Here is a 72,089-nt window from a genome sequence, read left to right on the forward strand (position 1 = left end):
AAGGAAGCACGAGGGCTGGTATACTACCAGGTTGCCCGAGCCTAGACAGCGGCAACCGAGAAACAGAGGTCAGGTTTGAACCACGGACCTTCCGGTCAGTAAATGCGCGCTTTAACCACCGAGTCATCTCGCCCCAAGCCGACAAATACGGAAAATACTGTGGCGAGCAGTTGACATTTTAAGTATGTTCGGAAGTGTCCTCTAAAATGAATTTCCAATCGACTCAAGAATACTGTGTAAGCGTTGGGCATCGTGCAGATTGAGTTATATGTATCCGAGGCGAGATGCAATGAAACCCCTCTGTTGTGGAAAGTCATATCCTAGACAAGATGGAGTAGGAATAAAACATTAGACGCGGTTACGTATCAAATGAATCTGACAGCTACAGTTTTCTACACGGTAGCAACTGAACAGGTCAGGATCCGTTAGATATATCTCGTCTGAATCAGCTATTTTTGGTTTGGTTTCATTGTGACATCTCGCACAGACTTAAATATGCCGATAAAAAGAATCAAGAGATTCCTTAGGACAAATAATGCGAAGATACCTGTGCAGAATATCTTGTATCAAGTAGGTTCTGACATTTTGAAATTTTAGATCGATGTGAAGTTTATTAGTGCACAGTTGATGATAGCCATAATACAAATAATGGATACCTGTGCAGAATATCTTGTATCAAGTAGGTTCTGACATTTTGAAATTTTAGATCGATGTGAAGTTTATTAGTGCACGCACAGTGATAGCCATAATACAAATCAGAAGGTATGTGCAATAATAGAAGTTTTTAGTATGGTTGCGAGACGTATAAAAGTAAATACAATGCGAAATGGGAGCAAGTCAAAAAGAACTTATCGTCGGTGAGAGTCCCTTGGTGAAAGTCCGGAGGGTGAGAACGTGTTTTCTCCACAGTTTGGCTGCTATACGTATTCCATCATTGTCCGTGGATTTGTGGAGAGGTTGACTTCCTGCTTCCTGCGCGCGCGCGTCTGTGTGTGCTGACTGTGTTCGGTTTCCCATATATGTGGGTCGGATGGTGCGTACGTGGGCGCGTCAGCAGTAGTTGCTACGCTCACTAGGCGGTGCAGACAATCGATGTCCGATGAGTCAGCTTAATGCGACGTGTTTGTGCGTATGAAAAAAAGACAAGTCTCGTGATCCAGTGAGCGACTGTGAGCTGAACAGCCAAGTATCTGGGTCACCGGGTGGCTAAACGTGCGATCACACAGAACTCAAGGCAGGCTCAGCAGACGGGACATAAATGCGTATGAACGCAATTAGGTCAGCTGCGCACATTTACAAACAGACACGCATACCAATACCCAAGTGTCGGGTGGGACGGTTTCTGCGGCGATTACGGATAAGCAAAACGACTGGAGGTCAGAAGCACATAGGCGGAGTAAGCAAATGAGTGGGGTTCAACTGTAATCCTATGGTTTTTGTCAAGGTAAACCGACAAACCGTGAAGCTGTGAGACACCCTTTCGGTGCCTAACTGCCATAACACCCGAAGGAAGCACGAGGGCTGGTATACTACCAGGTTGCCCGAGCCTAGACAGCGGCAACCGAGAAACAGAGGTCAGGTTTGAACCACGGACCTTCCGGTCAGTAAATGCGCGCTTTAACCACCGAGTCATCTCGCCCCAAGCCGACAAATACGGAAAATACTGTGGCGAGCAGTTGACATTTTAAGTATGTTCGGAAGTGTCCTCTAAAATGAATTTCCAATCGACTCAAGAATACTGTGTAAGCGTTGGGCATCGTGCAGATTGAGTTATATGTATCCGAGGCGAGATGCAATGAAACCCCTCTGTTGTGGAAAGTCATATCCTAGACAAGATGGAGTAGGAATAAAACATTAGACGCGGTTACGTATCAAATGAATCTGACAGCTACAGTTTTCTACACGGTAGCAACTGAACAGGTCAGGATCCGTTAGATATATCTCGTCTGAATCAGCTATTTTTGGTTTGGTTTCATTGTGACATCTCGCACAGACTTAAATATGCCGATAAAAAGAATCAAGAGATTCCTTAGGACAAATAATGCGAAGATACCTGTGCAGAATATCTTGTATCAAGTAGGTTCTGACATTTTGAAATTTTAGATCGATGTGAAGTTTATTAGTGCACAGTTGATGATAGCCATAATACAAATCAGAAGGTATGTGCAATAATAGAAGTTTTTAGTATGGTTGCGAGACGTATAAAAGTAAATACAATGCGAAATGGGAGCAAGTCAAAAAGAACTTATCGTCGGTGAGAGTCCCTTGGTGAAAGTCCGGAGGGTGAGAACGTGTTTTCTCCACAGTTTGGCTGCTATACGTATTCCATCATTGTCCGTGGATTTGTGGAGAGGTTGACTTCCTGCTTCCTGCGCGCGCGCGTCTGTGTGTGCTGACTGTGTTCGGTTTCCCATATATGTGGGTCGGATGGTGCGTACGTGGGCGCGTCAGCAGTAGTTGCTACGCTCACTAGGCGGTGCAGACAATCGATGTCCGATGAGTCACCTTAATGTGACGTGGTTTGTGAGTATGAAAAAGACTAGCCTCGTGATCCGGTGAGCGACTGTGAGCTGAACAGTCAAGTGTGTGGGTGACCGGATATCTACAAGTTTCAGCATCGTTCCAGTGGTCCGGTAAACAGGTGAGTCGCCAAAACTTTTTAGCCGGATGTCAAACGTCCTTTGCAATGTTTTGCACAAGCATCGAGGACTAATTTCAATAGTGAGGGCACAAGGAAACGCAAAAACAACAGTATGAGACCAAATGGAGTGCCGCTATAATCAGTTTCGACTCAGAGACGAACGAAATGTGTTGGAAGCAACTCTACGTCAGATCACCAAATATTTTTAGCTACATGATACACATGTTGTTTTACAGAGTGCCAAAAATGTCACTGCACTTTGCTAGATTTCTCCGCGCTTTTGACGGCACTTTTTTTCGCTGCACCCTGTTCTCGGGACAGGTGCTCTTTTAAAGGATACTATTCATATGTTGTTCCTGAAAGTCAGTTTTTGATAACGCCTCTGTCAGTAGTTCATTTTACTAGTTCAGTTCACGATGAAGCTAATTTAGGTCGTTTTAGGGGCCGATTTCGCTCCGATTGTGCTGTGTCCAGCTGGTTCGTTGAAAGCTGCTGATGCACTGTGCCTGTATGTGCTTGAATTCAAGGAAATTCTCGAAGGGTAATCTGTTTTTCTGACAAAAAACATCTCGGGTGAACAGAAGGAAACCACGCGAAGCATTCTGATAAGGCTCTCTCTGGATGTGTCTGATTTCTGTGTCAGACAGCGGGTCGGAACAATTAACCTCAGATCAGCGAGCTTTTGTCTGGAGCGGTTTAAACAGACTGGGTCACGTGATGTCTGTCGAAGCCTCAGAAGCCAATTTTGATGTGATCAGGAATACAAGTTATCAATCAACTATCCTGTACGCTGGTCAAGTAGAAAGCAGCAAACTTGTCTTTCCTATTGAACGATCGGTGTTTGCGGCTGCCTCAATGATGTTAATCCATTTGTATGAGCTTATCAGAACGCATACTGCGTACTGGTAAATCTAACGAGACAATCCAAGTCGAAATCGAGTGGCAGTTTAAAAATACGTCATCTGAAATAACTTAGAAAACTTGAGAAAGCCAATCTAACTGGCATGAAGTATAGGTATGCTTAAGAGTAATGCGAAACCGAAAAGTGTGCGGGGTAACTTTGAGAAGGGGATGCCGTGGTGCATTTTGGCTGTGTTTAGTAGAGGTCGGTACCGAACAAAACAACATCTATATATTTGTGATATACTACTCATAAGGTTGCTGAAAATCCGTCGACAGCACACGACCGGTTTCGCCCTTCTCGGGGCTCATCAGGTAGGCGCAGTCCCTGGGTTTCGGTCAACCTTATGATCTGGTTGAACCCAAATTGCACTGTTTCCGAGAAATACACTGATTTGCAAATCAATTTGGTCTTCACGTGAGACCCAACTGAATTTCTCTCTCGTTTTTGATTGTTTCAGCTCATTCGGAATTGCCGTCTTCTAGTTATGCATAAAAGTTACCATGAGTACATTTCACTCGGCGCTTGGATGCAAGGTATTTTCATGGACAATGGTTTACCAACCGGATCGTGATGAATTTGTGGTTAGATTGTGTGACAATGTAAAAACACGGTGAATGAACCGCGAACTAGATTCCCACACAGCAATGGACCTTTGGTGCGGTACATTCAGTTGCCTGAGAACATCACAAACGAGAGATTCAGTTGGGTTCCAGGTGAGTCTCTCGAAAAAACCAAATTAGTTTGCAAATGAGTGCATATTTGCTGGTTTCGTGCAATTTGGTTTCAAGTAGAACATAAGGTTGACGGAAACTCGGGGACTGCGCCTACCTGATGAGCCTTAAAAAGGGCAAAACCGGATGTGGACTGTCGACGGATTTTCAGCAACCTTATGAGTAGTACATCACAAAGATATACGTGTATCGCGATATGTCGAACATCGTAGTGACTGAAATATGAGGTGGCCTGGTGCAGTACATTCATTTGCCTGAAAGCATCACAAACGAGAGATTCAGCTGGGTTCGAAAAAAAAACAAATTAGTTTGCAGCTGAAGTTTTACTAGGACATGGAGGGAGATTAAGGTTGTGCTTTCACAATGCCCGTAGCCGAATCCAGGTCTCGTCGGCCCGATTACTATTAAGTCGAGGGTAGTGAAAAGTTGAAAAACGTCCTGCTGGTTTCTCCCAAGTAATCGTAATTCGCGAAAAAATTCATGCCATTGTTTGAAACAAGAAATCGCTCCGTGTCTTGCTCAAACGCCTTGAAGTCCCTCTCGGTCAATAGTAAGAATTCGAACGCGATGACTTTTGAAAACTCTGGGCTCACCTGAGGCGATTATTCTGGTCAATTCGCACCAAAAGGGGAAGCATTTGACTAGCATCTCGCTGTCATTGAAGTTCAGAATCAATGGTGGTCTTTGGCCAGACCTATAACATACGAAGCATTAGGTTTCACTCATAGGTGAAACCATCTCCCTGAAGAGTCTGGAGGTCCAGGCCAGCCGATCAACACAAATAAAACATAAAGTTGACGGAAACCCTGGGACCGCATCTACCTAATGAGTCCCAAGAAGTGCGAAACCGGCCGTGGGCTGTCGACGAGTTTTCAGCGACCTTGTGAGTAGTTTCCTTTATGAAAACGTTCGTTGTGTTCGAGGTGTTGGGTGCGAGATGGCTCGGTGGTCATAGCACGAATTTACTAACCGGAAGATCTGTGGTTCGAATTCAAACTCTGCCTCCCGATTTTTCCTGTCCGGGTTTGGACAACCTGGCATTATTCCAGCCCTCCTGCTTCCTTCGGGCCGCGGGGCAGATAGGCACTCAGAGGATCCTGCAGCTGAATGATTTCGATTTTGGTGTTGGCCGTACCAACAATACAGCTCAAACTTTGAACAAGATTGCCTGTTCAAACGTCTTAATTCAGGGGCGTCAAATATGCACATTCGCCTCGTTTAGCAGTCGTCCGAAGTTTGGCAGGCGCTGTAATACTTGTAAAATTATCATATATATACATATATATGATAATTTTACAAGTATTACAGCGCCTGCCAAACTTCGGACGACTGCTAAACGAGGCGAATGTGCATATTTGACGCCCCTGAATTAAGACGTTTGAACAGGCAATCTTGTTCAAAGTTTGAGCTGTATTGTTGGTACGGCCAACACCAAAATCGAAATCATTCAGCTGCAGGATCCTCTGAGTGCCTATCTGCCCCGCGGCCCGAAGGAAGCAGGAGGGCTGGAATAATGCCAGGTTGTCCAAACCCGGACAGGAAAAATCGGGAGGCAGAGTTTGAATTCGAACCACAGATCTTCCGGTTAGTAAATTCGTGCTATGACCACCGAGCCATCTCGCACCCAACACCTCGAACACAACGAACGTTTTCATAAAGGAAACTACTCACAAGGTCGCTGAAAACTCGTCGACAGCCCACGGCCGGTTTCGCACTTCTTGGGACTCATTAGGTAGATGCGGTCCCAGGGTTTCCGTCAACTTTATGTTTTATTTGTGTTGATCGGCTGGCCTGGACCTCCAGACTCTTCAGGGAGATGGTTTCACCTATGAGTGAAACCTAATGCTTCGTATGTTATAGGTCTGGCCAAAGACCACCATTGATTCTGAACTTCAATGACAGCGAGATGCTAGTCAAATGCTTCCCCTTTTGGTGCGAATTGACCAGAATAATCGCCTCAGGTGAGCCCAGAGTTTTCAAAAGTCATCGCGTTCGAATTCTTACTATTGACCGAGAGGGACTTCAAGGCGTTTGAGCAAGACACGGAGCGATTTCTTGTTTCAAACAATGGCATGAATTTTTTCGCGAATTACGATTACTTGGGAGAAACCAGCAGGACGTTTTTCAACTTTTCACTACCCTCGACTTAATAGTAATCGGGCCGACGAGACCTGGATTCGGCTACGGGCATTGTGAAAGCACAACCTTAATCTCCCTCCATGTCCTAGTAAAACTTCAGCTGCAAACTAATTTGTTTTTTTTTCGAACCCAGCTGAATCTCTCGTTTGTGATGCTTTCAGGCAAATGAATGTACTGCACCAGGCCACGCGGGGCAGATAGGCACTCAGAGGATCCTGCAGCTGAATGATTTCGATTTTGGTGTTGGCCGTACCAACAATACAGCTCAAACTTTGAACAAGATTGCCTGTTCAAACGTCTTAATTCAGGGGCGTCAAATATGCACATTCGCCTCGTTTAGCAGTCGTCCGAAGTTTGGCAGGCGCTGTAATACTTGTAAAATTATCATATATATGTATATATTGTTGGTAGGATTATACAGCACAACCAGCTAGCAAAGTGGGCGAAATAGTGGAGTACCTTTTTTGTACCTCTGTTCTAGCCCTCCGCGAGTGATTTCAGTGTGAATTGCACACTTTGTTCCCATGATTCATATGCATGCGAATGTGAGCAGCCACACCAGAGTATTACAAGTCACGAGCATCGCCTAACATCATTCATCTCATCGTGTGTATCTTACCGATGGCGAGAAAACAAACAAGGCCCTTCGTTGGATTTAGTTGACTATTTTGTGTAAACTTTCACAGTGAGCGACCAAGACAGCTGCGAGATCGAACTGCCGGAGGTCCAGTATAAATGAAACAAACAGTAAAGTGTGCCAGTTTAATGCACTGAGGACGACTGATCTGTCGAACGGCTGTAGTAGTATGTAGTCTCTTGATTCGACAACTGGCTTGCTTTCCATGGACCCTAAGTAATGGTCGATAAACAGATACGACAAACTGTTTGTTGTCCGAGGTCTGTGCGTCAATTCTTTCGGAACTGACCAACCGCACTGTCCGGAATGCAGAGTTCCAAAAATGCTTTCAAATCAAGACAACTCCATCAGTGTGGCATGAAACAGATACCAACTAAATGACCTGACAACAGAGAACAACTTAGGTGGCCTGGCGGTACGAATCATAAGAATGTCATGAAGTCAGGCGACCGGTTTCGTTCGCGTTCAGACCATAATTATTTATCTGAATATCCGCATGGTAGATTGGTTTGTCCTGAATGTGGTTTCGGACCATAAAACATAATTCTCCAATGTATATCCCACAATTATGATGAAGAGGAGAGGGCGGTACTTCATCACAGAGTGTACAATTTTCGCCAAGTGGTGTCCATTACACACTGTTCTGTAGCACAGGCTATCGCATGAACTTCCAGCCACGCAGAATGCATACAACGGTAAGCGAGACCATGTATTTTGGGGGCAAGTGCGGTTCAATAGAAGTGCGGCGTTAGTTGAAATGGGGAATTAATCTTCAGGATCACGGTAGTCATAGTTGAGAAGTTTTTTCAATGTCGTTTGCAAAAACGAGTTGATCTTGACAGGTAGTTTGCCAGGATCACGTGTGAACAATTATATCATTCGGTGGCCTGTTGCAGTACACATCGGATGGCGAGCATCAGCTTGTCGCCAAAATCGATACATCGATACAAATCAAAACCCACACGGCACTGGCTGGGTTCACGCCGATCCGCTCTTGAGCAATTCCATCTTGGAACTATCATCTCATGTCTCAAACTTAGCTTCCTGTCGCAGCCTTGATCATGTAAGTTATTCGTTAAATTCCACACCTCACTCCTTCGATTCAACCTTTATTAGTCGCTTGCGGAAGGACAGCTTTTTAATCTCTATGATTTTCATACATCGACCAGACGTGTGATTACTCAACTTGGAAAAATTACCAGAGAACCAAACATGGTGCAATGCTACGACGTGTTGTTTCATTCAGCACTGAATCACTGGTAGCTCAGCTGTCGAACACTTGTCTAGAAGTAAATGATCAGCTGCCTAGTCCAATGGCAATTCTGGTGTACATATAGCTGTCTTCAACAGTTATATGGGGCAGATGGCAACAGATCTGTCGAGTTAAACTCCATTATTCAGTATCAGCTATTTCGTTGATTGTTGTTGAAAACGTTCTACTTCTAACTTATTCGGTAGGTGCTCCGCTGAACACTTAGGAAGACAGAATTGGGATAAGTTCGTGGGAGGACGAGCTGCAAACATACATACAGTTCACTACATGAAGGTCAGAGTACAGTTTCTATGGGGTTAGCATCCAATTTCCATTACCTGGAGACTCAAACAGATCCCTCGCTTTTGATATTGCTCAAGTCAGTGTGCTGAACCCAGATCACCTCATGGTTAACTAGGGCCGTTATTCAATTTAGTGCAATATGTTTCTCTGGTACTACACTACTCACAGTGGTGGATCGAACCAGAGGCGCCTGGCCGCTAGTTCATGGACTTATGTTCAAGGTGACCCGGGCGTCTTGCACAAAAGACTTAGCCATTGAAAAGGCTTCTGCAGCTCTATGATTACGGCATTTATTATCTGTAATCAATACAGTTAACTGGAATGTCCACCAGATGATGTGAACACGTTAAGCCGTGAATTCACAGGCCAAGAAATCTAGTAATTTCCGCTAGCAGTATGCAGCGCCCCTTCCTAGCCAACAATTAATCACTAAAGGCCGCGGCCTGCCGTGTCTGGTTCACCCTAGCTCACTTTTGTTTTTTCCCACATGAAACCAAATGCGGTAAAGTCTAACCGACCTAAATAGCTACCATTGGGATCCAGTGTGTCAGCCGTGTTAGAAGCATGGCAGAGCAGCAGGGGGCAATAAGATATCTGGCCACGAACAGAATGGTACTGATACATACGCTCAACAGGGAGTTGTTATTCACTTAACTATGATGCAAGGGCGATCAACATTCAGATGCGGCTGTAGAACTGCAGGAAACCTTCTGGCAAGGGACATCAAATGACACACGCACAAAAGGACATTTCATATATTCGACGTGAGTTTCCCATCAAAATTTCCAAAGGATCTGGTTTTACCCCACAGACTCGAACAAGGAGAACATTCTGTGCGCCTGTCACTTTGCCCTAGTACTCAACAACTGTCAGTGTCCCACAACAGCATATATCCACTTCAAATAAGGATAATTCATTCCTGAAAGTCAGTTTGGAGGTCGATCAAGCGTGATTTGTCGGTCAGCGAACAGTGACTACTACTCGAATATGTGGTCTACTCTACAAAAATGATACACTAGGGCCTCATGACTGTCCTGGTTATGAACTGCTCACTCATTGCTGGAACTCGACTGAGAACGAGCGTACCAGCCTCGTTAAAATTCTTGAACAAATACCCATGAAACGCCTCTGGAATTTACATCACTGCCTTGGAATCAGTTTGGGCATCTCTTTGCTTGCTGACCGGTTTTATCACGGATCCGGTTACTGGATGTGATTTACTTCTCCCCCCTGTCAAATTACTCTTCCTGACGGAAGACGGTAAAGTTTCTCGGGCATTGCCTTTGTTTACCGAACACTAACATTCTTGACTTATCTTCATTTGTGTTCTACTTTCCATTGTTTCAAGTCTAGAATCCCATACGTGTGGTAAGATGGGTCCGTTGGCAGTGCCCACTTTGATCTATTGACCAATTAGTTTGGTGGAATCATAGCCACCCAGTCCACCACAGAAGTACAAAGCAGAGTGTTTTATTCAGAATCTTTGTTATAAAGGACCGCGTCAAGGAAACGGTCATCCTGGGAAGATGTATTCATTGCTTGCAGTGGTATGCAGGGTACAGTGGTGCGCATGCGAAGCTGAATGGGAGAGATGTGTGGTTAAACTAACAAGAAGAGTTTTTTCTATCTATTGATCGCAATTCTGCTATTATCCTACGACCGGGACAACTCTGTGTTCATGAGGGAGATAAGGGGATATTTCATGAAGTTGCAAAAAGTCACAGGTGTTGTTTGTTATCCTAGCAGCGAAGAGCACGAACACGAAAGATCGAAATAAGAAAGCACCTTTGTCATGGATTACACTTTGAGCATCCATCTCCGAACTGTACAATTTTGATATCATTAAGGAATGAGTTCAGTTGGACGTGTTTGATTCTCTCGGGAGGAGATACATGGAAGACTGTAGCGTAGCGAATTGTTAGATTTCGAAAAACGATTTCCTTGAGCAGTTGGTCGTCTTACCATATTTGAAGCTTGAGGAAGATTGACTTGGTACAGTGATCGGTAGCATGTACCCTGCGAATTCGACGGCTGTTCGTTCGATTTCTCCCATAAATCCGCCTCGGATCCAAAAGTGAGACGTAGACTAACGGGAACGCATCGACCTGACTTGTTATCCCTCTTTTCGGAATCCTCAGCAACTTCAATCTGTTTCAGATCGCTAACTGAAGCTACTTTGGTAATGCATATTTCATTATTCGTAGCCGCGATAGTGAAGGTGAACGGAGTCTCAGTTTCGATACAGATGTCTTCGTTGGAGGCGACGCGACCCAGAAGAAATTTGTTCGGAGGTAGGATTTGCAATTTGCTGTTGCGGTTTTCCAGTCCTGGATAACCGCCAGCATCCTGTGCGTTTGAATCGTCGTTGTTCACTGAGGAACGACTAAGGCGTTCTAGACCTCTTTTCAGGTCGAAAACCAATGGGTAGGCCTGTGGATAAGCGGGATGGACAACAAATTTTAGTAGCACAGGTATCCTTAAAGTATACGCCATAGAACATCGAACGAAACTGAAGCAGGATTTAACTGGTGATCAAAAGTGCAATTGGTGTTAGCCGGCGACTGGCAAGTATTCGACGGTACAGACAATCACGGATAGCTCACACACTCCATACAGTCTTGATTCAGTCGTCCCCTTCCGCAAGCGGTAGTCACTAAGGAGTGTTCTATCTAGGGAGGAATACCTGTATGATTTTACTGCAAACGAGAATCATGCTATGTGCAAGAAAGTGTGAGGTGAATCATTGAACTCATGTATTTCATGAAAATAGCTACACATTTTGTACTTTTGGCGGCACGTCCACCTAGAGTGGGGCAAAGTTTCAAGCAGACTAAACATCGCAGCAAGATACCTAAACAGTAGAGTGTGAAAGAGTAGAGTTGCGAAAAGCACAACCACTAACCCACCGCTACACACAACTACGCTCCCAAATAACGCACTGATGATGTCACCTCGACTGGTGATGAAACGTTTGCAAGCAAATTGCCCAGCTCAGCGAACAAGCCAACGACCACCATCTACGCCTGAGCTACCACACTTTCCTCCAAAAAAGACAACCATTTGTACAACCACAACTGGAAGTTGTATTAATCGATTCTCTAACCACTAAGGTGAACCACCAATAAAATCCACTATGGTTCAATGTACATTCCACATTCCTGTCACAGATATTGCATCGATGCTCATGTGTTTCACAGTGAACAGGCGATAGAAGACTGGATGTATTGACCAATACTAGCATCGACCTTTTTCAACGGTCCGCTGCGAACGATGGATCAGGTGACTGAATTAGCGGTACTCCGGGTGGACAATTGTTCAAACAAAGAGCCCAGTCTTCGAGTTTCAGTGAGGAGTATTTCAATGTATTCACGCCAACTCAAGTCAGAGTTCACAGCTATGGCTGGTGCGCATTCTCTGCTCACAGCTGGAACCACAATGGGTGAAATAACTTCAGAAAGTTCACTTCGCCTCAGCGTAAAACAATCTTAATCGATTTGGATAGTGAGACATCTTATGTTCATCGATATCCGGCTTTCTGTTCTACCCAGGCGAGTAAGCTTTCGATGGTTGCTCTGAGAACGGGGATTTCTCCTGCATATTCTTATCAAATTGCGCGTTTCATCAAGTTCCAAAGAGTTTACGTGGACAGTCGACAGAGAACATCGCAAAATAAATCCTTGGAGCATGCCATTTTCGTCGGCGAGCTTCTTCAACTGCCTTGGATCGGCAAAGTAACTGTGCAAGAGATAAAAAAGGGGGCCTTTCGATGCCCGTCCTAGGAAGACTACACATCAGCAGTTTTCGGTCGATTAAATTGAAGGAAGCACTGAAGTCCACAAGACAATCACTTTTCCTGATGCCTAAACCCTTCAAAATTGTGTGGTAGTGAAAGGCTACCGCAACCATGGTAAATCCACGAGTCTTGTATGCAAACTGACGTGAATCACCGGAAGCATTCAATGGAGGCTTTATAATACTGAGGGATAGACTGTTTATCGCTTCCAACCACACCTGAGTTCATGAAATGGGAAGAAATTCGGGTGAATCGGCAGGTTGACAGACTTTGCGTTTTGGAAGTGTCCCAGCAATCCCTCATTCATTGGCGAGGTTCTTCTTGGACAAAACTGAACAACCTGCACAGTGGGACAGATGTTCTGAAGCGGGGCACTTTAACAACACCAGGATCACGAGGTCCGCTGGCGTTGTTCCACCGCGTTTTCACCACTTTAACAAAAACGCATTTCGGGCAGAGGGGCATTGCTTGAGGATTTGGTCTATTTATTAGCATGTAAACACCCAGGCGGAACCTTTTGTGGGGAAATTGACATCGGGTGGCTTGAGCGTTACAACATTCGCTACGTGTCTGTTTCTCACCCAGAAGACTGTCATGTAATGAATCCTACAACCAGTAAGTAAGACGAGTTGGTATCAGTTGCGTTCAGCCCGCAAATCACATACTTAATTTGAAAGGAGAACACCGATGCCGTGATCTTAACTCCGGCTCTGTATACCTTTATTTTGTAGTCTGGGTGAAACCGTCTGTCTGTAGGACTTCCCAAATAACGCAGCTTCAGAGATGTCTCCGGGGAACGAGAAGCAGCGTCACATAGAGTTCCTCTCTCCGTGGTTCCGTTCCTATGTCAAAGATGGTCCGAGTCAGACAAAGCCTTTGGATTCGGCGTTACTGAACATGGGTGCCAAGCCTCTTGGTGTTCATAGTGTTTTTTCACTAGGTCTTTTGTTGGTAGATGGATTTCAAATGAATTTCACAGTGACGTTTGTCTGGCTTTACGCGTGGGCGGTTTGAAATTGATTGTAATAATACCATTATTATCAGTGATAGTGATACTACTGAATTTCCCTGCTACTCCCCTATTTCACTCATATTCACTAGCCGACTAAATATTGATTTGATCATCAAGGTATTTAATTCGACTCAGCTCATGATCATGTTGCGCCTGAAAAGGTTAGTCGTACCTGCTCGAAATACGCCAAATTTAGAAATCCCGTTATCAAGCAGTTTTGATTTTTCGACGTGTATTAAATAGGACGCAGTCAAATGCTGATATCAAGAGCGATTTTCAGTTCTAACTTTAAGAGCTTCCAAATTTTTCATAAACGTTGGAATCAGGAAAAAAATTTTAAAAAAAGAACAATTCCGTGTACTGCATTGTTCATTGGCGCCGGACGTCACTCAGTCGGTTCTCGAGACACTCACAGCATGATTTCCACTGTCTGACATTTCATCTGTTTCCGGTAAATGAATTAATATAAAAATGAAGTTTTTTATTTGGTATTTCCCTAGTATAGGTTTATAGTTTGATTACATCCACTGTCTTTCTAAGGTCATTCAAAGCTTGGATGTAGTCAGGGTTCTGTGGAGATTCAAATCAAGTGGTCAGAAGTTGGCTGTAAGTTGGCTGACTGTTAGGTTTGTCGAGAACGAAGTTTCTCTGAGTCAGTCTCTGGCAGAAAAGGCGGGACAAAGGCGATTTAACGCAAGACAGCTTTATATAGGCCACCTGTAAACAAGACAATGACTGAGCAGTGATCCTATGCGAAACATTTCAAGCCTTGCCAAAAACCTTTTCAATAAATTTCAACCAATCTTGGACCCCCTTTCTTTCAAACCATTTAAAGTCAACAACCATTCAAAACAGTTTTCGGCTACTCTGCTTTTTTGGAAGCTAAATTGAAACAATTAAGATGAAATCACAGAAGAATTTCATGGTAAAATGTCCAGTAGGCATGTGGCAACTTGTGATTTCGTTCCAGTGGCATTTTGCAACCCAACTATCTAGATTTGACTGATCAGGACTTGCCGGGATGCTTGAGAAATTTAAGATAAAAGTCTAGCTTTATCTAGTTGAACGAAACGGTGAAACTGCATAGATAAAATAAGCGATACAGTTGGAAACAACAATGTCGTATCGGAGTGGAGAGTGCTCCAACATCCACAATCACATGAATTATCGTCTTGTTGTACAAGTCGATCATTGCGTGACCACCGAAGGTCTTTTTAGATGAGTTAAGTTGGAGTCAGTAGTACGCTTGAAAACATGTACTTACATGGACGTCGACAGCCGGGGGTAATCCATTTGCACCGCGCTTTTGTCCACGTTCGCTTGCACGAAACGGAGCCAGTGGTCTGCTGATGACTGGACCGGTATCTTCCTGCACTCCAGTGATTGATCCCGCGGAAGCGAAACCCGAACTGTTTGCCAATGGACCGTTTGGTACTGCATCCCTGTCTTTGATTTCAGGCCGCCGACGCACTGGACTAATTGTCGCAGCTCGCCGCAATGTCGGCCGTAATTCTATATTGGTCGATATTGAGGATGCTTGTGTCAACTGACTGCTAGTCATGGGATCTTGTGAGGTTTTGGGTACGGTGAGCTGCAAGCGAGTCACCGATCGCCGTCGCCCGCGCTCTATAGGCTTAGGTATACCGTCCTCCTTTGTCGAGTGCTCGCATTTGCCGATACTAGTCACAGTTGGCTGTATAGACCGCCTGTTTGCCGGTGGCGGTATTCTTGTCCATTCCACGCTTGGAGTTCCATCCCAGTTCCCCCAATTCTCCATACCCTCGTAGATTGGAATGCAGTCACCCTCTCTGTTGGTCACACGTTGGTGGGTATCTGCAAGTTGGGTGGCTAATGCGTCTGGAGGTGTTGACTGACACATCAAAGAGACCGGATGCCTTGAAAACGAACCAAAGTCGAAAGATCAGGAATAAGGAAGTCGAAACTAGTATATACTGCAAGACTCAAGGTTGTAGGCGGTTCCTACAACATCCCAGTAACCAGTCACCCAAGTCACTTATGAATCACGCACATTTTCACGGCAAAAACTACTGTGTGCTAGAATAACAAAACATAGGTCATGTGCGTGTTTAGGTGGACCGTAACAAATTACGAACTGGTAAATTTATCACTTATCACTATATCACTTATCTTCCTGTTTACAAAAATTAGCCAGTTGCGCCGCAACGAGAAAGAATAATGAAAACTTGGTACAAAAGTAAGGAAATAATTCCCAAGCCATGACCATCGTGGCTGGTGTGGGATTCGAGTGGGGAGTGATGCTCTACATACAGATTCAAAATTCCCACAAAATCGATCGTACTGAACGAGCGTTTTCAACCTATAGGATATCCTTTTTCAACAGCACGGAATACCTTAGCTCATACAGGCCTTCACTCAAACAAGCAGACAATCATAGGATGGTCTTCAATTATCGTATTTTATTTGATATCTCGTCAAAAAACACCTGCATTAGTCACTGGAAAATATCCGAACGCCAGGCATGGGCATGAGAATGCGCTGTAGAGTTCTTCACTGACTTGAACCTTTATCTACTCGGTCACTTTATTTATCTATTTTATTGGTGGATGGCCTTCACAAACTTGTCAAGCCATACAGCCAGTATTCGGCCGAATTCCTGAATTTAACTCGCTTGACAAGTATGAGCGGAGGGGGAATCCTTGCAAAGAAGGCCGGAGATGTTCACCACTGGTGAGCTCTCTGAATCGCGAACTTGAGTCTGCGACCTTATACTTTTTCTATAAACCAACCACAGCAATAGTGCCAGGAAGGGAGGAAGGCATTTTAAACAGGAGTGATGTAGGAACGAATTCGATCAAGATCAGTAAAGTTCAGAAATCGCGGTAAAATAAAAAGACCAGGTGTGGATGCTTCGTTTATGGCGTTTCAGTAATGTTGGTGGTCAGTACCCTCTTTAAAGAGGATGTGTAGTTGGCCCTCGGCATAGGGGGCTCATTCCGCTGTTGAAAGGTCTCACAATCACAGTATGTTATATCTGCTGATTCGCCAATCTGAGGTATCTGCTGCTGACCCGCTCCAGTGCCTAGTGTCGGAGAGAAAAGACTCACGGAAGGGAACACAACAGTTACATTCCAACAAAGCGGATGCGAGAGCGTGAGTGCGTGCGAATACGAATGTACGACGGTCTCAAGCTATTTATTGGAGGGACACTGCCTGAACTCGGTCCAATGCTGACGCACACGGTCTGGCTTTTGTATGAAGCTGTGACGTTCTGCGTATTGCGGGGGCGTTGCCTGACCTTGATCAACGCTGACTCTCGCTGTCTGGGTTTGACACAAGGTTGTGGGGCGCTGCATACTGAGGGGGCGTTGTCTGTCTGGTCAACATCTAGCGGAGTTGAGAGTCTCGGTAGATTTCCGGGCATTCAGTAGTTACTCTCAGGAGTCTGACCTTCCCGATACAGTCAAACAGGGCTGCGAAAGAAAGTCGTGTTGAAATATAAACATTATTTCATGCAAGAAGTCGCAAAGCGGCGCAACCACAAATATCTTCCAAAATGAGTCCACCTTGTTTCTTCCATTATGGTGGCCTCTAGTCAGGAGAAGTACTGTGACATCCTGGAGGGAAAAAATTTTCCCATGAAAACATCCGTTGGTTTTAGCCTCTTGGTAACAAACTTCTATGGGCAGTAAACAAAACAAGAACAGTGTGGTTGGACAGTTTGTGACCGGTTGTATTGGGGGACACTTGGGAATTTCAGACGGTAGATGTTTTGCAGACAACAACAGGAAGCGATGTTCCGATTCCCGTGCTGTCGTCAACCAGCGAGTAAGTACTCTGAAGGCATGCTTAGAAACATCATAAACGAGAGATTCCACTGGGTTCCAGGTGAGTTTCTCGCAAAGCCAAATTCGTTTGAAAACATATGTATTTCGCCAATTTAGCGCAATTCGGCTCAAGTAGAACATAGGGTTGACGGAAACTCGGGGTCTGAGCCTACGTGATGAGCCCCAAGACAGCGAAACCGGTTGTGGGCTATCGAAGACTTTTCAGCAACCTTATGAGTAGTGTGTTGCCCCATTTAATCATTGACGGCGGGAACGAAGGTATTTCAACAGGTCTGANAAGCAACACCGGGGCTGAATTTAGTGAAAATCAAATGTTGTATGACAAGTCGGTGTGAAGTTTGTGAAAAAGTCGATCAGATTAAGAAACAGAAGCTAGTCACTGAAATACACTAATTTGCTGACAAAGCCTAGAAACATCATAAATGGAGAGATTCCCTGGGTTCCAGGTGAGTCTCTCGCAAAGCCAAATTTGTTTGAAAACATATGTATTTCGCCAATTTAGCGCAATTCGGCTCAAGTAGAACATAGGGTTGACGGAAACTCGGGGTCTGAGCCTACGTGATGAGCCCCAAGACAGCGAAACCGGTTGTGGGCTATCGAAGACTTTTCAGCAACCTTATGAATAGTGTGTTGCCCCATTTAATCATTGACGGCGGGAACGAAGGTATTTCAACAGGTCTGACGTCGTATGGTACAGTTTAGCAGCGGTGCTGAAGGCAAATCTGCAGTCATTCTTGGGAAAACAGGGCGCACAAAATTCAGCCTGAAAAATTATCAGAAGGCTACATCTTGATTCTAACTAGTGTACGTTTTTTCCCCTGATAATCCAACGACTGATCCTTCCATGTGTGGAAATAAAAAATAACACGACCTGCTTGCGCTACCAGGTGAAGAACCCTAGTTTTATCACTTCAATATTTATGATACGACGAGAAATCGAAGACAACCAGTTTGACCTAGGCTTAGACCGCCGGGTTAATTGACGAACGATCTAGTTTCTTACACTTAAGCCGGGTATCCAGTGGACTTCATCAGGGTACGCCATATCTGTATCTGTTCGACTGCTGGTTTAGCATGTCATCTACCTGTTGAGGGGCTAACACATTCGTTGTGTACAAGTGTTTGTAGTGGCCTTGGATTTTCTACTAAGTGGCACAGCGCTTGCTGTTAGCTCCAACTGGTTTCATTTCTTGTTCTCCTTTCATTTTTCGGTGATGACAGTTTTTTTCCCGGAGAAGGAAGGAGAAACAGGCACATGATGCGACCACGTTTCCCTCAAACTGTCCTAATTTTACACTCAAACCTTTGGATAGATCATGTCATTCGCATGCCTCCCGGTGATGCCCACCACAAAATGGATTAAATGTTTCGCGAATCATTGGACGGTTGTGACAAGCTCCGTGAAGCAATTGGTTCATTTATTTTACAAGTTGTGTAGGCTGTGATACGTAGGTCCAGAAAGGCATTTGTTGGCGTCAAGCTAAAAACTATAAACCGATTCGTCCAACCGTTGATAGTGCGCGGTAGATATTATTGATTTGCCAATATCGATCTCAGTGTTTGTCACTCAAATTACTGTTTTAGTTTGCTTACTCTGATCAAAACAGAATTCGCACTTGGGCATCACACCAAATAGGTTTGTGTGTTAGCCACTAGATAAGAATAGAGTTCAGAATATGGAATGAAAACTGTGGTGTCAATCCCATACAAGTCAACACGGCACACAAATGAGCAAGTACACGGCGAGAACCCAGAAACCAGATATCAGGAAGGTCAGATTCCTGAAAGTAACCTCAGAACGCCTGGAACCTACTGCTCCACCAAAATCTCAACAGGAAAGCCGGCAAGCATCCAGGCCAGTCAATCATTCAATCAGTTCAGCAAAAGCCAATGAGTCCTCATGCACGCCACAGAAGCACGACCGAATGTGATCAGCGTTCAGGCATTCCACTGAGGCACGATCGATGTTGATGGGTCTTCATTAACGCCTATCAGACAGCCTGGATCAATGTCAGAAAGTCCCCTTTAAGTAGCGTGGGGCCGTTGTAACTTTTGCTCTCGCGCCCGCATGCACTCACGCTCTCGCACTCGTTTTTTTCGGAATATAGCGGTTGTGTTCCCTTCTGTGAGTCTTTTTTTCTCCGGCATTAGGCACTGGAGCGGGTTAGCAGCAGCTACCACCGGTCGGCAAATCAGCAGATATAACACCAGAAAATCGCAAGTAAAATAATTACAACTAACTAATTTTGAACACTAGGAACCCTCCGTTGTCCGATGGATTATCGATCCACTAAATTTTCATCCATCAGTTACTCAGACTGCTCACACATAACAGATGCTCACAGTGAGTTGAGTCATGAACTTTGTAAACCATCTGTAAACTATATAAGTGCACGCTGTTTTCTGTAGGGTAGTGTCATGCCCCGTAGACAGACGTTCTGACAGTGTGAAGACAGACAACTCATCTGTGCGACAGTCAGAACAAAAACTAAACGAATGTGACGGTCGACAACGTATGCTGGACGTGTGTCCGTACAGAATATCACTATTACCACGACTTTTCGATTTTTCATTTTTGTGGCTTATGAGGAGTTCATGAAAGGCTCCGTAGGATTTCAACAACAAACAGAACCTTAATTTGGTTCATATGCACTGCAACAGTGTTTTGAGTGTTTGTTCCAGTCGCACTCCGTCTTTGCCTAAGGTGTAACGTTTTTTTAAAGCATAATCCCCGGTGACTTACACGGTCTCTACATGCATGTGACGAGAGTGTTTTTGACACAAATCAGTGATACCTAAAGCGCCATTCAGCGACTACGTATAACTATACAGTCGAAAATGAGGTATTTATCGTGCAGGTCCAATTTGTATGGGACGAACGAACGAGAAATTTTTGGGGTTTTGCGGGATAGGTATGTTGTTCATAGCCACCACTCTCGTTTGAACGGTCGTGTTCCTGTGCTGGGCGTAATTATTTCGGTGAGTCCACACCAAAGGGAAGCACTGGACTCGAGTTTCGCTCTTATTAGAGCTCATCAGCAGTGCATATCCAATGACCGTGCCGGGATTTGAACCCGAGTCGTCGTTCGATGAGTCGGGTAAACCAATCACATCGCTCAAGTGTGAACAAGTTCGCCTGCTCAGACGTGATAATTCAGATGCGTCCAACGTGCGTTGGTGGAGTAGTGGTTACACGCTCTCATCGCATGTCAAATGTCCGGGGTTCAAATCCCGGCACGGTCATTGAATGTGCACTGCTCATGAGCTCTAAGGAGAGGGAAACTCGAATCCAGTGCTTCCCTTTGGTGTGTTCTCACCGGGATAATTACGCCAGAACAGGAACATGGCCTTTCAAACGAGAGTGGTGTGGCTATGAATGACGAGAAATTGTTTACGAGGTTGTGGTAATAGCATCAGCCATCCGTAAATGTACACGAATGCACACGCAGACTACAGTCAGAAGGCTGAAGACGTGGTAGTCAATAAGAAGAAACACGGTCATCTTCGTGCCGTTTAACGTTTCAATCGGTTTACAAAGGATGCCCTTCGTTCGCCAGAATAATAATACTAATCGATCATCAACCACTGGGTTACAAATGGATGTGAGTGGCAGTTCTTACCGGTATCTGAATAGATTGCCTATCGTGTACTTTGTTTGCGCACACAGTTGGTAATTTACCTTTGCATTGTCAAGACAGACAATCGGGACAACCCTCGTTGATGGTTGGAGAGACTTTCTGGTGTGGCAAAGTGTCACAGCGAATGGTGAACTGGTCTGTCTATCCTATGAAGTCACAAATTTTAGCCTCGACTGACACAATCTTCTAACTTGCCAGCCCTAACTCTTTCGCATTCTTTGCTCCAATAACTCATTGGTTTCATTTATTATGGTTGTTATTAACTACTATTGGTAACTGTGTATTAATCAAAAGCAAAATTTATAGTTAACGCTGAAAATGACGATGAATACCTGTAATGAGCACTGAAGGGCGATTTCTGAATGCCGTTCGGATCATACCGCTGAGATCAAGGAAGTTTTTATGCTCGGCAGTGGTTTGCCTGACCCAGAACACACAGAAGGAAACAAATAGACATTGATGGTTGTTTTAATCAGCGGGGTTCAGGTGCGGGAGTTTTGAAAGCACTGTTTGTGGCACCAGCTATACTGACCTTTAAACTGAATCATTTTCTCAAGACAAACACTCGCTGGATTGGAAAATTTCGCGTCACTCCTTGTCACTTTTTTGTTCATCATGAAATTTATTTTGAAATTTATGTTCAAACCTTACTTTTATCCGACTGTAAAATGTCGTTCATTAATCAAAGTTGCTTTCGCAGATGACCAGTGACATTTGAATACAGTAACTGGTCATAATGTCATACGTTTGTTTATATATGACTGTGAGTTTTCGCCTAGAAATTTCGATGAAAGGCACCAAATGAACTCGTGTCCACGAACCGACCAGCGAAAATGGTTAACGTTTTGGCTACGATGTTGGACTGCTTACGTAGCATCACAGGAAATTGTCTTCAGATCTGTGACTTGCGCAGTAGAATTTAAAGTCCCGCTTTGTTGAGTGGGTCTAGTAAAAGGTGGTCCCAGAAACTGGAATAGGTAATACTAGAATTGAATTATCTGATCATAGTGTATTTCGTCCACCCTTAATGAGATGTAGCAGGTTCAAGGAATATGACATACATCAACATGGAAGAAGCAATTCTTGGACATTAGAGCTGTGGAACAAAGGAGTCCAGGGGCTAATTGAAAGACTGGGCGGACAATGGACCTAACTTTGAGCCGTAGAGAATCTAGCTGAGTTCCTATAGAACTCGTTCGCTGCCAGTATACTGTCAATTTCACTGAAATAGAAGGCGCACTGACCAGCTTGATGACTAGATTACCATCGGCAATCCCAACCACTTTAGTAGTCTTTTACATTTCCATCCTGACAAAAATCGCTCAATGATATCCGCGTTCTGTAGGGTTAGGTAGGTTGGTGGTTAGTTATTCGGCCGAGTTGTATGTCGTCACAACTTGGAAACTGCCTTTTTGCTACTTGAATGGAGACATAATCTGATTACTATTACGATTTTGGGGCACAACCCCAGCTTGAGTTCAAGGATAGGAATGGTGCTCTTGATGTCTCTGTGTCACCTGAGGGCACTCCTGACACGACTCCTGGTAATCTATTTCGAATGTGCTTTCTTGCGCAACCGTTAATTAGTCCATCAGGGAAACTCTGGGTCCGAGAGTGCAGTTAAGAGGTAATTGATAGATGATAACTGGTAGATAAGCGAGGACTAGTAGCCTTTAAACTAAACAGATGCAATAATTTGAAGAAAGCATTCCTGAGTCTTAGTTCCTATGTACCAACATACACAAATTTGACATTATCTTCAGTACAGTCGTTGTCTATGCTCCTGAAATTACGACCGACGCGGGGTTCACCGGCACGTTTCGTCGATTGCCACCCTTTTTAAACTATATTTGATAAGCACCCATGCCCCATCGGACGTTTATTGATGTAAAGTTAACTAATACGAAGGCGATACTATATGATATTAGGGGGACCTGTGTTCCTATCGAAGACCGATCCTAACCGAATCTGATCTGATACTGGGACACAAAGTCGGTCTGGCATTCCAGCTACCTTCAGCGTCATGAATGTTGTCGTCCATCATTCACCCTAATGGGGTTCCAAATTTAGGAACATCTTCAGTGGGGGATATGAGCCGATGTAGGACCTCCATATTGACTTCTCATGACGCACTAAGTGTTGATATATGCTCCAAATACGCTTGGGTTTGTTCATCACAACCTCGGATTCAGAGAGGAAGTTGTAAGCCAAAACAAGGTGGAGATATCTGGGCACCTCATAACTAAATGGGAGAGAGAGTTAAACTGTATGTTAAACAGAAATCAACCATGTTTAAGCTTCTGCCTTCCAAATCCAGCTCAAATGACTTGAGCATCGTAGTCTATTCAAAGCAAACGGATATATCAATCACTACTCACGGATAACTACATTACGCAGTAAGTTCTTCAACACGCTGAGCACAGCTCAAAAATCAAAATGGAAAGCCAGCCTTTTGATGTTTGCGACAGTTACCTAGCCTGCTTGGTGACGTGCTGTTGTATCGTGGGTGGCCGTCTATGGGTTACGCCTGTGCCGAGCCTGCCAGATTACGGGATAGGAAGAAGACAGAGAACTGGGGACACGGCTGTATTGCCAGGACGAAACATACAGAGCGTCTGCGTAAATATATAGGATGACTAAATGGCCAAATATGGTCGCTCACTCGTTCGCTCCGAACAGCCAGTGGTGATATTCCGGCCGTGAACACTTTCAGGCCCACTACGCTGGTCGTATGTTGCTAAACCGTGTTTGGTGAGAGCCGCCGACTCACCTGCTTTCCGGACGTGTCGAACCGATGGTGACCTTGGGGATGGGTCACTCTGTGCACATGTGCTTTTTCTTTCTGTCTAGGGCGCCCTGACACGTGCACAGAACACCATCGTGGTGGTAACTTGCTGAGACAATAGCGGAGATGAGGTTTTTCACACAACTAGCAGTTTGGAAACTACCATGTGCATCCCGAATGAGATTAGTGTGTTGATCCGTCTTCAGATTGGAATATCAACACCCGTATGAACAGAATTCACTTCCGGTGATCATCGTCATATGAACCGAATCAAGTCAAACTCTGTCTAAGTACAGGATGCCGTCATACAGACCAGTTTGTTGGCTAGAAGCTTTATCTGGCTCGCCAACTGAGGCTCTGGATTGGATTGCCCAGCTGACTTCTCGTTTTTGATTGCTACCTCTGATTTATTATGTAAATAGCTTGTTGTACTGCATTAAAACGCTTTTAAATTTTTTTCTTTGGCTGTTGGTAGTGCAAATGCCTCTGATAATCGACTTCAACGTCCTCGACGCTCCAGAGTATTAAGGGTACCGGGACGACGTATAGCAGCGAGTAGTCATATATATATATATCCACCAGACCAACACCTTTCGCACATACAGTTGGTCTCAGCTGCTAAGTTGTCGTCGGTCTACTTCACCCAGATTCTCACCGGTTTAGCATGTTGATGGCTTTAGAAAATGATTCATCCCGTCCACACTCCAGTCGTACTCCAAAGCATTTAATCTTGGTAGATGACATGGGGTCTGGTGCTCATTCGGCTCAGAGAAAAACCGAAATGGGCTTGAAGGTCAACTACCGTAGTTTGATGTCAGGACGACTAGGTACGACAAAAAGCACCTAGCGGTAATGACACAAACAGCCGAGTCTGATGACTACTGTACAGGCTCAGAGTTTAGACACCAGTGTAAGTCTCATCTATGGAGAAGCAATGATACGTATAACCCTGAATAAACCGTCTGTTGCGGGTGGCAAGTTCAACCAGACTGCCATTCTTCGTTGTGAAATAATGCTAGTGATCATGCTTTTGGCTGTCTATAACGAAGCCAAACCCAGACCTGTGAATCATCATCGGTTTGAAATCAAAAGGACAAGTATGAAGTGGAGGGAAGTAGGCACATTTCCGCCATGGTCGTTAGATTGTCTAGGCACGTCTTATCCCCAAGTGAGACTTCTTGGGATGGGGGAGGAGAAAATAAATGAGTCCTTCTTGGTAGTGCTCTCTTCTGGGAAGTGTGCTGGTAAATTTTACCCCAAAAGGCCAAAGAAATGAAGGATATTCTGAAGACTGACATCCATGGGCAGTGGCAGTCCTCTAGGGAACACAATGATCATGGTCCAAACACAATTGCAAGTGGCTCAGTCAAGTTTATTTTATTTCGAACACTGAAAACTGTGTACGTGAGTTCAGATCGCCGAGGCATTCGACAGACAACTGAGTGGGATGAGGGGTGCGCTAGATTCATAAACCAAGACAACAAGAGGAATAATTGGACAGTAACTCGTAGTTATTGTGGCGGGGTTCAGATACTGAGCCTTGCATACGACCTCCAGCAACGTTTTGCTTGCTTCACCTTTGAGTCTTGCCTTACTCACTTCGTGATATCTTACATTTGGAACCTGGTTCAGCAAACAGGACATGGCGAGGATACCGGCGTGGTTGGTGCAGCCGAATCAAATTATAGATCTAGCAAGTAGTTGGTATAGTTCCGAAGATTCTGTCACCGTTCGACATGGCTTGCCATATTTTTCATGTTGCTTGAGAAATCTCTTGAGAGAGCTACTCGGCATACATGAGAAATCTTCCTTTGTCCCTAACACAGCGGTCAGGACACCCCGCTGCGTTGGCTGGTGCCAGGGTTACCCTGGAGGTATGTAAGCTAAGAGAAAGCAGAGGGTGCTTTGGGCATTCTTATGTTCACACTATAGCGTTCAGTGACTCACTATTTGTAATGTCTCTCTCGGCACTACACACCTAGCCTCACAGTATCGAGTAGTGATATCATGGTAACGCAGCATCGCGTATGCATCACTGATGAGTTACGGTAAGAACGAAGCGACTGTTCACTACGTTGTAAACAACCGCTAGTTGGAGTCCGGGAACATCATTATATTAATGAGATGTTTAACTGGGTTAGAAAAAAACTAAGCACTTCCAAACACCGTGAGTCTTTTCATTCACACTTACGTTATGCAGATACATTCGCTGACGGTTCTACGGTTTTGTTTGAAGATTAGGAGATCGATAATGAGTAGCTTTAATGAATCTCTTGTTCACAATAACTGGGTGGACTGAATAAATGCCGCATCATGTGAAACAATATCCAAATTATTAAAGCAACCTTGACAAGACTACGCAGAAGGTTAAGGTGAATTATCTGACAGCCCACCATCTGTTTCACGCACTTTGGGAATCATCGGATGAGCCGAGTTCCCAAATTTCTGTCAGTTTTGTATCGTACTTTAGTGTTTAAACGGACGCAAAAGTTTATCTGCCAACTAAGATACTGTGGCGTAAGGTGAGCTAAATCTTGTGTTAAGTATTGTGTCAATCAGCATACTGTTTATATGGAGCTGACTGGCGTAACAACCCAATTTCCATTGTGGAATCAGGCAGTAAAACCTCCACTAACATAAATTCACTGACGTACCCAGAAGCTGGAGCCGGCGTCGCGGAAACCAAAGAGGTCGTATGGCCGTTGTCTCCGTTGGACAAGCCTTGGGAAAATAAAGAGATGAGAAAAATGCGCTTAGCGTTGGTCATGGCAACAAAGGAAAATTACTAACAAGGCACGAGTCTTTTGGGGGTACATTCTACGTCAAAAACCCCGGTGCACATGGTTATTGCCGCTAACCAGGTCAGAAAATGCAGCTACGCTGATAACAACACATAACGGAAGGTGATTAGTATGGGGCGTTAGCGACGGTTGTTTATTGCCGCAGAACAAAAGGGAGTGTCGCCAGGACCACGCTGCCCTCTTGTCATATAGAACTAAAGGGTTCGCAGTGTCCTTTTCCGATAAATGTTTTCAAACTCCCTGTGCACCGTGATGATGTTCTCAAGAAAATCGATTGCAAGCCGACTGCCGAGCTCGGCGAACAGATCAAGCATCCCAATTTGGTAGTAGGATAATCTTGATTTCTCTGTAAGAATGGAACAACCTATCATTGTGCAACTTTCCACATTTTTGTATGATGCTATCATCGAAAGACGGGGATAGCTCTCCTGCCTAACCCACCGTTTTCCGCATTCAGACGCTGAATAAGTTGAGACCGTTCATATCCCCATTAGAGATAAACAGGGGCATAGAAACATCTATCTACAGCATTTTTGTCGCACTTTTTGTCAGACCCACGGTGCACTCACTGTCCCAAAGCACTGGGTCGGAAAGTTTTTCAGTGTATGACACTGGGGTTTGGGTTGTTATAGGGGAGGGTCACATGACGGAACAGTGATGTGGTCTAGCTAATGAAAAAGCACTGCGAGGAACTGAATTCGTTCGAATGCAACTCCTCCAAAAGCCTTAAATAGCTACGATTCAATCACTTGGCAAACTCGTGGTGTGCTTAGTGGCGGACTGTGCATAAGTTACACCATCTTGAGCAAGTTTCAGGATCAGTCAACTGTCATTTCTGACTGATGCAACTTATTCCTCGCAAACTTGATCATCTGTTGCTCATTATCCATGACAGATTTTCTGAGTCTGAAAGGTTTCGATCGCAATTTGGAAGGCAGTAGCACAAACCACTGCCAGAAGGGTTTAGGAATTATCCATTCAGGTTTCATAGAGTGACTGTTTTGTCGTACAGTAAGCTTAGTGTTCAGAACTGCGTATTTCCGTAACAACTAGCTGCGCCGAAAATGATGAAGTCCGTTGAAAACAACAATAAAGGCTAATCTAGTCAGGCTATCCTAACTTTGATAAAAATAAGGTAAAAACCGGTATTACGGACGATAAAAATGAGACGTCTATCAGTACCGGAGGGAACGTTGAATTAAACTTGGGCAAGTGGATGCTCTAACAGTGAACTTTGCACCAAATTTTGTGCAATTTGGTTCAATAGAACATAAGGTTGACGGAAACTCGGGGACTATGCCTACCTGATGAGCCCCAAGAAGCGCGAAACCGGTTGGGGGCTATCGAATGAATTTTCAGCAACCTTATGAGTAGTGCATTAACTCATTTAGTCATTGACGGCGGGGACGAGCGTACTACAACAGGCTTGCCGTCGTAGGGTACAGTTTAGTGGCGACACCGAAGGTAAATCTGCAGTCATCCTTGGGAGAACAGGGCACACAAAGTTCAACCTGGAAAATTGCCAGAATGCTTGATTTTGATTCTAACTAGTTTACATGCCGACGTTTTAAGTTTCTTTCACACCGGCCGAACGGGTCGAGTTTACCAATTATCTTTATGAAGACTTGCGTGTGAGGTATTGGCGCAATAGCTCCAGAACTGAGTATACTTTTCCAACGGGTTACACCAATTTTTAAGTCTGGTGGGAAGGACAGATATCACTTGGGGAAAAGAGAGGCTCTGTTTCCGTAATATAGAAAGCCAACGTAGAATCGATTTCCAGACAATGACCTCTGTGTTCCCCTAGAATGGTCCTTAAAGGAAATGGTAACTGTAGTTTAAAGTATGTAACTGCTTGCGTGTCTCCGATCAGATTTTCCTGTGGGAAAGGAATACTGCATTTTCTGTATCCCAGTTGTGGCCATATGGGAATTTTTTCCACCAGTGCGTCTGTCAGCAGGAACACCCCGCGAAGATCGATGTAACACGCTGTCGTGGTGCTATTTGATAATTATATTTCTTCCACGCCAACCCATCCACTTTTCACGTATTAGAAATCTGCGCCAGCGAACAGCAAAAAAAGTATTTAGTAATGGACTCACGTGAATAAAATGCCAGCGTGGAGTCCCGACTAGGCTTGACGGTTTGAGGGGAACTCACTCCATTGGATAACACTGCTGAGGGCTGTTGAGCTTCAGCGGGATTATCCCAATACTGCCGATTGCTTCGTGGTGTGACATTCGTGTATGGAAGTGGTGGAGAAGACCGATATGTGTGGTTGTAGCACTGAAATGGTTTTTGTACCGCGATATTGCGGCATTGTCTCCTTGTCGTTTCACTTCTCGGTTCTCGAATCATCTGAGGGCTGGACACAAAAATCTTGATATCAGTTTCCAAATGACAAAAGCCATGATCATCAAAGTTTCAAATAACGAGCGATCCGTTCAGCGATAGTACCTTGGAACTTCATCGTCATCACTGGCAGAAGCACTAGATCAAAACACGGATGTTCAACGGAGATTTTGTCCTGTACTTGAAGCTAGTCTAATTTGACAAGTTAAAAAGCATTGTGCAACTGTTTCATTCTTATTGAGAATCATCAATAGTGCGCATCCAACGAAACTCCGGAAAGATCCGAACCCACGAGCCATTGTGCAATCATTCTTATTGAGAATCATCAATAGTGCGCATCCAACGAAACTCCGGAAAGATCCGAACCCACGAGCTCCCGGTGATTGGTTTGAATACCTAACTTTTCGGCCACCAGAAGCTTTATAATTGAGTAATTCATGGTTGGGATACTTCTGGGGAGCCCACACCCAGGTCGCAGGATTTGTAGTATCGTTAGCCAAGGTATATGACTCAAAAGCCTAACCACAAGGTAGCGACGATTTGCGTAAGACCGTCGGATTAGCAGCCTACATTTGTAAGGAGCAAGCCAAAACGCGTTCTAATCCCCAACCTGGAGGATTAGGCGCCTGTGTTGGTATGGGTTAGGGGGTGCGCAAACCGTCATAGCGCGGTAAGTCCAAGCACCTTCGTGGTGGTCACTCGGAACACAACAACATAGCCCCCTGTTTGGAGAACAAACGTTAAGAAGCCTTGGAAATATATGTTGCGACTGCAGCGGGCATGGTGAAACAAAAGTGCCGCGGGTCTCAGTAGCAGTGAATTGCCCCATAGACGAACCGCACGACCAAAAGAAATGTTCGCTGGATAAAATGGCGATACCGGCTCAGAACAGTAACCAAGAATTACTACCACTACTAAAAATGTGTAAAGTAAGACAAAGGGCCATCCGTAAAACAAAAACTATGCCAAACAGCCCGTAAAAACACAAAACAAGACTGAATTGTACTTTTTACGAGAAACTAGTTAAATGTGCAAATATTTTTGAGTAGACCTGGGGGATTTGTTCGACTGAGACCAGAATTATTCTAAACAGGGCGGTTAAGAGGAAAAAGAAGAAAAAAGTTCTTGCCGAGCAAGATTGCAGTAGGTCATATGATCTCTATCGAGGGCGCCGTTGTGGGAAGAATGCTACAGATTTTCTTCGAGTCCCAGTTTACAGCGATGTGAGGCGTAGCAGGAGAGCAGAACTCGGAAGTTCAAAAATTTAAGAACAGTGACAGATTGGTTTTGCTAATCAAGGAAAAACGCTAGCCTTGGTTGAAAATAAACCAAGGTTTGGTCACTCAAATGTTCACTACCGTAGATAAGCGCCTGCCCTGACGTTCTTCCTCATATTACACCGGCTTGTGAGTACCTTTCGAAACTTGTTATACAATCGAGTTTGAAGAATTTAACCACTCGACATGGTTAGCCGCTGTTATGAATTAGTGCCTGCTAAATAGTTCCCATCATATTATCGAAATGTGAAGTGCTAGGGCATTTCATCCAAGGCAGATGAGACTCCTTTCCCGCAGAGTTTGACTCCGCTTTTAGGGACGAGATCTGAAATTCAAAATTTGAAATATCTTTACCGCATAACTCAGGAGGATTTGGCAATTGTTCATAAGAAGGGTTGTTTGTCAAACCAGCGAATTAATATTCTCACCTCTGTCTCATTTTTAGGATTATCCTTCCGTCTACCAGTCCTCCGAGAATGAACCTAACAATATCGTCGACTCGGTTTCTCCTATGTACTTGTTAGTTTTTTTTAAATTTCCTGTGAAAATGATTGACCAGCTATGGCGTGGATTGATCATAAGGAAGCAGGAGAGCATCGTTATGCCGCTATGCGCTCACTAAGTAGAGTGATTTTTATAAAGGAAACTACTCACAAGGTTGCTGAAAATTCTTCGACACCCCACCGCCGGTTTCGCCCTTCTCGGGGCTCATCAGGTAGGCGCAGTCGCCTAGTTTCCGTCAACCTTATGTCCTATTTGAACCCAAATTGGACTATTTTCAAGAAGTACACTCATTTGCAAATCGATTTGGTTTTCACGAGAGACTCAACTGAAAATATACTGCGATATCTCGAATATCGTGCCAACTGAAACATGAGGCGGCCTGCGTGCAGCACATTCAGTTGTAGAATATCATAAACGAGAGAGTCTCCCGCGAGAAACAGAGTGATTTTTAGTTTCCTGATGTGCTTTCTGATTTGGCTTTACTTCGGGGTTGGGACAATCAGAATAGTTCAAATCTACCGAAAACCAAATCAAATTTCATCAAGCAACACCAAGTCCGTGAATTGAGGCACAGTCCTAAAATGATAAGGCGCGGTTTAGTCGACAGCCTTTGCCAGTATGTGAGGGCTGAAATCGGATGGAACAATGCTGTTCTGCCAAACACCTTCCAGTGACTCACAGTCTGCACCGCATACGAACGTTGGCTGCAACGAGAGTTGGCATTAAGTGTGCTGCTGCTGCTGACGATGTAAGGGTGTGATGGGTTTAACGTAAGCATATTTTCCATATCTAAAGACGACGCGTAGACTAGAAGACCATGCGTACGCACTCCTGACATTTTCGATTCGTGAGAAGATGAAGTATGATGAAATGCGTCTACAAAGCGGCCTGTCTGTACTGTTCACGTCTAGACAAGTGACCAGTGAAGCAGCGTCTGACGTTAGCAGATGAATGAAGTAGCCAAACCATTCATACATAAGTTGGTCAAACATCGGTACGTACGATCACGTGAGCATTCAACTATACTTATGAACTTCATTCGACCTTTTCACACATCGGTCGTCACAAACGGGCAGGTTCTCCCAGCTTGAATATTTCAACTCCCTTACATGAATTTCCTAATTCCTGTCAAGATATACCCCTCCGAAGAAAGATCACTCTCCTGAAGAGGTCCTTTTGGCGAAAATTTAACATAAAAGCAGTTCAAACAGACGACCTCCAGGAAATTCGAAAATCATTTTAGTTCGTTGCCTATCCTTCAATGACTACTGCGTTAAACGGGAGCAGGTTAAACATGCACGTTCTGCAAGGAGGTTCATTATTCTAACCCCATGGGAGAGGACATCAAAGCATGTTGGCTGGTGTGACAAGGCAGCTGCGGAACAGGTTAAGCATGCAAGCACATGTCTCGCCAGACGTTAGCGCCTCTTTGTAAGTCGCTTCCAAATGGACACAACTGAGTCAGTTGTCTCCGAGTAATACACGATTTATATCCCGCATGCCAACTGAGTTTGGATAGCTGGTTTGTGAAGAAGCGAGAAAGGAATATGACCCCTCAGTTTTGGATTGTTCACCAAGACGGAGTGGCATAAACACAACCCGAAACAACCAAGATTTATCCCTTCGAAGAAAACAACAATTCCGTATGGTGAGACCAAATTAAGCTCAGATGCGTCCTACTATTGGCTGAAAACGACCAGTTCGAGAATGATCTGTGCATTTATCGATCGAAATCCATGTTAATGGACAAGGTGTCAGACGGGTGAAAATTCCATCATGATCGTTGTCTTTCACGGCCTTCAACAAAACTACACTTATTCCTGTCAACTGGTTACAGCGTATTCCATGGAATATCTCGATAAAATTCTTAGAATGACCCAGTATTGATTTTGAAGTCTACGAATGACTGACATCGGATTGAAGTGTCCTAGAAGGGGGTCGAATTCTGGCATGAATCCCAACGGGCCGGATTCCTCATCTAGCTTCAATGCAGCAGATTGTCACCGAGGAAATTCGACCCACGAGGATTCATCCTACGGACTGTGTTGAGGCGTCTTTTAGGAAACATCCAGATATATTGAAATCAAGACAAATTCTTGGAGCACTCGCTGCACTTTAAACTCAAAAGTTTTAGAAGAATCGCTGAATGCGCCGATGATTGCTAATACTTTGGAGGGCTCACCGACGCATGCTGTCTGTTTCGCATTCAGCGGACTGATTCTGACAGTTAGTCACGTTATCCGTCTCTGAAATCCGCAGTGAAGCGTACTAGGATACGTGTAGTTTCATCTTCCGGGGTACCATAACAGCAGACCTGGAGCTAATCGTCACGATTCGGTATCATCTGAGACTTTGGCCCGTTTTTCCGAGTTTTGCTCCTGGTTAGATGACGCAAGAAGGTCTAGTGTCGGTTATTTTTTCCTGGTTAGAGCAAGAAGGTCTAGTGTCGGTTATTTTTTATTTGTATAAATAATTACCTGCAGCGGTTTTCGGTTTACTTGAAAGCAGTCAGTCTATCGGCTTTTTTTCATTGACTGAAGTTTGCAGCTAGCAGGTGGGTGGATATATGGGTGATGCCAATAGGATTCACTAAGATAAACTGAGTTTAAGGTTAGACTTTTTCTCAAAAGGGTAAGAACAACGTAATAGGAAAGCAGCGTCGTTAAAAATAACTCGTTACATATATTCGTTACATAAAGTTCCGTAGAATGACTGTTCCCAATACACTACTTTTTTATGAAGGGTCTGCAGTTAGATCGTAAGTTAGACACTGGAAGTCACATAAAAGTGTGCGCTAGATCAGCCCTCAGACCAAAACAGTTGTCTTGTTTTATTCGATTGATACAGTAATCCTGTGTGTAACTGATCTGTGAGGTTTCCATGGTAAAACGTAGAACTGAAAAAAAGAACTGGCAACAGCAAAGATCAAGTTTGCGGACCAATATAAACATGTGTGTGTGTGTGTGAAGAGGTTAAAGAGCCTTTTTGTTGTGGCGAGATAAATGAAGGAACTATTGTGGATAAAATCGGAAGCCACGCCGTACAGAACTGTGCGATTATATCTCTTTCCTCATAGAGACCACCCATGGGCAAAGCTGTTTAGCGTTTTTCTCAAGGCTAGTCATCACATAGGAATAATTCGACGGGTATCGCCTGGGATATAAGCTTAGATGTTAACCAAACCTATCTAAAATCGTATAGAGTTTGGTTAGTAGTCACAGACTTTAGATTAGCCAGAAATGTATTTGCAAGTGGAAACCAGGTAATCAATCCCTTTTTAAAAAAAGGTTTGGTTCACAGAAATCTAAATCACCTGGTACCCCGTTTTTCGCAATCTACGTACGCTAACCGTTTTCGTCCGCAGAAATAAAAACTCATACAGTGGGGAACAGTTTGCGCGAGGTGCGCCGAATGAAAAGATTTTGCTGCTCACTGAAGTTTTACGAGTATATAGCTGTTTGAACATCCCATATCATGTAGCAAGCTGGATCCGCAAGAGGTTTTCTGACAAAAAAACGCTACTCTTCTGAAATTCTCACATGTCCATGACGTTACGTTAGAATAGCTCTGCAGCGCGACTGCAGTACTGCTAACTGATCCGCCAACCTGTTGTATCTGACTACTGACCCGCTCCACTGCCTAATGCCAGAAAAAAGACTCACGGAAGGGAATACAACAGCTATATTCTGAACAGGCGAGTGCGAGAGTTTGAGTGCGTGCGAGTGCGAATGTACAACGGTCTCAAGCTATTTATTGGAGGGACACTGCCTGAACTCGGTCCAATGCTGGCGCACACGGTCTGGCTTTGGTACGAGACTGCGACGCGCTGCAAATTGCGGGGGGGGGCGTTGTCTGACCTTGATCAACGCTGACTCTCGCACTGTCTGGGTTTGGTACAATGCTGTTGCTGCACATTTAGGGGGCATTGTCTGTCTGGTCAACATCTAGCGGAGCTGAGAGTCTCGGTAGATTTCAGGCATTCAGTGGCTGCTTTCAGGAATCTCGCCTTCCTGATAGAAGCATTCTTAGGACGCAGGTTGTGGGACAACTAATTAAACGGATTTATCTGTTGGTAAAAGCTCAGTTCATCGGACATGTGTGACATGTGTGGTTGGTGAAAGGAACTAGAGTCCCGCGAGGGGATCGTCAAATTATTACGCAGAATTCAGACTGCTATTGATTTATTCAATGATCGGGTCACATTAGTTGAGAGTGGGTAGAATCGCCCGTCTCCCTGGACCGCTCCCTGGGTTTCGGGATAATTAATTACAAGGATACTCACAGTTTTCAAAGGGAAACGTTGTTTCACCACGTCGGCCTGTGTGTCACATAGGTTCAGTGTTGGACAAACAGAAGACTCTTTCATAAAGGAAACTACTCACAAGGGTGCTGAAAACGCTTCGACAGCCCACTATCGGTTTCGTCCTTTTTGGGGCTCGTCAAGCATCGAATATCGTGCCAACTGAAACATGAGGCGGCCTGTGTGCAGCACATTCAGTTGTAGAATATCATAAACCAGAGATTCAACTGAGTTTCTCGTGAAAACCAAATTGATTTGCAAATGAGTGTATTTCTCGAAAACAGAAGACCCGTTTTGTCGAACTACGAAACTCTAACATGAGGCGGCCTGTGTGCAGCACATTCAGTTGTAGAATATCATAAACCAGAGATTCAACTGAGTTTCTCGTGAAAAACCAAATTGTTTGCAAATGAGTGTATTTCTCGAAAACAGAAGACCCGTTTTGTCGAACTACGAAACTCTCACCGATTACACCAGATTATCGGGCCACAATCAAGCATAGTTAAACATTTCCTCGCGGTGGGAAGAAGCAGTATGCTTTATTACTTACCCCGTTTGTCTGGGATCCGATGGCATGTTTGTGGCGTTGGAGCAATATGTTGCCGGCAACACAACAGCTGAAAAACGGGAAATGGGTTGGGTTTCCCTCGACTGCTGTGCGTTTGGAGAGACCAACGTAGGGTTACAATGGGGATGACCGATTTCCACACCGGCGACGTACTGGGTGGGTAGAGACAGAAATGAAGGTGGCAAGTTTTAAAAAAAGTGATCCAACAAAGCTCAGGTTGGGCGATCAGTAGGCTACCAGTCAAATAAAAGAACGGGTTTCGTTTGTTTTACTTTTTGGATACAATCTCCTCTAGGAAAGTTCTCCGGAACTTGCTGCCCTGTACATCAGTAAAGTGTAGATGGTGGGAGAAAGACTGACTGAGACTCATACTGGTAACGTATTTTAGAAGTCACGAATTAGGGCGATGAGCCAATCAGTCTTGATAGATCAGAAAGTGAACAATACTTTCCGTCCTTCGTTGAAAAATCGTCAGAAAATGAAGATCTTTCGGAAGAAAATGGATTCAACCAAATTCAAGCATCTACAAAGTATGAATGACAAAATGCGAAATCAAGGATCAGATATCTATGTCTGAATTCTCGGTATACTGAGAATGGTTCCAGAACTGCACAGGACATGTTGAACACCGAATACGAAATAGTGAGAGCAATTCAAATCTGAGGTCGGCAGGTCTGGATACAACGTAGAATACGGAATTAATATAGTATCGAATTGGAAACCAGGGCGAAAGTTATACGGTTGGCGCGGGTCCGTCAACAGTGACAGGTCCAATAGAGGCCCATGCATTTGTAAGGCAACCCAAGCGGTTGCGTGGGCTCTACCGCGTATGAGTCTGAGCATTCGAGAGGCGAATGACAGTGGTGAACAAACAGGTAAAAATAGGGGTTGTGATCAGGGGCAAGTCAGAGTTTACTGTAAAATAATGCACCGATGATCAAAAAATCGCTCGTTATATGGGCATAGAAATAAGTCGTTACATTACATCAGCCTGTAATCTATGATATAAACCTCTCAAAACTTCTCGTTAGTTAAAGACTTCTAAGAAATGTGTTCCGTTCGTTCTGATAAGAACAACCAAAGAAATTGTGCACACACGGCTACATTACTTTCGATCCTAAAGTGGAAATAACAAACGCAAATCGTTCACTAATATACAATTTGCTTCGTGGATTAGGCTGTGGTTCACAGGGCCCCACACAGGATACGGTCATCTCTAGAATCGATCGCTCGCGGTTATCCTATTGAGTACGGTATGTAAACATGTGTGCACATATGTATGTACCAATATATGTGTATATATGAGATGGCCCATCCCCGCACTTTACACAATTCACCATGAAACTATGAAAACAGATCCAAATATTAGCCTAGCACTTTTTTTCTGCCTAGAGGACCAACCCATATGTTGTGCCAGCTGGCCGAAAACACCCGAAGGTATTGGCCCCCGGGACCGTAGAGTTTCAACCTCCTAGTTTTATAGGCAACATCAGATCTATAGATATAGACCTATAGATATACACTCATTTGCAAACTAATTTGGTTTTTCGAGAGACACACCTGGCACCCAGCTGAATCTCCCATTTGTGATGTTCTCAGGCAGCTGAATATGCTGAGTCTCCCGAAGAACCAAATTAGTTTGCAAATGAATGTGTATTAGCTAATCTCGTGCAATTTAGTTTCAAGTAGAACATAAGGTTGACGGAAAACCGGGGGCTGCGCCTACCCGATGAGCCCCAAAAAGGGCGAAACCGGTTGTGGGCTGTAGACGGATATTCAGCAACCTTATGAGTAGTACATTACAAAGAGCCTATAATTAGTCTTCGCCTTGTCTCTTGTGGAGTTGACATGTAAATATCACTTGCAACATAAAGAAGACGTCCAAAAGTTTGAAGCAACTGGAAAGGATTGGCCACTCAAATGCAGTGCCACAATACGGTCACCAATGAACTTGAACATGGTAGATAAAAAAGTACACTGTGACCGTGAGTGAGACAATTCACTAGGGAACAGAGCAGTAACAGACTGGTGCTCAGTACACCTTTGAGAGCAGTCTGGTCCCACTGTTTATGAAGAAAACTCCTCCATGACTTACCATTCTCAAGAAAGCACAAAATAATGATGAATCTAGGGAAAGTTCGCGAATAGCTGTGTGAATAGGTCACAGGATTGCGGCGTGTCTCCCGCCGACGTTACGTGTACAGTGGAAAACCTGGATAGTTTGCATTCACAAGGACAGGAATTGATCCTTCTAAATTGAATAGCTTCCACCTTTTGGAAGGCCTATTCCTCCTCGAACCACCCTTTGCGGTTTGCTGATGCCGTCCTAGATGAATTCCCCCTAGTATTCGGACTACCACACACGAAGGAATATCGAAATCATTTGTTCCGCTATCCACAGCATGAAGTTCCAAATTTAGTTTGTTAGTTTAGTGGACAAATCTCCACTCATTATCATGCTCGGGATGTCTCCAACGTTCTCAGACCAATTACCAGCAGGCAATCACCGACTGTTCTTACACAAGTGAAAGACCATAAATCTATCCTCAAACGTTTGGGTTTGCACCCGACGGGTCTAAACCAACCTTTCCCATAGAACTTACCGAAGGTTTCAGGACATGTGATCTACCGCTTTATTGCTTTTCTCACCTAACCAAGATTTAGTTTTTTTCACGGTACTTGAAGCCCGCACCGTTTTCCTAACGAACGGAACCTACAGGCGTGTACCATATTCGCGGGAACAGTCATTTCCATTTTCTTATCTGCGAAGAAAAAGCACCCCCAGAAAGTCCTAGCCCATGCGCAAAACATTGAGTTTTACCCAAACTGATTTGTAGTGAAAAGGGTTGAAGTATGTATATTTGTCAATTTTATGGTCAAATACATATGCTTGGGATTTGGGAGAGTTTGGTTTGCCTTTACGAGTAGAGTAGAATACGAAAGAAATCAGTCCTTCGTTTATCTTGACAACAACCCGGGGTACTGGGGTAGTTGTTTGGAACAGAAAAGCGAACCAATTACATTACACAGGTTAGCGTGGTTGGAGCAAGCTGAGGCAAGCTGTTTTCAATGGAAAAATTGATCATGTATCTCGTCGTGGTTCTGTTGAATGTGTGCAACAGAAAGTGCTGTTTACGGTTGGGCTCTGAACCGGGACTCTTTTTGTGATGTCATCCGCTCTCATAGATTGTTGTTGTGGGACTTGCTCGCCCTTCTTTTACTTTTTTTTTTACTTTTCACAAGCCGCCGATTTCTGTTTGTGTTGAATCTAACTTGACCTTGTGATAATTCCCCCATTCATTGGCTGACTCCGCCTATGTACTTTTGATCTCCAGTTGTTTTGCTTATTCGTACCCGCCACTCACCTTGCCGCAGAGGCTGGCCTTTGCAACACTTGTGTATTGACACGTGTGTCTGTGTGTGAATGTGTGCCGCTGACCTACTTACCCATGTGCGTTCATGTCCCGTTTGCTGAGCCTGCCTTGACTTTGTAATGTACTACTCGTAAGGTTGCTGAAAATCCGCCGACAGCCCACGACCGGTTTCGCCCTTTTTGGGACTCAACGGGTAGGCGTATTCCCCGGATTTCCGTCAACCTTATGTTTTGCTTGAAACCAATTTGCACGGAACTCGCCAATATACACTCATTTGCAAACTAATTTGGTTTTTCAAGAGACTCACCTAGAACCCAGCTGAATCTCTCGTTTGTGCTGTTCTCAGGCAACTGAATGTGCAAATTTGTTAGGAACATTTGCAGATTCCCGGTCTCGTTTGAGGCTTGCTCAGTCGATAGTGTGTCTGCTACAAAGCTTTGAGTGACTCCTTCAGACATGTACTATTTTCGCATGATGATAGATAGCAATGGATAACTGTGGTGAGCCATGGCTCTGAGACTCGAAAGGCCTACGGTTTTCCATAAACCTTTTATCCATCCAGTTAATTGCTTAAATGAACCGAATGTACCGCGAGGGGACGAAGACTCGACCTATTAGAAACAAACTGGCCACAAGAGCAATGGTACTTTTTCCCCAGTCTGTTCAATGGTATGAGATGCCTCTGGTCCAAACCTGCGAAGAACTCTTTGTATTAAGTGATAAATGAAGGTGAATACTTTGGTAGTGGGTGTAAGTGATCTCATACGTTTTATATTTACAAATATCAGTTCTAACCACTTAGTCATGTGCTCATTTATATGGATAGAAGACTGCCGCAAGTAGCTTAAGTGGCCCAAGTATGGTGCAAAAGACGATCTCCGTTACAACCTGTTGTTGATTGTGATAGAACACTCTCAGTTCTCACAAATGTGTTGTTAGTCAACAATCGTCCCAACAGATCCGACAAACGCATATATGTGTGGTAAAGATGCAGTAGGATTCTAAGCCATCAGTCACGTGAGTCATCATCATCATCATCGACAGCGTGACATCAGTGTTCAACACCGATGCTTCACTGCCGTCACGTGAGGCCATCCCCTTGTGATGGATCCTGTCATTATGAGCAAAAAGGCCTCCTACGCTAAGTATTTCAGAATCCGGTCACAGTACTGGTGATACTGATCGGTACTATGCATCTTACGGGGGAATTTTCACCGAGTACCCAGAAGAGTCTTCATCAGGAATTCTTCATGAATGAAATCAGTTGGACAAAGTCACCGAACCAACAGTTACTATAGTTGGAAGCATTTCAAGACCGGTAGAATCTGTCACCAGCCTTGTGGAAGCACAGTTTCGTAAATCCTTTCGTTTACTTGCAAAAAAATAGTAGAATGGCAAGCGAAAAAGTAGCGAAGGTGAGTTCTTCTGGAAAATGATTTTTCCGTCTTTCAGCGGCCCATCCATTGAGTGAGACTACATTTTCGGTTTTCATCGTTTTTTGTGCTTTCCCAAGGAGTGAATGCAAGAACCACATATGGGAGAAATTGCCATGCTATTCCTCTCACAGAACGGGATGTTCTACCGGCCAGGCTTCAGGTGTAACTGCCTGATGTCCCGGTTATGAACTTGGACTTCAGCGATGCCTTAATACGTATCCTCCGAATGAGCAAGCAATCGAAGACTGTCAGTTCTTAGTTCCTCAATCGTTGATGTATTGGAACTACACGTAATGAACGAGTGTGAAACAATGTGAAGGAAAGGAGAATGAAGCCGGCCCTTGGGAGTAAACCGTCATTTTGCTTTTGGGCACTCTGAATTTTAAATCAAGGCATACCAACTCGAAAGAATCCTACCGTTTTTTACGAAAACAAACTTTCCGTTTTAGGGTCAAACTTAGTCTAGTATTGTGTTGTTTTTCCCATTGTCTGTGCTCGTGCTTTCCTGATTGGAAAAACCTTGACCCAGAAAAGTAACCTGAATCGGTTTGGTCACCGCACGTAACGGATCGCACCAGAAGGATTTTCAGCTGTCACATTGGTTTACTGCATGTCCAAATCGATTAGTACAAATGACATTTTCACCTTCGGATAAACACCGCAGTTTCCAAGGCGTTCGCAGTCGCGCAAGATAACATGTGACGAGGTCGGAAAACTTGTTTTTAGAAGACATTGTCTGAAAGTTTGGAGGCGGTGTTTTGCGCATGGAATGAAGGAGTCCGAAAACCGGTACTCTGTGGTGTCCTTGTCAGTCGAATTGCTATCGACTGATTTGATTTTACGACGTTCGGTTAAAGTCGGCAATTGTTTACAGGTCGGAATAGTGCCCGGGAGATGATGTTAGCTGATCGATGAGCCTAGCGGTCATTTTTAATCGTAGTTCCAATTGTCTTCTACCCAAATTAAGCCTTAAGAAGGAAACGTTACAAGATGACGATTACGTAAACTTAAGCAAGGATAGCGAATAACACTCATCTGCAAACTAATTTGTTTTTTTGGGTTTTCGAGATACTCACCTGGAACCCAGCTGAATCGCACGTTTTTGATGTTTCCAGGCAACTGAATGTGCTGCACCAAGCTGCTATGATATCCGAGATATCGTGATGCATGTATATTCGTAATGCACTACTCGTAGGGTTACTGAAAATTCGTCGACAGCCCACGACCGGTTTCGCCCTTCTGCAAATGGGTGTATATTCGCGAGTTTCGTGCAATTTGGTTTCAAGTAGAACATAAGGTTGACGGAAACTCGGGGACTGCGCCTACCCGTTGAGTTCCAAAAAGGGCGAAACCGGTTGTGGGCTGTCGACGGATATTCAGCAACCTTATGAGCAGTACATTACAAGCATTGTTTCTCAGTCAGCGGGTGCTCCAAAGTACATTTTGGTTAATTCAGCGAGGGAATGAAGAGAGTCCGTTTCCTATAAAACAGGATATCCGGTTCGGCCAGAGCAACCATCTCCAGTATTCCAACAAGATCCACAATATATGTAGGATATTATGATTTACAGTGATAATACGATAGCAGACCACGGCTGTTGACACTCACTCAGGGCACAGATCAATACTCACTACTTTAGCTACTTACTAAGTTTAGGTGTTCTCTTTTGTTTCCATAAAAAGATGTTGGATCTTCTAACAGAGCGAAAGGTTCATTTCCATTACACTATATGCATCGATAAACCTCGGTGACACCGCAACATGTGATCCTGATGGAGAACTGCTTTCTTCACTAGATTTTTTGACGGGTGGGATTCTTGTGGTTACATTATACATTATAAATTTACAACATTTTGTATATATTATAATCTGTTGAGGTTGGGTAAGTGGGGCAGGTAACGTTTTTTGTTACTTAGGCGAAACCGGAACAATGGTACCGCGTTTCTGGTTGCATTCTTAATCCACTATAATGTGGCATGTTGCGTCCTGGAATGACCCCCGCTGGTCTGTGGTAGTTATTCAAAACTGACCAGCTCATTGTAACCAGCTTTACCACAATCCACTATGTACAGCGTAACGTCCGCTGACGGTGGTGAAAGAGGCAGGCATCTATTATTTTAATAGGCACTGAAGGCAACTGAAATCCAATGAAAAACTCATTCCTGATTAGTGTGGACTCATTAATTTTTGGCAACAAAAAAAACTTCTTCAAAAACTGGGAGGATTGTTCGCAAAATCGTCTGCTGCTTCTCAAAGATTCCACGGAGGTTTTAACCGTATTTGTTTTCGAGGTAGCCTACTTAGATTTCACAGAGCTTATCGGACGAGAATCAAAGGAAGTAGTTTCTGTGTAGTGCTTTGGTTTCTTCTACACAATGATGTTTTTTGTGAACAGAGGAATAATTCGTTGAAGTCGATATACAAGCGAAATATGCGTTGTAACTGAATTGAAGTGATGTGTACTCTTCCTAGTGACACAAACGTCAAGGTGCGCCAAATATCCAGATTTTCTACTCAATGGTTTATACACTATGTATGCCGTTCACGATGGGATGCACCTGAAAGTGGGTCTTATGGCAGTTCAGAGCTATTTGGTCATCTTCATCGAGTGACAAACTACCTGAGGGTCACACGTGGCCTTGGAAAAACCACACGCCTTGAAAACCGACCAGCTGTCCTTCATCAGCTAAAGTCACTTCGCCGTCATGCAACAAACTGATGCGATGTCAATCGGAACGCAGCGCAAGGTGCATATTGTTCCATCCGCATAGCTGCTGAAACGAGCCAAACGGCAGTGAATGTACTCACTATGCATGTCATAAACGGTAGGTCTCGGGCGACTCATTGTACCGAAAAACGGTGCTGATAAAAGACAATTTGGTGGCATTGAAAAGGCAACTTTCAGGATGACAGCACAGATGAAAGCACTCAAACTCTATCGATTTATTCGAGCAGCGGTGCTAGTTGAGGCATTTAGAACTCTGAGCACAATTTACGCATCTGTTTGGAAAATCAATAGAGTTTACATGCTTCACAACACATATGGACACGTTTTGTTTTGACCTATGCGTGCTAGACGTATTAGTACAGCACGATCTACACCGGAAAAGTTCATTCAAGCGGTAAGATGCTAAACAGGACAACAAGCTGGTTGGATTGATCTGCCAAAGCACACCATTAACACACGTTGCTTTCCCGTTTGGACGTAACACACTACTCAAAATGTCGCTGGAAACCCTTCAATGTATTGCGATATCTCAAAAATCCTATAAAATGAGACAAGGGATGGCCTGGTGCAGCAAATTCGGTTAAAGCAGATTACCGTAAACGCCAGATTCAGCTGGATTCATTTGAGTCTCCTGTCAAGGCCAAATACGTGGGCAAATGAGGGCTTTCTTTAGGTACGTTGCTGCAGTTTAAGTTCCGTTATTAAAAGTACAAAGTATCCTAAAGGAAAGTAAATTTGTCGAACTGGCAACCTAAATTAAACCATCAGTCTTATGTGTAAATCCCCATGGGGAACCTCCACGTAGTCCCAAAAAAGTATCGAACGACCTGTTTGGATTTCTAACAAAGGATCTTTTAAACCTTTCGAACACAAGGAGGTGTCCGTCACGTGTGCCTACTCTCATCATTCCTATTTGATTTCATGGTCGGGGAGAAAATGAACGACAGCTGGAAGGTCTTGAAAACCCTGGTGTTCAAATAGTTGCTCACGAAAACCTGGTCGATCTGGAATATACAGACGATATCGTTCTCGTTTTCGAGGAGGATTGTTTTTCGCGATTGTTTTTCGATGAAATGACAAAAGCCACCCCGTTCCTGGGCATGCGCTTTGCGACCGCAAAGTGCAAAGTCATGTTCCTGGATATGCAATCACTGAATATGCTATTTACAATCCATAAAGCTTTTGGCCTATCTTGAAGGTGTATCATTTCCAATTGTATTGTGACGGAAGAGACCGAGGCACGAATCTACGGGCAAGGGGAGGGTTTGATAATTTGAGACACCTTTGGCTTCAAAGTGTCATGTTCCTGAATCTCAAGAAACGGGTGTATTATGCTACAGTACTGGTTATTTTGTTGCATGTCTTAGACGTGGATCCTTCGGGTAACGGAGCTGAGATGTTTTCAAGCGTTCAACAACCATTGTCTCAGAACCATAGCTCGTGCCGGCTGGCATCGGCAAATCCGTAACGAGGTAGTTAGGAAGCGAATGTTCGGTTGTGCGCCAGTGACTTTCATCAAACGATGTGTCCAGCACCAGAAGCTGCGTTGGTTAGGCCATGAATTGAGGCCACCCACCGCTTGCCGTCGCTTTCCATGACCAACACAGGGTGGTGGTATCAGAGAGCAGACTAACCTTTGACCTGTCAGGGGGTATGAAAGAGAGTATGGAAAATCTGGGTGCTATCCGTATCCTTCCCCACTGCACCTTGGGCGAGATGGCCAAGTGGTAAGAGCGCGAATTTACTGACCGGAAGGTACGTGGTTTGAATCCCACCTCCGCCTCTCGACTTACCCTGTCTAGGCTTGGGCAACCTGGCAGTATCCCAGCCCTCGTGTTGCATGACAGCTAGACACCGGAAGAGTACCACAGCTGAACGCTCTCTATTCTCTCTCCCACTGCACCTTGTAGGAGAGACTACGAAAAATGGTTGCTAAACGATTTCAGTGACACTCTTTCTGTCAATTTCTATCCAGATTACCTGGATGAGTGTCTGAAGTTGGAGACACCTTGGAATGACTGTCAGGCTACCATCAAGTTCCCTATTCATACACTTTTACTGTCTTCACAATAAGGCGCGGCAGCGAAGCACCAGTGTTGAACGCTGATGTTATGCTGTCGATGATGATGGTGATCGGACGAGCTCTCATACACAATGAATATTCCGTCGAAAACGAAGATCTTTTACTTAACAGGTAGATTCTGGACAGCAACATTTTTCACTGAAACAATGGAGAAAACTACGGTGTTCGGGAATTTATTGGTAACGGCTGAGTGCTTCTCCATCTTTATCAGTTCAGTTCCTATCCGAATAGTTGTACCAGCTTCAACAACCGTCTATTGATACCACCGGTATCCATTGTCACATGAGGAGTCATTCAACGGCATGTCGCCTGATGTAATCTGTGCCCTAAGAATGAGTAGCGCTATTTGCGACCTCAGACAAACAACACCGCACTACTGACCAGCTATCAGTAGATGAATTTTATGATACTTGACTTCTGTTTGGGAAGGCCATCATTCCGGCCTGCCTCGAGGAATTTGTAAGATGCGCACTGTTGGTGATTCCTAGCAAAGATGAACCAATATTACGGTGCTTCTAGGTCCTTCCGCATGAGCCAATCTAGATTGGAAGACATAATAAGCTCACCCAGAAGTCTTGGGCGATCTGATGAATCGGGCCAAGGCATTTGCAGACACCTTGTGCAATCTTCTTCTATTACTACTAATACTACTATGTGCCGCGTGTCAAAAAGACTGTTGTGTTTTGCCCGAATTCTCAACACTTGTTTGAATGTAGACAATGAAATATCCCTAAAGACCACTGAAAAATCAGCACGGTAGACCTATAGGCTCATGAATTTTGGTTGGTAACTAGCACATTGCCAAAATCTTGAGATGATTCAAACAAAGATAGGAGAAGCGGAGACCAAAAACCTTGAATCGATTACTTACACTGTTTGGGAAGGCTGTTCGTCCCATGTACGTCATGTGTACAGTTGCTGGTGTGACGGAAAGCTGTTGGTTTCCGAGGTTTTGATGTAATCCGACCGCAGCATTGAACATTTGGGGATTATCGTAATTCGATTGATTAAAAGAGTTGTAGGTTGTCGCATAGCATTCCCCTGGATGATTGATAAGGTAGGTTTGGACGGGTTGGAAACCGGTTGTCAAACGTGGCTCCATATAGTGCATCCGATATGAAAGGTCAGTTTGAATTGGATTTATCGAGTGCACAGACTGTAAGGAAACTGTTGCGTCCTGTGGTGTTGAATCAACTGTACGTTCATTCGGAGAACCGTGCGATTCGGATAGAGTTGGGGTTCCGTGTAATTCTGTCTCACCTGCTTGCATAGCGCTGTTTACCTCGTGCTGCCAACGGGCAATCAATCCAAGTTTTTGACGCCATAATTCGGGATCCATCGTATCTCCTTCAGCCATGTCCGGCGTTTTCATCAGTTGTGAGTGGAACTCGTTAGTGGGTGAAAAATTCGACGTCTGGTTACCTTGGCCATCTCCAGATGGGAAAGGACCTTTAGTTAGTTTTGAAAACCAAACAGGGGTCACTTCTCCCGCGTAAGGTCTTTGTGACATGGCGGCCTGAACATGTTCTTCGTATCGCTGAGCCGCTGGGGACAGAGCCACGGTTTTGATTATGGGTCTTTCTGACGAAGTAACGGTTTGGTCATTTTTGTTCTGCATTGTGGGGTTACTTCTATTTTTGTAAATCCCCCGTGATCGATTTGTCCTATGCGTTTGTGTCGCGATGCCGTCTGAGGTGGTTGGCGGTGCTGAATCCATTTTATATGTGTCTAGTTTCCGTTGGAAGGTAATTTCAGATGGTTCACTGATAAGTGGTGGGTTTTTGACCGACAAAGAGCGACCGCTTTTCCGGTAATATCCATTATTTACCTCAGTGTAGACGCGGGGTGCCTTAATAACATTCGGGTCGTATTCTGTTAGTCCACTGTCTGCAGCAGTATATCTGGTTAGGTCCGTTTTGGGGTTGGTATGCTTTTCGCTCTCACCATGGTCGGAAGGCTCGGTTGCGAAACTAGATACAGTCACTCGGCGCCTTAAAACGGGTGTCGTGCGAAGGGCTGATTCATTTGACCGTGGCGTGCATCGTGTGCTGTGGTCGCCGAGCTTGGGCATAGCCCCTAATGATTGGTCGATTCGTATAGCATCTCGAAAGCAAGGGTGCGGTGAAACAAACACACGGTCTTTCGAATCAGACGATTGGACAGTTCGGCTTCGAACTGGTCGGTAGTATCGTGGTCGTGTGCACTGTCCCTGATCGGATGTCCAGCCAGTTGACTCTCCACTGGAATTGGACAGTGCTGTTGGTGACCTTGTGGCAAATATCCTGTGACGTCCGAGCGTGATTTTGAGCGGCCTTCTTGTTGCTGCCGGGGTGCTGGTGCTGCGCTGCCGGAAAGGGAAATTTGTTGCTTGTTCATAAAGTTCTCTGCGTAATGGCTGCGTCACTGGTGATATTTTCGCGCTGGTTACAGAAGGCATTTTAAGAATAACTGCGTCAAGCTCAATGGGGCTAATTGTACCAGGAAATTCTTCAATGGGAGTTTGGGCTTCACTAATTGTCAAAGTTGAGCTTGACAAGTCACTGATCTGTGCAGCAGAATCCATGGAGTTCGACTCGACTGTGAACATATTTGCTTCATTTTCTGGAGTGCATTTGATCAAAGTTGATTGTGGTAGCTCATAACACAATGCCTGGGTGGAGAAATCTACTTGAGGATAGGTGTGGATACACTCATCATTCCGGGCTAGCAGATAGTCTTCCAGTGAACTGATAGATGAAGATGTCGCTGATCCGTTCGGCGGCAAGATGTCACCCTTAATTCGGGCAGAATGAACGGTGGATTCTGTTGAGGTATGCTCACCACGTGCTTCGTATGGCTGACTTTTGTTTTCTGAGCTATTCTTGTCAGCTTTAAGGGTTGGTGTCACTGTTGTGAAGCTGCACTCTGTGTGGGAGCTCCTTAGTGTCGATTGTGAAGCATTACCTTGGTAGCTGAGCACTCGACTCGACCGAAGGGCTGGATTGAAGTATTCTTCCCAGGCACTGGCCACTGTGGCAACCTGACCTGAACGCGGTCGGTCACAAACGGACCAGCGCTTTTTTATGGTACCTCCTCTACCTTCATGTAGATCATTCTGACACGACGCTCTGAAGTCGCATTCCTGCTCCGGTAGCGAAATGCGTTTGTAGTCAGTCCTATCCTCTACGGTCTGACGAGTGCCCCGCTGCTCAGCTTCCATTGTACTGCTCTGATGTGACGGATGAGTGCTATCTTCGAAGAATCCGTTACCTGGCTTACCATTCGTCANCGACGCTCTGAAGTCGTATTCCTGCTCCGGTAGCGAAATGCGTTTGTAGTCAGTCCTATCCTCTACGGTCTGACGAGTGCCCCGCTGCTCAGCTTCCATTGTACTGCTCTGATGTGACGGATGAGTGCTATCTTCGAAGAATCCGTTACCTGGCTTACCATTCGTCACGGTCAACATTTTATTGTCTTTTGTTGACCATAAAACAAAGTCTGCATCCGACAGAATTTCATCACTGAGTCCTGGTAGCTGTTTACGCACCAAAGCTGACAGAATACTTTCCTCACTAGTGCAAAGGTGATTTGATTTTGATCGTGAACTCTGATAGTAGTTTGGGGTTTGGTTCATTGGAATATCACATTCATTAATGTGACAAATATTATCGAAATCCGAGTATGTCACACTCTCTGTAATTGTTGGAGGCGGTGGATTGCAGACCTTGACGGTTTCCAGATGACTGTTGTTCGTGATGGACTGAATAGGTGCTTCTGGGTAGTGGTCACCCGAGCTGGCGTGTGAACCGTTGATACGGTTCCCCATAACTTTCCCACTAGCTTTCTGAGAGCTGACCAGTTCGGGCAGTGGAGATGGTGGGGCTGGAAGTGAAGGGGGTACTTGAGAAGCGCGCGGCTTGGCAGCTGGCGGAAAGCATGCGGAGAAGGAGAAGCGCTGGAAAGAGAAACACAAAATCACTGAACAGTTTGGTACATACGGAAAGATAATTTGTCAATGATACAGTCATTTACGGGAAATGGACAAGAATTCGATATAGTTGTTTTTTTTGTACAACCATATGACTATTAACTGGGATGAGCCGAGTTTTTTAAGCTCGCGCCCCAGGCAGTCTCATTCGAGGATGCTCCATTGTGATTAATTTGTTTCAGATGAGACTGAAGATTTGCGGAGACAGTAGCTTGTCATGAATGTCCGTATTGAACTCATTTGTTCCGTATGAATAGTGTTTCGGTTCGGTCGTTCTGCGAGCCGAACATGCTTCCAGTAAAGAGCCCGAAAGCCTTGACCCTAAACCAATACGCGGAAATGGAAGAACCTGTGATTACCAGTCTGATTACTGTCAGTCAGTTGCCGTCAGAACTGTGGCTGCAATGCCACCTTACCAAAAGTGTAAGAGTGAAAGACCTTGAAATGGAGCTCTACTAAAGGTAGGAAGTCAGTTTCTATCTTGAAAATTGACCGTGAACTAGGTGAGTAATGTAAAAACATGTAGTACAAGTGACAGACCTAAATCTTTACTTCTTCAAAGGGAAGAAAACGAGAGTGGACAAAGCTCCTATCCGGTATTGACCAGTTTCACCTTCTTTTTTGTGATTCACACTCTCCGGGGTCCGCAAACGTTTGTCATCCTCGTGGATGACTTATCCGCGAACAGGAGTGTTAGTTACAGTGAAAAAGAAAAGAACATTCACGCATTAACAGATTCGTCCGGTATAAATCACAAGGCGCTTGCAAAATTGCTTCATTCTCGTTGCCTTGCCGTTTGAATCGGTTCAAAGAAACGCCTATATATTCAAGGCGAACTATCCTGATTTCCAATAAGCATGAGTTGCAATCAAACCTTATGATCGTATTGCTCGTTTTTTTTCACGCTGTGTTCAGCAAGCTCTTCCAAACTCGCGTCAATGATGAAACGCTGGTCTGGCACCAGGGTAGTGGGGCTGAAAGCACTGTGTGATAAAGCCATTACCACTGCCTTTTGATATCTTTATGCATTTCGAGTTAAAGTTCCCTTTCAGAAACTGATCAGTTTCAAAGTGCGAAAGTGCTTTGTCAACCTGTTATTGAAGCAAAAGAGGACAGGAGCTATCGGTTATCATACCAGCCAGGCCCAATTAGGCCAGTCACCCATCGCACCCGTCGATATCCATCTCAGAAATGACCAAGACTCCATTGGTTACTTTTATTTCTGAGCATACTGTGCCCTATTTTCCACCGGGACAGACAAGGTAGCGATCGATATCAACTGGAGAAATAAGGGTTTGACCCAAGCTGGTAGTATCCCACAAAGTTTTAGTTACGACCCGCGGCTTTGGCAAGAACAACAAAGGGATGTACCTTCGGTTGGTCTCCTTCTGTCGGAGAGTTTAAAAAAATTATTGCCCCAGCCATTTCTTCGTAAAGGTGAATGTAATAGAAAGTGTCTCTTACTGGGCATTTGTTACTAAAGGAATTACTAGTGTAAAAATTTTGTAGTATTGAACTTTTTTTCTTTCTTATGAGCTTGATTACTTGACGGTTTCTAACAGGCAAGGTTCTCTGCATCTTAGAAGGCGATAAATTAGGCACCCTAAATGATCACGGGAGGCAAGTTGCGTGAGTCTCAATCTGAACAGTGCCCAAGGCAATAAAAATACTGGACGTGTTGAAGGGCGTGCCTTATTAAACGTTAAATACTGAAGCAGAACTCAACATTTTTTCTACGGATTAGTACTTCTGAAGCCGGAATTGTGGGGACTGCAGGGGAAAAACCACTGATATGATACTGCCTGTTACGACCGTGTATAACCCCGATTCTTTGTATCACAGTCCAGTAGAATGTTGCCGGTTTCGGGGTTGTCAGACAGAATACAATCCCAACATACTGAGTAGCGGAACGAAAAGCTTTATTCAGGATCTATCGCTTCAATGCCAGCCGAGACTAAGCAACTAGACACTTCAAAATAGAACGCGAATATTAAAGTCGGTTGATCACGCCATCGAAACTTGCCTAAGCAACTCATCTCTAGAGGAAACAGGTATGGTTTTTCCAATGTAACTTCACAGATGACACAGATACAAAACACAGCATTGGGTTAACCTGATTCTGTCATGTCTTATCCTAACGGTCCCAACTGTTGATGAATCCCCTGAATCAGTTGGTCACGTGTCCAACACTGTAGACAAGCTACTCAGTTCGTGAATTACTTTCATTATTAACAAAACCGGAAACGGATTGTTCTCAGTTCAATATGTTTTATGATAACCTCAAGGGATGTATATTTTGCTCAAAGTTATCTGATGTAAAACTTATATTTTTCATCCAAGATTATGATGTATACCATTTATGATAGACTTAGCGCTTGTCGTACCCACAGATTCAATAAATCCAAGAATGTCATCGAGACTATAAAAAAATCATTCAGTTGTAACACCCTTCCGGTGCCTAGCTGACATGCCACCCGAAGGAAGCACGAGGGCTGGGATAGTGCCAGGTTGCCCAAGCCTAGACAGTGGAAGTCGAGAGTCAAAGGTCAGGTTCGAATCACGGACCTTCCGGTCAGTAAATTCACGCTTTAATCACTTGAGCCATCGCACCCCCCATCGAGACTATAACCAATAATCCAATGTTTTGCCGAACAAGCTAAAATAGAAATCCAGATCGACCTAAGTTCTTGAATTTTTACTAAACACTAGAACAGATTCACTGCAAATTTACAAAATCCTGATTGATGGCAACACATATTTGTACCATCATATGAACAGAGGCGGTCCAAAGTGCTGCTGATGAAGACGTCAACTTTGCAAGCCCACGAAAGTCCAATCTTGACAGAACCCTTTTTATTAAGTAGGGAACAGACTATAGGGAGTTGTGGTGTTCAGTGATCCACTATGCCTTACATCATTTTCTGGCCTTCTGTTGAAGGCGCACACATTAACCATGCACAGCCCAGAGTGAAAAAAAAGTCATTTTATCAAAGTGGACAAATTTCCCCCGATTCCATCTCCTTCAGTGAAACAGTGTTTTGTAATGTGCATGATGGGATCGTCTTGCCTATCTGGATGCCTCTTGTCCAATAAACCCCGGTCCTTTTAAAGTAATGGTCCGAGACACGCTTCATCTGCTTCTCATCAGATGACCACTCACGAGGTCAACGTGTAGTTCGTTTTGCAAACAATGGGTGAGTTGTCCTTCCATACTGTTGGTGAATCCTCGACAGAGGTGAGTAGCCAGGAAATACGTTGTCTAAGTCATTCCCTGGCAGCCACCCAAAATGCTGCCATCTATGAAATTTTTAAGGCACCAAGCTGCCTTCTGTACAGCATGTTGTCTTGTCACGAAAGGGTGTATTCATCGTTTTCTACTTCACTGTATGTTCCATGTTAAACTCTAAGCCAGAGATTTCATCTCTCCATCTGATTGTCGGTTTGCGAGTCGACTTTAAAGTCATCTGGGTGCACACAGGGAGTCCAAAGGATGCTTCTGTGATGATTGGCCGTCAGCCTGGACAACCCCCAGTCATCATTGGCTTTCTGATTTGAGGCTACTTCACAGCAGAGAGTGAATCCATAATCTCCTCATCATGGTTTGTCTCTAGAAATTACTATACTAAGCGCTTACCGTATCAAGCCGCACACCAATAAACCAACATCTAAAATCATGTTGCAGAACACAAAATGACAGAAGCGAAATGTGAATTTTGATGTCAGCGAATTAAGCACCTGATCTTCGGACATTTCGGGTATTTATGGAACGTTTGAAAATGCCAGTAATAAAGTCTGTTTTCTTAAATCCTGCAAACGCGACAAAACTATCTGAAGCGATCTATCTCCTGATCTATGGATCCGCATGGGTAACGAGGGACTAGAGAGGACGTTAGTGTAAGTCGAGCTAGCAGAACATCAAACGTTCAGACTAGATTTGGTAGCGATTTGGTAAAGATTTCATTTTATCTGTACAAGTCACTTAAAAGTCATTCTTTCTACATGCCATGTAAAAGGCCACCGAATGTGTGATACAAGTCCCGGTCGAATCGTACTACTTGCATCCATCCAGTAGTTTGCTTCGTTTAACTAATTTACCGTCGGTGTGCAGCTCGCATTGACCACCGAAGACTAGTCAGTAACAATCGTTCGAAAGCTGCATGCACGCTAAAATAAGACAGTATTTATTTACCCTCTGTTGTGTTTTAAGTGATATGTATTCCCTCGTAATATAGAACCTTATTTAAGGTAATAAATTGCTTATGATTTTTGTATGGAGCAAGTTCGCATCTCCCCATCACGAGAAAAAGTGCGAAATTCTGCCTGTATAAAAATGTGCTTATCTATCCGTTCAAAACTCACGAATGTGCTGACCCGTTTGCATTGTATCACTGGCCGGCTTTTGAAGCGGTGGAAAAAGGCTACAGGGATGTCTGAGTACAACGTCAGACAGAACTTGGTGGAATCCCTATACGTTTACAGTCAGGGAGGTGATAGTGTGTTGTGGCCTGAAGTAACCTCTGCACTTGGGATCTGTACGGAGAATCAGCCTTTGAGTAGTCACATAGTAGACTTTGGGGGTTCATGTAAACATGTCTCAGCCTTCTTGCTAATCTTTACACAGATTCTGGGAAGTTTGATCCCGGGGCAGATCTAGTGTTTTGACAATGTCACTCACATGAACAACAAACTGTATGATTTGGAGAGAAGTTTTCCAAGAGGGAATTTTCTGTACCCAGTACACTGCCATTACTGACCCAGAAGACTTGTTGATAATCGAAATGTAAACCGATAGAGAGGTGTAAGCTACGGACTGCTTCCCCTCAGTAATGAGACCTGAGCGTAACTTTAAAGAAAACTTACGAAAAATGGGTTTGATTGTCACACGGACAGACCAAAGGTTATGGTAAACAAATCAGGTCGAGACAATCTATTCGGTTGCAGATTAAGCGTTCACGTATAGTCGCGCGAATAGTCTGTTGGACGAAACGTGTGCACATAAAAGCACTCAGAAAGAAGTTGTGACTTTCGACAAATACAATTATTTGCATGACAATTTGATTTTCTCCGGAAACTCAACCGAATTGCCACTGAATCACTCGTTTGTGATGTTCTTCTTTGACTGAATTCGCCGCACAAGGCCACCTCAAGTTTTATTTTGCACGATATTCGATATATATTGTATCGGCCTAATACACTACTCATAAGGTTGCTGAAGACCCTCCGATAGCCCACGTCCTTCTTTTCCGTCCTCATCCGATTGGTTCCGTCGTCGAGTTTCCGTCACCTTATGTTTCACCTGAGCCCACATTGCGCTCGTTTGTATACCACCTTTGTTTTCACAGGAGACTAGTCAAAGCCCCACCTTAATCTCTTCTTTATGTTATTTGTAGTAGCTAAAAAATGAGCGGTTTTTACCCACCACATTCAGTTGAAAAAATGAATGATTCACCTGTGATCGGGTCTTCCCTTACAACCAAATTGGTTTGAGAATCAGTGTATATTCGCAAATTCCTTACAACCAGGTTTCACATGGAACATAAGGTTAACGGCAACTCCGGGCCTGCTCCTACCTGATGAGCACAAAGAAGGACGAAACCGGTCGTTGATTGTCGAAGAGTTTTTAGCTACCTTACGAATAGCATGCTACTTCGGTAAAATTAACTCTGCTTGTCAAAGTGACATCCTCACAAAGTCTTGCACATCAGGCGAATGATGATCTTTTGATGAAGCGCATATATGGCAGAAGACTGAAGAAACGAGAACCGGATATCAAGACGGTTTCGTGTTTGATATATTGCGTGGGGAATTTTCATATCGGGGACACAACAAAGGTTTCTGTCAGTTTGAAACTTACCGCTGTGTAAATGAGCTCAGCCGCATAGTATTAAAGCAAACACTATGAACAAAAATACCTATCCCGCAAAATCCCAAAATTGCAACCAAAATTCTGCCCAGTGGGTTTCAAGCGTGTGCCACGCTACCTGACTGGCGGGTCAATCGATGGTCACAACCAGGACAGTTACTGAGTCGTCGTTCGATGAGTCGGGCACACCAATCACATCGCTCAAGTGTGAACATGCTCGCCTGTTCAGACGTGATAATTCAGATGCGTCCAACGTGCGTTGGTGGAGTAGTGGTTGCACGCTCGCATCGCATGTCAGATGTCAGGGGTTCAAAACGCGGCACGACCGTTGGATATGCACTGCTGATTCACTCTAATGAGAGCGAAACTCGAGTCCAGTGCTTCCCCTCTTTGGTGTGGACTCACCGGAATAATCACGCCAGAACAGGAACACGGCCGTTCAAACGAGAGTGGTGTGGCTATGAACAAAAATACCTATCCCGCAAAACCCCATAATTGCAAACACAACCACCCAGTTATTGGGTCGAAAAGTCCCGTCTTTAAGAGTCAGTATTCAGGTGACAAAGATTCAGAGTTCCGTCACACCACTCTAGCTTGACTTCCTTTAAGGATGCAAGGACAGTCAGCGGGGACTCACAGTTAACGCAGATTCCAATGCATTGATTCCATTCGCTACATTTACTCATCACGGTGAACTAAAACCGCACCTACCCTAGTTTCGGCAGGAGTGGAAAATCCATTGTTTAGGATGGTATCAGTCTGAATCCCGTCAACACATTGTTGATTCCTTTCTTCTATTTTTCATATTGTATTGTACGATTCCCCCTTTTTTGCTATTTTGGTCTGTGCCTATACCACCCTTATTGTTTTTTACCTGAACATAAACCGTTCTTTGACCTTGTCATCGGACGTGTTGTTTAAGTTCACACGCTAGCTTGAGTCGGCGTGGACTTTGAGACCCGTTAGGTATTAGCAGTTCCTAAACCGGTGTATAGAAGCCGGCATAGTCCCACGATTTGAGGTTTGTAAAGCTTTATGATTTTATCATTGTACTTATAGTACCGCATTTGTAGATAAAACTCCATCTGAAAGATCGACTTTTGGGATTTTACGCGTATTTTGACGTGGTTCAACATTGTGATCTAATCGTGTCTAATCGTAATCTAATTGTATAGAAAAAAACCCACCGCATTGTAACGGGTATTCGCACTCAAAATACAGCTTAATTGATGCTTTCATGTTGACTTCCTCGGAGCAAGTTATGAGGTGTGCACGACCGACAATTCTCAAGGATGATGACAGAATGGGTGACGTCTACAAGCTCTTCATATTTTCAGGATGATATGGGTTGCAAAACGAAATCCAGGATTGAAGGAGCGACTTTACTCCACCAACAACCACACAGTCAATTTGGAACTCGAAAGCACTGACAACGAGTCACAAGTAAGAACAACTTCCATGGTCGTGAAACGAAACAGATTGTTAGACTTTGCTCTTTTGCAATCTTAAAATTGATTCCAGTTGGGTGGAGTCCTCAAGACTCATTCACTGATGGAATAAACAAAAATAGAGGATGTAATGGTGCTGCGAAACTTTGAACCAACTGCAGTAGGCAATGAAAGACGAGATCATCATATACGTATTTCGGGGAGGCTTGTTTATATGGGAGAACGTACGAAAGGATGAATACTGTCCTGCACTCCACGCCGATACGCTGGCTCAGTTTGGCGTTCCTATCAACTGAGGAACTAGTCTAAACCAATTTCATCCACATCTTCCCGGACATAAACAACAAAGACGGCAGGAATTGAGGAAAAACACGCAGTTTTTGCATGTGCGCAGTAATAGATGTAAAAAGCCTACCCAATCATGTGTGGCTTAGCGTGTTTATAAAACCATGCTGTCATTTTGTGGGCATGTTAGTTTTTTTTAAGCAGGCCGATCGAAAATAGTGGGGATGAAGATGAAGTCAGTCACAATTTCCATTCGATCTTATGTGCAGATTGTGTTAGACTAGACTTTATATTCAATGGGAGTGAAATCCTTTCGGTTTTTTCATCTGCAGATCATGTTTATGCGGGCGAATGTTTCTCGTAAAGTACAAGGGACGGACAGAAATCATATAAACTAAATGATCATTGCAAAGAAGGGATCTTCGCATTCAACTTGTACGATGAAGTACCACCCGCATTGGAGAAACGGATCCATGACAGACCAAACACAATCAATCTCAGAGTATGAGTGACGTTGAAAGAGGTAAAAATTTGTATCATAGGATCTTCCTGTCACACAAAGAAAAGCCAATGACTTTGGGTTTTGATGGCACAGCACACTTCAGGCAATTTACCCTTCACCAGAGTGTTCTGCCCGTCCGACGACACTCGTCCTCCGAAACCAGACAAACCGTTTTTCACTCTAACGCTAAAAGTATATCTGACAGTTTCACCGCTCATCTCACTTGCTTCTATTGTCAGACACAGGTAGAATGGACCGGGTTCACTCCCAGCGGAACCCAAGAATCTGCCGAACTTCGCCTTTATTCATTAAGTTTCTTCAATATCAACATTCAGAACAAGGCTGACAGGACCATAGGGCTCAAAGTCTACAGAGGACAAATCTGTACATGCCACTCTATCCATTTTGGTCCGTTACAGCAGAAATGTAACCTAATCAGATGTCTCACAGGAAATATGTTTCTCCGACTGGTTACAAGACGTAGCATATCCTTACAGAACAGATATCCCGAACGGTTCATTATCAGAACTACACCGTCTAAAAAGCACAAAACGAAACGATGTTCATCCATAGAGGAAAATGTCAGCAGTTCAGGTGGCGTAGATGGTCGTTGGCTTGTTCGCTGGGCTGGGCAATTTGGTTGCAAACGTTTCATCACCAATCGAGGTGACATCATCAGTGCGTTATTGGGGAGCGAAGCTGTGCGTTGAGTAGTGTTACGTGTGTGTTAATATACGTGCTGCTAGCAGGGGATGACCTTTGATGGCGATTAGTTGTTAGGTCGGGCGGATCCATTGGTCGATCTGTTATCCTCTGTCCTCATTCGCCGATACCTTTGAGCTTGGTATCCCTCACCGTCGTAATCTGGTCGAGTTGACCTTTGTCCTTCCGAGTTCCGGCTTGTGACCTTTATTGATCTGACTCCGAATGAGGACGGGATAACACGGAATAACGAAGACACGGAACAACAGAACAACCAATAGAACCGCCAAACCGAACAACTAATCGCGGTTAAAGGTCATCCCCAGCTACCGGCACGTATATTAACACACACGTAACACTACTCAAATCACAACTACTAGGCACAACTACGCTCCCCAATAACGCATTGATGATGCCATCTCGATTGATGATGAAACGTTTGCAATCAAATTGCCCAGCTCAGCGAACAAGCCAACGACCGACCGAATCGATGTTCGGTTAGGAAGGAGCGCATCTACATAGGGCCCCCATTTAAAGCCAACTCGGTGACTGGACTAATTACCGGAACACCTGAAAATTCTACTGATACGACATACATAACTGCTAATCAGTGTTCGAATTTTTGTCCCAGACTGCCCATCAGGTCCAATTTGAGTGGCATATTTCCGTATTCTACCTCCAGCTCCTCTGTTCACTCATTTGTTTTCATGCGCCGTGTATCACTCACTAGTCGTACGAATAGGAGCTTGTCGGCTAGAATGTGATGCTACATTTCCATGTCCCTCAGTAGTGGCTAGAAGAAACCTCGCCCGAATACGGTTGCATCGAATCCGGCCGGTCCAGTCTTGCCATCGATGGAGAGCACATCTTGAATGTCATATACTAGATACCTCTGAACCTATCACGGCTGGGACGATCCAGACACTTTATCTTTGGCAGAGGTAGTTGGAATCCCACTGGATATCCCATAACTTTGTGTCCAAAAGAACATTTTGGGATCTTCTAACCTAAGGTGCCCCGCGAGAAATTGGGACTCATAAAACTGTGTGGCGTTGACATCACTCACTTGATTCCTTGGCCCACCTAACCGCGTACAACTCAGTCAACCCCCTACTTTATTTTTTCCAAGCTTTCAATAAAGCGCATGCAACAGTGATTTTCACATAACTCTTCCAAGTGATTCAGACATCATATAAATCACAGAGAAAAGACTTCGTTCGCTACGCTCATTTTCCCTATGGCTTACACTGATGTTTCCCATCACTTAAAGTCCATGTGAATGGCCAATGAGCTTATGAGTATCTGGATCCAGATTGTTGATGGTGGATGTGTGCCTACCAAACTTTCGGCTAAAGTTTCGATACCTAACTGCAGCCTTGACGCAATCAGTAGCCAATTTCAGTCACTATTTCCAAAGATATTCCTCCAAACCATGAGCGTTCTACAGCATAAAGCGATAACAGCTCGATGATTGGACCTTTGTTCATGAGTTGCGACCCTTGTACTCTTAACTGTGCACTTTTTCTTCATCGGACGGCAATCGGCCGGGTGTCGACATCTTCTGGTTCGTCTGATCAGAATGCGTCATTCGTTTACGTTCAGGTTTCTACACTGCTAGTTATTACATTGACTTCCGCCTGTTGCCTTTATTGATGCTGTTATGCTGCACTCACTCCGCTCACCTCCTTTTTACGTGAAAGAGGGTGCTCGGCCGCATGTTAGCATTACTTCGGTGGTGGTGAAATACTGGTTTGCCATTAGAATAAGGAAATGCTAGGCGAAGCTATCGCTCAGATCTATTCATAGATCCAGGCAGTAGCTACCAAATCCAAGGATCATATCCTAAGTATTCGAAATAAAGCTTCGCCGTGAGTTCATCTACACACAGACGACACAGATTTTCCCTCGGAACGACTGTTCGTTCTGTACTGTTGTTTGTGGCGGAGGGATCAGGCATCTGACGTTTATCCTCGAAGTTCTGGGTAGGGGTAGTATTGGGCCTGCTTACACGACAGACCCCTTCGAAAATTGCTGAATCTTGTCACGCTACTATCAACTTGTAAGTAGCTGAGAAGAACAACTCCAAAAGATGAGTGAAACTTCCATCGTGGAAAATGCCACTCGGGGAGCCGGTCAGTAAGTAGGATCACGTAATATGGATTCTGTAATTGGGGGAATATTGGCCCTATGTCCTGTATAAGTGAGAGTTAGTCGCATTACTGATCAGCCTCTCGTGGCCGCACGTTTGTATTCAAATTACGAGGCGGTTGGTCACGGGTTCGATGCTCCTTGAGTGTCGTGAGTATCACACTGCTGGTGACTCTAAGAAACCATGAAGTAGCTGTACAATGCTTCTTGGATTTTCACCATAGCTTATCTTCACTTGCATGGCCGAATATCAGTTGAAAAAGAAATGTTCATGCTTCCTCTGGCTACCAACTTAATAAATTTGAGTTAGACCTTTACCTTGTCTCTAGCGATTCGAATTAATCCACCATCTATTCGACGATAAAACACACGTGTACATGACGCTTCGGTATCTTCAGCTGAGAGGAGTGAGGTTACTTTTCGATGGTTTTATGCATGAAAGTTGACACTTTGTACGTTTGTGGAGAGTAACTCACCAATAATTTGGTACGTGCGTTAATCATGATGATATTTGTGCTCAGAAACGTCAATTGTATTTACCACTATCCATGCCAGCCAATCAGAAAGGATATTTATAGAAGCGTTATACACCCGTTCTACTAGCTATTCGACTTTCTAGACGAACAAATCATCTCGGAAACAAAAGTGAATCGGGGTAACACGTGATCGCTCCATTATGATCCAATGCAGTGGTTCTAATTTTACTTAACGCCATGCTCCGCCTTCAGTATAAGGCAGAGGCATTCGAAAGCAATGGAGAATATTTCAGGTGAATTGCAACTGAGGACCACCATGCAAAAGAATCACTCGTTCTATTAGCGCGTAGCAAGTGTAATTCATTGTAGCCTTACATATCTTGATGATGCCAGGTGTTGGAGAACATCCAAGACATTCCAGTATACTCAGGTCATGCAATGGTTGTGTGTGGTGGATCAGAGTTTTGAAACCGTTTCTTATTTCTGTTGTATCACTGAGCAGTAGTTATACCAATCAATATCAATATCATATCATATATCATACCATATATCATAGTACACAAAGTTATTTAACGCGATGCGGGACAATATAGCGTCTAGGAACTCAATACCGACCTTAAACGATTCATATCTGACAAAGACGACAGCAAGAAGGCCATAGCTGATCTCGTTGATTTTTTGTTGTTAATGCTGAGGACTTTCAGTGCAACTAATGGCTGTGAATGCTGTTGGTAATAATAGTCGTTCAGTTGCAGCACCCTTTCGGTGCCTAACTGCCACGCCACCCGAAGGTTGCACGAGGAGTGGGATTCTGCCAGGTTGCCCAAGCCTAGACAGGGGAAGTCGAGAGGCAGAGGTCGGGTTCGAACCACGGACCTTCCACTCAGCCCATCTCGCTCCAAAGGCTATTGGTAGCAAATGTACTGTATGCCTGAGGGTGATAAAAGCGTCTGTGCTGTTTGTAATCTTCTGCGGTGATTTTTCTCAATAGATGCACACTTTAGAACAAAGACCGAAGAAGACCTGACTGTTCCGAATGGCGATCCCATAAGCACCGGAGTAATTAAGGTGATAATGGGGGGATACGTTGATTGTATGGATAAGGCTGACCTACTTGCACCTAACAAAACATCACACAGAACAGGTTCGCCAGATAACGCAACTGACAGTGGATGATGAGGAACGGAGGTTTGGCGTAGAAATCATGGGGTGGACAAGCAGACCAATGGCATGGCAAAATGGATTCATGCGGCATGACAGGCCGAATAAGCAACCTGTCAGACAAAACGTCCTTGCATCACTTCAGGATGAGCTTAAATATGTGACAGTATGTTATATCTTTTCCCCCTATCAGCTGCACTTTCGTCGGCTCTTCGTTGCATTACATTTGGTTGCCATTTACAGAATCGAAGGTTCATTTTGCGCGGAATAAACACAATAACTCTCCCGATAGACGGTGTACTTGGGTCGAATGTGTCCACTTCCATCCTAATCCCTAAATCCGCCATTAAGGCCACCTCCTTTGATCAGATCCATTGAGTTAGCAAATTTTGGAGCACTTTCAACGACAACAGCTAAATTTCACGAGAGAACGAATTCGCCTGACAAATTTTACACATTTGGAGTTAAGATGAGTGGTACGACTGGACTGATAAAGCAAATCTCCGCTGGAATCGGTGACAGGCACCATGGTTCTGCCTAAATGATTTCTGCGTATTCCGCGCCCACCTACGTGCTCGGTATGAGGTGGAAAAAGGTGTAGCTAACTGCTACCTAAAGCCATAGGTTCCAAAGACGTGCTCAGCTGTTGAGCACCAAAAGGAGAAAACTCTCCTCTTTCCGTTTCCCGAACCCGAGTGTATCATCACATCTAAATATTTGATCAGATAATGCAGTTTCCTAGGCTGAAGAACCCACTGTCCAAGTTGAAAGAATTTTTACAAGTGTCATACTAGATAAACCACCAGTCCTATAACACGGACGAACTCTAGCTGTTCATGAGCGTTAGTCATTTCACCAAATATGCCGGGGAACCTGCCAAAACTGAGTTTCAACAGATGTAAAATGGGATGTGAGATGAACTTGGATGCAACAGCATGAATCGGAACGGCAAACTGGAAATGGAAAGAAACAATAATCGATTTCCATAGGGGAAACTACATGCAAGGTTGCTGAAAACTCTTCGACAGCCCACGACCGATTTCGCCCTTCTTATGGCGCGTCAGGTAGGCGCAGTCCCCGAGTTTCCGTCAACCTGCGCCGACCTGGTGAGCCCCAAGAAGTGCGAAACCGGTCGTGGGCTATCGAAGAGTTTTCAGCTACCTTGTGAGTAGTTTCCTTTACGAAAATATACTGCGTTATCTCGAATATTGTGCCAACTGAAACATGAAGTGGTTTGTGTGCAGCACTTTCAGCTGTAGACTATCATAAACGAGAGATTCAGTTGAGTCTCTCGTGAAAACGAAATTGATTTGCAAATAAGTGTATTTCTCGAATAACCGATTACATTTAGCTCTCCAAAGGGTCTTTTGCTAGCACTTCTTTGTTGTACATTCTTTACATGAAGATTAAAAAAAGACGCCCACCACAAAAATGTTTTATTCCCATTGGACCAAATAAGTGCACCAGACAACCCTTTTATAGTGTTTCTTTTGGATTTCGTGCAACACGAGAAACAAAAAGTTGAGAACCGATTTACCCACAAAAGATGTTGATCATGGGCGCCAGTAAAACCAAGCGTTTCAAATGAAAAATATAACCCATTGATTAGCAGTTTCTTCATCAACACTGCGGTAGAACTAAACACTTTGTATATAGTAAGTAACTAAACAAAGTAATACTCCAATTCAGGGTGACGACATCGCATCCGTGCTTTTTCGGCCAATCAGATTAGCGAACCGCTGGTCTTCCGATTGTTGAATCACTACCACTGTCTGCCTACACGCCGTGACATTTTCACTTTCACGTTTACCTAAGCTCCTACTTTTTGAGAGCAAGTAGTGAAACATTCCAAGTTGTTCCCGAAGGTCTGCCTAAGGCAACGGGAAGCAAACGAACTTGCAATGCGTATGAAAAAGGAAGGAAATTTTATCTTCGGGAAATACACTCATTTGAAAATCAGTTTGGTCTTTCAAGAGAGACTCGACTGAACCTCTCTACAGCTGAATATGCTGCACACAGACCACCTCATGTTTCATTTGGCACGATATTCGAGATATCGCAGTATATTTTTATTAAGGAAACTACTTACAGGGTTGACGGAAACTCGGGGACTGCGCCTACCTGATAAGCTCTAAGAAGGGCGAAATCGGTCTTGGGCTGTCGGAGAGTTTTCAAAAATCTTGTGATTAGTTTCCTTATGGAAATTTTATCTGCATTATCTGTCTTCAGAATTCCATAGGCCTCGAAGTTTTACTCCTCTATCGAAGGAATGGTCAAGGACTACGTCGTTTTAACTTAGTTTTCCTCAGGTAAAGTATTTTATGGACTTAGAAGCTCGTAACCTGGACTTGAGAATTGAGTAATGGATACTAAATCGCTGATGGGCCGCATTCTTTGACAGCACTGAACTGTTTTCAAATGAATTAGCTGAATGTAGAACTCTAAAAACGGGAAATCAGATGATGCACGCTTTTAAAACATGGTTAAATTCGGTAGTAACGCGTTTAACCAAAAGGATACGGTTCGTCTGCTGACAGGAAACCGACAATGATGGGCATCCATTTCAAACATATTGCTTTGCTTCCAGTGGATAGTTAGGTCACACTAATGACGATTTCAAAGTCTCCTAACGACCAAGTCAGTGTGGTCTGGAAATCCGGCGAGGACCTAACCATCTAGATAATGTTCCATTTAGATCTGTTGTATGGTGGTGGCAGTTCACCCTCACCATATAACGTGATGTATAGTTAGATAAGCCTCTGGGGCACAAAATATGGTGTGTGGTATGCTATGGTCTGCAGTAGCATTTGGCCTTAACTTTCCACAGTATATCCAGCAGAAAGCATGCACTTTGTATTATTTAGGTTCTTTGTTTAGTTAAAGTGCATACGGTAGTCGAGTGAGAAAATCTAACTGCAGAAGATAACGGCATAAGTTAGTTTGATCGGAAGAACCAGGTTTTGTTGCTTTGTAAGGAAGGTGTTGTCTTCGGAGACTCTGAATTTTCTGGTGAGCATATAAAAAGTCTAAGCAAGGGTATAGGGTGTTCAGTCTCTGTTGCAGAAACTAATAGGTTGGAACATTTATGCAACTTCATCCTTTGGCGCTGGGATAACCTCTGTTTTGATTGAAAGATTATTCTGGCAGTTGAAAAATCCTACAATCCTATTGTGGAGGTCACAAAATATGAAGCGAATAGCCTGAGTTCTAAGTAGAGGACTCTATGTGGGAATTTTCTGGTCGCAAAGTACCCGATGAGCATGCCATCAGCTAAGATTCGCTGGTTAGTAATGACTCAGTGATGAGAGTTGGACACATCGTATAAATAAAACAAATGCGAGTAGCATCGTTCATATAGTCAGCCTACTTTACGCAGTATTTCATATTTCTTCATATCACAGTCAAAGTGGCAATCGATTAGTCTCGCTCAGGCCCGTGTTTGCTATGTACAGAGTAAGAGGGCCACAGGGTGCCGAGACACAAATATGGGGGTTCGTCGAATTCAAGGACTGATAGCAGTGTGGCGATGGATAGAGTCATAAGAACCGTGTAAATTTTGCGTATTCAGTAGGTGTAAGATCCGGGCGACTGACAGGACTACACGCCGTTCCTATTCAGTAGGCAGTATGGGCAGCCGGAAGAGAACCGTGATCTACGAAAAAATGTTTCAGTAAATATTGTGAATAAAGCACAACGGACTATCAATATAGGGATGTCAGGAGCATTGAGGGGACAGTGAGGTATCAGGGCTTTCTGGAAGCAACAGCGCGCAACTACCAAATGATACATAAGCGTACGAATACGGGCAGTCAGACGGTATAAACAGGCCGTACAGTCGGTACGCTTGGGAGGTAACGAGAACTGTCTGGAAAACGGCTGTTGAGTGAACTTGGCATAAATAAAATAAAGCTGCAGTCTTTAGCTGAGAACATGACGAAGCAGCACGTGCCACGTGTCAACTCGAAAACTGCGCTTAGGCTCGTTTAAAACAAAATCTCAACGAGCACCATCAGGTGAAATGCAATACGGAAACAACACAAGAATAACGTCTGGGGATGGGTTGGCGCTAGTGCAAAGCGCACTTGTCTGCCATCGGAGACGGTCCGGGTTCGACTCCCGGCTGGCCCACCTGACTGCCGAAGCAGACGCTCGAAAGTTGGTAGGGTTCATACGGATTGCTAGCGATGACAGACAGGGGACAAAATTGCGACACTGGTAACCAGAGAGTATGCAGACCTCAAGCGGGAGCGAAACCCCGTGTAATGGGCGGTGAGGAAGCAAAGCGGTATCATAATAAACAGGTGTAGTCTTGCTACTCATGAGTAGCCAGAATGAAAGGGAAAAATAACCACCGATTTTCGTTGCTTCACAGCTCCTAGCCATACAGGTTACGCTGAGATTTGGCCGGAGGACTGTCGAGTCACTTGGTCACTCGTTTCCTCAGAATTTACACCTTCCGGGCCGGAGGCCACTAGTGAGTAGATTTGACGTACGTCTCGACGGAACGTCCCCCGACTGGTACTTACAATTGTCTTCCTGGCTGGCCCATCGGTAGACTGAACCGTCCTCCCGATAATGCTCTTCCCCCACTATTCTGTGGGTGTCGAAGCATCTCCCAAAGAGAGGAAGTTTTCTTAGTTCGTGCTACTTCCTTGTTTAAGTCACTTTGACATCGTCTGCAAGGTTGGGAGGTACTTTTTCGACCACCGATTCCTAAACAGGCCAGCTAGGTGCCTGACATCTAGTATCTGATAGATTGGCAACGAGTTTAGTGAAGAATCCTTAGCCAAGACTCATGTTTTGGAAGTCAAGGCTATATAAATGTTAGCACGAATCGTCGAAGAGGAAATTTGCTTACTATGCTTCCAACAATTTACTCAAAGAGTTTTTTTCAGTAAAAATAACAATCTCGAATTTGTTCGTAGAATCTACAAATTTCAGACTTCTGTACTTCCGGGATTCACATTTTGACATCCATCAGCCAAACTTTAGTGTGGCAGCAAAGAAAGGTAGACCACCATGGAACAGGGATCGCTGGGTGAGCCCTCTTCTGAATGATCTCCAATAACAGGGATTATTCCATAAAAATTCGACCATTCTGTCTTTGCTGTGCACATAATACATTGTCCTTGAACACAGAAAGCTTGGATCAACCATCGGCTAAGTGCCATGGGAAACTCTTGCTTATGCCATTCCTAAACTATCACAAGCATCCTTTACACAGGCTCACAGCAGTTCATTTTTGAATAGAAATTCGTAGTGCATCTTTCACTTGGTAGCTCAGTGAATGATAACGACTGGGCGAACGGTCTGCAGATTGCCAGAACGGGCAAAACTAGTCTAGTTTTGATTGGTGCTCGAAAACAGTGACCTTCAGCCCACGAACCGGTGACTCAGAAGTGGTTCGCAAGCCTCCGTGTCAATTTACGGTTGGATGCAATCTAAATCCAGCGACTTCGCTGGATTTAGATTGCATCCAATCCGTTTTGAGCCAATTTATATTTTTGCTTATTTTGTCTTAGAAACCCGTCGTGATCACTGTATATGCAAAATATAACCGACTCACTGATTCTCAGAAATGAATCACCGTTCATCAGTTGCGTCTCTGAAATGACACACTTTTTTGGAGATTTCCCCGATTTTCCACACTGCTGCATCGCTGAATCTTAAAAGATGCTATTTTGTGACATTCGACACCGAATTCTGTCTGTCAGCCGTTAAAAAATCCCAACTCGGCCTTACTCAGATTTGCTTTTGGGGTGAATTAATAGATGTATACAGTGAAGAGGATTTTGCAAACTACACACCTGTTGAAGATTGTTTCGGGTGCATAAAATTGTTGACGATAATAATACTCCTAGAAACATCAAAACCGAAAGATTCAGCTGGGTTCCAGGTGAGTCTCTCGAAAAATCAAATTAGTTTGCAAATGAGTGTATATTGGCGAGTTCCGTGCAATTTGGTTTCAAGTAGAACATAAGGTTGATGAAAACTTGGGAACTGCGCCTACCTGATGAGCCCCAAGAAGGGTGAAATCGGTCGTGGACTATCGAAGAGATTTCAACAACCTTATGAGTACTGCATTACAAAAATATCTACTTCTGTTTTGAATATTTACACAGCTCATGGGGAAACAGAAAGCAGAGTGAGCATCTGCTAGGGATAGGACAAAGCTGTAGAACTGTCCAATGTCTGTAACCTTAAATGATGCCAAAGTAAGCCCATGTTAAAAGTCAGCTTTAATTAAAACGTGTAAACCCACCAGGCTGCTTGATAATGTGCCATCCTGCATCCAGAATGTAGCTCCGCATGAAATTAGCACTAATGGTGCCAGTTAAAAAAATGGTCGCTAAATGGAGGCCGTAGAAAATGCCGCAACCCAGCGTGAATCAAAGTATATCCAAATGCATTTTTTCGTCCATTTTTCAATCTTAGGAGAGAAAATGCGAGTGGATGGTAACTGGAGGCTGTTTTTAAAAAGACAGAAGACCGTTTGTTGCATGTAGTAGTCCCTCAGACAATGAACACTCATGGTGCTCGGTCTATTTTTGGGCGAGCACTCTCCATTACCCATCAGTTCTGGTAACAGTTATCCGATAATACATTGCACTAATGTTCGGAACCTTTGAAACTCCAATAAGTAACCGCGTGTAACGACCACTGTCGTTATCCACAGAATGTTACCACGATGGATTTGTGAAAAAAATACCCGTCCTTACGCATGCTAAAATTGAACTTCCGTAAGGTAGGTCAAGAGTGCTGTTGACGCGGATGGTGTTGTGAGTTGAAGTGATTCGTAAATTTTATCTGCTGGTCACAGTTTTCATAAATTCTAACGACTAATACTGAGGATTTGTCAAGGCTGAGACCGCTGACGGCAATTGATTTCTCTGAAATTTTCACCTAGCACATGAACTGCTTCAGCACACCACCATCAGATTCCACACAAAGGGGCTCCCTTGGCCAGTTTTATCCCATCTGATAACTACTAGTGTGATCATCCTTTAAAAGTGCTTTTACTGTTTCGATTGTCACCGTAAATCCTTTAAAAATGGCGCTGGCAATTTTCGAATTTTAGTGGATTGTTAACTTAGCTGGTAACTTCTGTGAGATGGATGCAAAATCGCTTCCGCTGTCTCACGGTCTGAATAAGAATCAGAAATAACTGACCGACGTCGATTAGAGTGGAGCAGAGGCTGCCGAACAAGTCCATATTGGGGGGGGGGGTTCAGCATCTAGTTGCCAAACAGTCTACCAGTCTGCCAATCTACCAGTCTACCTGTGAAAGGAAGAAGGGTCCCGCTGCGGCGTTACCCACTGAAACGCGAACGCGCCTTCTTCAGTTTTCCTGGATACCCATTGACTATCACTCAAATGTAAACGAGCGCTACGAGATAATTCCACAAATTCTGTAATAAATCTCACTTTTCAATAGGCGCGAATCGAATTTATGGGAAAACCACATACTACTCACATGTTTTATCAGTAGTATACACTGTTACACCAGGAATCTGCGTCTGCAGATTTGACCCGTGTTCTCGATCTGTGTTTATCAAGCATATAGTATGAATCGATTGACTGCGATGCACCTTTACACTGAGGCTGTACTGACTGACAATGTATGTGTGACGGTCAACTGTAATTGATCCATTTTAATGTTCACATGTGAAAACTTTTTCAACGCGTCGGCCAAATATGGTAAGTACAGCAGGAAACTGAGTGTTTGTGAATTTTGAACGCCTTCTTTCACTGATGCTGACGACAGCAATGAGTGGGCATGAAAAAACTGTTAATATCCAGTAAAATTAAGCAAAGCGACTTTTCCCAGGAGGGTGATGGGAGAAGGAGAGTGGATTTAACTCGAAAAAATGGGAAACACAGAGAGGCTAGGCGGCAAACCTTTTCCCCTGATTTACTACGAACCTTCATTCGTCAAGAACTACTGAGAACTCTCAGTGGCACATACAATTCATTGATTTTAATGACTAGCCGGTTCCTTTTTTGGTGGTCTATTTGATGGGGAACCATCGAAACTAGAGACTTGTACATATTCGTTGTTTGATTTATGATCGCGAGGATCGCAGATCACTGGCCACCAAAGCCGCCAGCACTTCAAATGGATTTCAGGAGAACTTGTTCAAGGCTAAAAATTTGCACGATGAACTCGTCATCTTGGACATTCCGAAGAACATACAGATCAACAGAAAAGCTGTCGATGAACAACCAATTTGCCAGTGAGGCTACTGTTTTTAAGCTAAGTAAACGCTTGCAAGATGGCCAAAAGGGATGTGTTATATCTGGGATATCTTGATTACGAGTACTTCTTTACATGCTCTGACTTCATTCCATTACTTTTAAAATTGCCCTTCGGCGCTGTTCACCGGACAACACAGTATCGAGAAGGACAGTCAACTACCACTCACCAGTTTTCTGTTCCATATGGACACACATTCCCCGTCACAAATGCTTTTTTGTGTCATTTTTCATTCGTCTGATTTCCTACGTCACTGTGTTCATAAAACACTGGACACTTACGGTTTAATTTGCACCGCTGTCCTCACGGAGCTGCAAAAATGTCCTACTGGGTTGATCCAGATCGGTCAGTCCAATTTAATTTCTAATGTAAAATCAGTAGCCTTTACATCCCATCAGACGTTTCAAAAATTATTCAACCTTAGTGCATTCGCGGAGAAGGTCACATGCTGCGATGTACAAATTTAGCAACCATCTTTGGGACATCATGTGTAAACCTGACTACCCACATTAAATAGTCTGTTTTTGCTGCACCAGGTTGAAATCTGATTATCCTACTCGCTTGCATGCACCAGCGATAGGAAGAAGGCCTTCGCTGCGAAGCTATTTATTAGGAAATGCCAACTGAACAGTTACAGACTATTGGACAGGGGAGCAAAACTCTCATATGCATCTTGTTTACACAAACTGAATATCCATCTTCTCCTTGAACGCGTCTTCATGAACTTTCCTGGATATTCATTGACTATTACTCGAATGCCGGCAAATGCTACAAAGCGACTCCACAAATTCCGTAATAGATCTCACTTTTCAAGAGACGTGGAGCGGATTTACGACAAAACATACTACTCACATACCCCCCACATCTGTAGTATCACCGTTACACCAGTAAGTGTTTGAAAACAGCAGGGGGTTTTTATGATTCTGACTTCGTAGGAAGCCAAAACCATGGAGTAAAACCATTATTTCCAAATCACAGATATGGTATTTTCAAAGCTCGATAAATTCGGCGAGTTACTTCAGGAATAATAAGTCCTAGCAGATACCGTTAGCGCCTACTTTTCCTCCTTTCCTACAAGTTGAGAGAAGTAGTATAGTTAGACAGCGTTATTGAAGATATCTTTATATGGCCTCCTACGAGCATGTCGTTTGGTGGAATTTTGGACTTTGGCTTGGTCATCAGTAGTTTGAGTCGACCTTTATAATCAGGCGTTTGAAGATCACAAAAGTAATATAAACGTATTAACTCGAAATCCCCGGGGAGCCTTTGTTTTGAGGTGAAAGCCAAATAAATGCTAGCAATAGTAGACAAATAAACTGCCTCCCTGTCATGCACCCTGACCCGTAGTACACCAGAATGTTGTACAACATAACGGCTTATGTTATCGTACGGCACAGTCCGATATTCAAACGAACAAGGAGTATTTGTAATGACTACCCACATTAAATAGTCTGTTTTTGCTGCACCAGGTTGAAATCTGATTATCCTACTCGCTTGCATGCACCAGCGATAGGAAGAAGGCCTTCGCTGCGAAGCTATTTATTAGGAAATGCCAACTGAACAGTTACAGACTATTGGACAGGGGAGCAAAACTCTCATATGCATCTTGTTTACACAAACTGAATATCCATCTTCTCCTTGAACGCGTCTTCATGAACTTTCCTGGATATTCATTGACTATTACTCGAATGCCGGCAAATGCTACAAAGCGACTCCACAAATTCCGTAATAGATCTCACTTTTCAAGAGACGTGGAGCGGATTTACGACAAAACATACTACTCACATACCCCCCACATCTGTAGTATCACCGTTACACCAGTAAGTGTTTGAAAACAGCAGGGGGTTTTTATGATTCTGACTTCGTAGGAAGCCAAAACCATGGAGTAAAACCATTATTTCCAAATCACAGATATGGTATTTTCAAAGCTCGATAAATTCGGCGAGTTACTTCAGGAATAATAAGTCCTAGCAGATACCGTTAGCGCCTACTTTTCCTCCTTTCCTACAAGTTGAGAGAAGTAGTATAGTTAGACAGCGTTATTGAAGATATCTTTATATGGCCTCCTACGAGCATGTCGTTTGGTGGAATTTTGGACTTTGGCTTGGTCATCAGTAGTTTGAGTCGACCTTTATAATCAGGCGTTTGAAGATCACAAAAGTAATATAAACGTATTAACTCGAAATCCCCGGGGAGCC

General features: G+C 44.1%; 1 protein-coding gene across 1 annotated transcript; it reads right to left on the bottom strand.

Annotated features, from left to right (window-relative positions):
• Positions 1 to 10,088: 10,088 nt before the first annotated feature.
• T265_14932 (hypothetical protein) lies at positions 10,089 to 49,040 on the bottom strand (the record flags this gene model as incomplete). Its single annotated transcript, XM_009175828.1, has 6 exons — positions 10,089 to 11,037; positions 14,677 to 15,307; positions 26,317 to 26,383; positions 28,566 to 28,828; positions 35,447 to 35,616; positions 45,957 to 49,040. Coding segments are annotated over 6 exons (4,803 nt in total), but the record flags the coding sequence as incomplete, so codon positions are not given.
• Between the last annotated feature and the right edge of the window lie 23,049 nt (positions 49,041 to 72,089).

This window comes from Opisthorchis viverrini, assembly GCF_000715545.1.
Source record: "Opisthorchis viverrini unplaced genomic scaffold opera_v5_296, whole genome shotgun sequence".
NCBI lineage: Eukaryota > Metazoa > Platyhelminthes > Trematoda > Opisthorchiida > Opisthorchiidae > Opisthorchis > Opisthorchis viverrini.